We start from the raw sequence: 71,717 nt of genomic DNA, 5'->3' as shown, positions 1-71,717 counted from the left end.
CATCTCCCAGATTAAAAAACTTGCAGAGGGAAGATATCTCTGCTTCTGCATCTGCTTGTGTCAAAGGATAGATGACCCAGAGCAGTCCCACTGGGAGGCCAAACCCCTTGGCAGGCCAGCTGGGAGGGTTCTTGGAGCCTCCACATGGCCCCTTTTGCAAAATGGGTCATGGCGGCTTTTGATCTTTGTCCCCTTTGTTTTCTCCCCCCCAGAGAGAAAACACCAGACATTTGGTTACGAAAGCCCTCGGAGGTAAGAAATTATGGTAGATATCCTTCTCAGCTTAAGGCTTGCAAAAGCTTTCTCCCCCTCCCATCAGGAGTCAAGGCATTGCCCTAACCCTAACCCTAACCCTCTGTCCCACTGCCAAAACTTTCTTACCTCCGAGGGCTTTCACCATTAGCACAGATGGGCTCAGGGAGCAGCAGTGGCGCAGACCTGGCTTCATTTGAGTCACCGATTGAGAAGGGATCTTCTTCCAGCCCTTGGGTAAGTAAGACAAAGTCTTCTCAGTTGGGGAGGGATGGAGTCCCCCTAGTTAGTTCTCCTAACCTGAGGGAGCTGTGCTGGAGCGCTCTGGGCAGCGGAGCAAAGGGGACACCCGGCCCTTTGGAGAAGGTACTTAGGCAAGCCACATGCCCCAAAGCTCTGGTGCCACTGGTTCCTTTGCCACAAAGCAGCAGGGACTGGTGTCCTAAATGAGAAATGTGATCACTGTCGTTCACAGGATTCTCCAGAGGACACTCTGGAAGACGTTAGCAACTTGGAGTAGGACACCGTAGACAGCCTGGAGCGCCTCCTCCAGGAATTAAAGGTATGTACAGTGATCCCCCGGGTATCGCGATCCCGATCATTGCGAACGGGCTAAATTGCGATTTTTCAGCAATTGATACCATCTTGATGGTTGCGAAACGCTATACAGGCTGTATCGCGATTTTTCAAAAAAAAAAAATTAAAAATACGTGCGTGGTTTTTCCCGCCCGATGATGTCACGCGTCATCACCAAACTGACGTGTAGCATTGCTGGTTGGCCGAAATCTTGGCCAATCAGCTTTGCCATTGCAATAAGTTTGCCCGGCAATGGTGATACAGCAAAATTTCAGCCAATCACCGTTGTCATTGCTGATGGACAGAAATCTCGGCCAATCAGTGTTGTTTGCTCAGCTTTGCTTTGCTTTGAAACTTTTGCAACTTTTGCAGCCGTTTCTTGGAGCTTGCGTGTCTTGCATCTGTGTCTTGGATCTGTTCCTTGGATCTGTTTCTTGGAGCTCTTTGTGAAGACTTCGTGGAAGATGGCACCTAAACGTTGCACCCGGAGTGGAGCCGGCGATGCTAAAAAGACCCGGAAGATGCTGACAATCAAGGAGAAGATTGTACTTTTGGACATGCTGAAAGCGGGACGTTCTAATGTAGAGGTTGGTCGGCATTATGGGATCAACGAATCGACTGTGCTATACATTAGGAAAGATGAGAAGAAGATAAGGCAAACTTCTCTGATATCATTCAACAAGGCTGCAAAAAGAATAGTGACGCCTAGAACCAAACGCCTTATGAAGATGGAAGCTGCTTTGTCTGTGTGGGTACAAGACTGCCGAAAAAAGAGCATTGCTTTGGATACGAACACTATACGAACCAAGGCGCAGCAATTGTACAACCGTCTTGAACACACAGAAGGAGGGGATGCAGATGAGGGAAACGCAGGTAAGGGCTGGGGTTTTTTATTCTGTCATTACATACTGTATTTAAGTGTTTTTTAAGGAAGGAAGGAGGGGAGGGAGGGAGGGAGGGAAGGAGGGAGGGATGGAAGGAAGGAAGGAAGGAGGGAGGGAGAGAAGGGAAGGATGGAAGGAGGGAGGGATGGATGGAAGGAGGGAGGGATGGAATTAGGGAGGGATGTTAGGAGGGAGGGAGGGAAGGGAAGGAAGGAGGGAGGGAGAGAAGGATGGAAGGAGGGAGGGATGGGTGGAAGGAGGGAGTTATGGAAGGACTGTATGCTTTCATTCAAGTCACTTCTCTCTCCCTTTCCTGTCATTCTCTGTAGATGAAGGTGTTGTTGACTCTGATGACCTCCAGCCATCAACATCTTCTGCTTCTTCAGCCCCAGCCACATTCACAGCAAGCAAAGGGTGGTTTGACAGATTTCAACGGCGCTATGGCCTGAAGAGTGTGTCATTGCATGGAGAAGCTGCCTCAGCAGATACAGGTGCAGCTGAAAACTTTGTCCGGCGCACGTTTAAAGATCTAATTGCAGAAGGGGGCTACCTTCCAGAACAGGTGTTCAACATGGACGAAACAGGCCTGTTCTGGAAGAGGATGCCTTCACGGACTTTCTTGATGCAAGATGAAGCCAAAGCCCCTGGCTTTAAGGCCATGAAAGATCGGGTGACTTTGATCATGTGTGGGAATGCAGCAGGCTTTTTGATGAAGCCAGGGCTAATTTATAAGTCACGAAATCCAAGAGCCCTCAAGAACAGAAATAAGAATGCATTGCCAGTGTACTGGATGCATAATCCTAAAGCATGGATTACAAAACCCCTCACGCGGGACTGGTTTCATCAGTGCTTCATCCCACAGGTGAAGGATTATTTGGCTGCCAAAGGACTCAATTTCAAAGTGCTTCTCCTAATGGACAATGCTGGAGGCCATGATGACCTGGCACATGAACATGATGGGGTGCAAGTCGAATTCTTGCCACCAAACACCACATCGCTTATCCAGCCGATGGATCAAGGTATTATCCGCGCATTTAAGGCACTGTACACGCGCAATTCTTTTGGAAGCATCGTGGAAGCAATGGATGCTGATCAAAACTTCATAAACATTGAAGGCCTACTGGCGTCAGTACACAATTGCATCTTGTCTGAAGAACATTCAGAGTGCCTTAATGGATATGAAGTCACAGACAATGAATGCCTGCTGGAGGAAATTGTGGCCAGAAGTGGTGAATTATCACAGGGGATTTGCTCTCGAAGAAATTCAAAATGCTGCAGTCCAGAACTCTGTGAAGCTGGCACAGGCACTGGGTGGAGAAGGCTTCGTTGACATGACACCAGAGGAAGTCAATGGTTTGCTTGATGAGCATGGCCTACCGCTGACAGACAAAGATCTGGAGGAGCTGACCAGGTCAGCAAGTGAAGAAGAGGAGGGAGCTGAAGAATCTGAGGAAGAAGAAGATGTTGGCCTAACGCTTGAGCGGATTGCAGAAATGAACAGAACTGCTGCACATCTGCAACGCATGGCGGAACTTTGGGATCCCAACATGACTCGCTCTATACACTTTAAGGCCTCCCTTGACAACACCATTGCACCATACAGAGCCATGTTAGCCAAGCAAAAGAAAACGCGCCAACAACTGCCCATAACTATGTTTGTCACGAAAACCAAGAGGTCTGCCACACCATCACCTGCAGCATCCATTGTAGACATGGTGATAGAAGAAGATCCCGATTTATCCTAGTTATGCTAACCCCCCCCCAAAAAAATGTAAAAATGTAAATAAATATTGTTATTGTTTCTATCAGGATGACTAAGTGTGTTATTCAATGTGTACAGTACAGGTACAGGTAGAGGTACAGTACAGTACAGTACATTAAGGGGATGGGAAATGGTAATTTGTGGGTTGAAAGTGTTGGGACTGAGTGGCATAGAGAAGAATGAATGAATGACTGAGTGAATGAATGAAATTCAAACACAGGTGAGGGCTGGGGTTTTTTATTCTGTCATTGTTTAGGTGCTTTTTACGAAAGGAAGGAGTGATGGAAGGAGGGAGGGATGGAAGGAGGACATGAGGGCCAAAAAACCTGGTTCAAATTGGACTGGGAAATCAGAAGTGTGGAAAGTGTTCTCACTGAGAGCTAGCAACTTGGGAGGGCCAAAAAACCTGGTTCAAATTGGACTTGAAAATCAGAAGTGACAGAAGTGTTCTCACTGAGAGCTAGCAGCTTGAGAGGGCAAAAAACCCCAGGTTCAAATCTGAATGGGAAATCATAAGTGACAAGAGTTCTCACTGAGAGCTAGCAGCTTAAGAGGACAAAAAAAACCAGGTTCAAATCTGAATGGGAAATCATAAGTGACAAGAGTTCTCACTGAGAGCTAGCAGCTTGAGAGGGCAAAAAAAACCAGGTTCAAATCTGAATGGGAAATCATAAGTGACAAGTGTTCTCACTGAGAGCTAGCAGCTTGAGAGGGCAAAAAAAACCAGCTTCAAATCGGAATGGGAAATCATAAGTGACAAGTGTTCTCACTGAGAGCTAGCAGCTTGAGAGGGCAAAAAAAACCAGGTTCAAATTGGAATGGGAAATCATAAGTGACAAGTGTTCTCACTGAGAGCTAGCAGCTTGAGAGGGCAAAAAAACCCAGGTTCAAATTGGAATGGGAAATCAGAAGTGGCAAGTGTCCTCACTGAGAGCTAGCAACTTGAAGCACAAAAAAACCAGGTTAAAATTGGACTGGAGGGGATGGCCGGCATGAAAAATAACCATTGCCAGCCTCCGAACTGCCGTCGCCCTACCATCAGCGCATGCGCGGCCTTAAAAAAAAAAAAAAAGATCGCGCATGCGCAGATGGTGTTTTTACTTCCGCAGCGCTACTTCGCGAAAAACCGATCATTGCGAGGGGTCCTGGAACGGAACCCTCGCAATAATCGGGGGATCACTGTATTTCACCCTCTTCAGGGATCAATGCTTTGCTTTGTGAAGTTCAATGAAGCAATGAGCTATGCTGTGCAGGGCCACCCAAGTCAGACAGGTCATAATGGAGGAAGCTGACACAATGGAGAAGGAAGTGGCAGCCCTCTCCAGTACCCTTAGGGAGAAAACCCCAGGAAAACGATGCCAGAAGATGAGCCCCTCAGATAGGAAGGAGTCCAATGTGCTACCTGGGAAGAGTGTAAAACCATTACATGTAGCTCCAGAAAGAGCAAAGCGGTACCAGTAATAGCCTTTCATTCCTCCCACGGGAGCTGCATCAGAATGCCAAGGTCAGCGTGGAGGAGGAACCAGCCCTAGGCACCTCCAGAGGTGAGTTGTCAGTGGCTGAGAGCAGCCTGCCAAGAAGGATCTGGCTGAAACAACAGCTGGAGCAGGGCAGCCCTGAGGGTTCATGTGGGGAGGCACACATATATAGATGCCAGCTGGTTAGTGATGATGATGAGGAACTGCCTTCTGCCCATGAACCAGGGGTGAAATGCTCGTGGTTTGGACCAGTTCGGATGTACCGGTAGGTCTGTATGCCCCTTCCTCCCATGTCCACTCAATCACCCGCTTGCAATTTTTCTCACTCACTACTTTTCCTTAAAAAAAAAAAAGCTTGCTTTTCCCGCTACTCAGGTCAGCATTTCTGGCCCACCTACCCCACCTCCAGCCTATACAGATTGTTTCTCTTTGCACAGGTGATGTTCGTCCATCGCGTTCGAGGAGGACCTTGACTTCTAATGGGTTGTGGGTTGTATACAATGTGTCCAGCTAATAAGGCCTATATGGGCACGAGATGTTCTGCCACATGTTGGGCAGATATGTGTGGGCACCACTGTCACAGCTTTTTCCTTTGCAGCCCTGGCTTTGCAGAGTGCTCGCTTCTCTACTGCTCTCAATGTTCTTCTGGCCTCAGATGTCTGGCCGCCTGGGTGGATCAGCATGCGCCCCGTTGGTTGACCTTGTGCCAGGGCTTCCCAGGAGGTTGGTGTCAATATCGAGGGACTTGAAGGGGGCTTTCAACATGTCTTTGTAACGCTTCCTTTGTCCCCCAGGTGACCGCTTTCCTTTAGACAGCTCACCATAAAGGAGCACACTGTGGTTGATATCCACCTGGGGCATTCTGCCGATCGTCTCATTGTTGATGGAAGATGGGCGGTTCAATACAGGTTGGAAGTGCTGGGCCCAACACTACAGAATCAGGGTCGATTCAGTGATGAGAGCTGAACCGGCTGTGTCCAGTACAGGGGAGCTCCCTGAGCGCTGAGGTCCATACATGGATCTGAGGGCTTCATAGAATCGTTTAACATCATTTCTCTGGAACCTCTGGATTTCTTCTGCTTTGGTACTCAACCAGGAGTCCTACATCTTGCAAAGCTTGCTATGTACGATCCTGCAAGTGTTGTTGAAAGCATTTTGATGCACCACCGACCTTCATGAGTGACAGTGTCAGATGCCTTAGTGAAGTGGTGTACAGTTCACGATTCTGCTCTTGACACTTCTCTTGGAACAGGAACAGGTACTTGCTTTGCCTCGCCCGGACACCTTGTTCCTTCAACTGGGTAAGTAACTTTTTTTTTCCTTTAGAAAAAGAGTAAATTGGGTTTTTTTCCCTTGGCGTTGTTTTTGGAAATTTTTTTGGGTTAGACATAGTTATCTAAAAGATTTTGCAGCCTAGCTAACCACCTACCTCCCCCCCCCACCCCCCAGCCTCCACCTTGCTTAGTTTTGCTCTTCAGACCGAATTGTGAGCTACCACTTGCAACGCCTTCCTTGCTTTATTTGGATTACAGCCTGCAATCTATCTCCTAGGAAAGAGGAATGGATTCTGCCTGCCTTGTTCCTTCAATTTGGCAAGTAACATTTTTTCTTTTTCCTTTAGAAAATTAGTAAATTGGGTGGGGGATTTTCTTGGTGATTTTTAAAGGATTTTTTGGGGGTGGGGGGTTGTTAGACATAGCCATTTAAAAGCTTTTGCAGCCTAACAAACCACCTACCTTCCCTCTAACTTCCAGCTTGCTTACCTTCACTCTTCAGGCTGAATCCTGAGCCGCTGGTCAAAACACCTGCCTTTTGTCTGGATTGCAGCCTGCAATTCATCTCCTCGTAGAGCAACTGTACAATCCATCTTCTTGGAGAGCAATGGAATCTGCCTGCCTTGTTCCTTCAGTTGGGCAAGTAACTTTTTTTTTTTTGCTCTAAAAAATAGAAAATAGGGCAGGGTCTTTTTTCTTGGGAGTTTTGTTTAGGATTTCTTTTGTTAGGCATAGCCATTTAAAGCTTTTGCAATACTGCTAGGCAGGGGGCTGGACTAGATGACCTTGCAAGGTCCCTTCTTCCAACTATTAAATCTGTTCAATGTGTTAATTTGGTTGCAGGAATGAGTAAGTTGAGTTCTTGTGTGTGTTTAAACTTATATTTTGAGCTTTTTGTGTGCTTTAATATTGTGTCCTCAGTTAACAAAGCTCCTTTTTTCTCCTTTTGCAGTAATAGCTTTTACTGCACAATAGCTTTTACTGCAAACTGGCACAACAACACCATCAGAAGTGCCACTCTTGGATGATCCATTCCAAGCAGAATATTAGTAAGTTGGGAGGGGTTTCTACTTGGATTTTTAAGGATTTTTTTTTGTGTTAACATAGCCATCTAAAATCTATTGCAGCCTAGCTAACCATCCTCCTTTCCCCCCAGCCTCCACCTTCGCTTACCTTGCTCTTTGGATCGAATCCTGAACCCCTTGCAATAGGTATCTTCCTCTGTATCAATTGCAGCCTGCAATCCATCTTCTCAGCGATCAACTGTGCAATCCATCTCATCAGAGAGTAACAGAATCTGCCTGCCTTGTTCCTTCAGTTGGGCAAGTAACTTTTTTTTTTTTGCTTTAAAAAAAGAGTAAATTGGGGAAGGGGGGGTGTTAGGAATTTTTTTTTTTGGTTACACATAGTCCTCTAAAAGCTTTTACAGCCTAGCTAATCACCTACTTTACCTCCAGCCTCCAGCTTGCTTAGCTTCACTCTTCGGACTGAATCCTGAGCCGCTGGTCAAAACAACTGCCTTTTGTCTGGATTGCAGCCTGCAGTTCATCTCCTCGTAGAGCAACTGCATAATCCATCTTCTTGGAGAGCAATGGAATCTGCCTGCCTTGTTCCTTCGGTTGGGCAAGTAACTTTTTTTTTGCTTTAAAAAAAGAGTAAATTGGGGAAGGGGGGGGGTGTTAGGATTTTATATATTTTTTTTGTTACACATAGTCCTCTAAAAGCTTTTACAACCTAGCTAATCACCTACTTTACCTCCAGCCTCCAGCTTGCTTAGCTTCACTCTTCGGACTGAATCCTGAGCTGCTGATCGAAACACCTGCCCTTTCTTTGTCTGGAGTGTAGCCTGCAATCCATCTCCGTGTCCAGCAATTGTATAATCCATCTCCTTGGAGAGGAATTGAATCTGCCTGTCTTGTTCCTTCAACTGGGCAAGTAACTTTTTATTTTGTTTAGGATTTCTTTTGTTAGGCATAGCCATTTAAAGCTTTTGCAATACTGCTAGGCAGGGGGCTGGACTAGATGACCTTGCAAGGTCCCTTCTTCCAACTGTTAAATCTGTTCAATGTGTTAATTTAGTTGCAGGAATGAGTAAGTTGTGTTCTTGGGTGTGTTTAAAGTTGTATTTTGAAACAGTTAACTGCCTTATTAGATCCTCCTCTTATGTCGTAATATCCCGCCAACCTCACTTCCTTCTTCTTTCTTCTTCTCTCTTCTGAATCTCCATGATATAAGACGTATATGTTGTATTGTCCCTTGAGACAATCTTTTATTTGTTTAATTCTGTTTTTAAAATAAATATATCTTACTTGAAATGATATTGGCTTCTATCCATCGACCTCCGTGGGGTTAAGGTCCTAACAGACCTTTAATAATATTTTCCTCCTCCCCGTGACACCCCCCCCTTCTCCTTAAACTCTGGGCATGGTGGGGCACCACTGATGGACTGCAGAGTCTGTAAGAGCCTCTCCCCAAAATGGCTTTCTGTCCAGAGGGGCCATCAGGGACAAAAAGATGGGTAGGCAGACTGATCGGGCTGAGAAAGGAGAAGCTCAGCTAGAGATGGATGTTTTTGACATGCCATCTTCTTCTTTTGGTCAGGACGGAAGACCAGCAGGGAGAAAGGGAGAAACGTGTCTGAGGGTGGCAAATCTCCCAACCAGAAACAATCTGGTTTAATGTGGCACAGATGTCTCATTGACAAGCTAAATTCAATGGGCTTTATTAAGTCCGACTCTGATCAATGCGTGTTTACAAAAGGGCAAGGTAATGTTTATGAAATTGTTCTTGTTTATATTGATGATATTGTTTACATTGGCCCAAATCAATGTATGAGTGAGATTTTTGCAAAAGGTTTAGAAAAACACTTTACACTGAAAAGCTTAGGACACATTCATGATTACTTAGGAGTTCAGATTTAGAAAACTCAGAAGGGGTTTAGCCTCTCACAAGCAAACAAGATTGATCAACTTTTGCAACAATGCAACATGGCTGATGCACGCCCATGTCGGTCTCCAATGCAGACAGACCTTTACAAGTTGACATACCAAAACAATCCTTTGTTTAAGGACCAAACACTTTATCGCTCAGTCATTGGGTCTATGTTATACATTAGCAGTTGGACAAGACCCGACATTTCACTTAGTGTGAATTTGTTGTCACGACACGTAGGCAACGCAACTACATTTCATTGGACATGCATAAAGAGATTGCTCAGATACACGAAGCACACGATGAACACAAAATTGTTCCTGGAACCAGAACACAACAAGTATCCTGAATTGATTTGCTATGCAGATTCCGATTGGGCGAGCGACACTGAAACTCGTCAAAGTACTTCTGGTTTTATAATGTTTTTGAATGGTTGTCCAATTTATTGGAAAGTTAGAAAGCAGAAATTTATTTCTTGTTCTTCCACTGAGTCCGAATATGCTTGTGTTTCTGACTGTTGTAATGATTTAATCAATGTTTCTGCTCTCATTAATAGTATCTGGGCTGATCCAATGAAGCCAATTGTTATTATGGAGGACAATACTTCAGTAAAATTCATTGCTGAAGTTGAATATGTGGGAGCCTCAACATCCTGCTCCTTCAACTTAAACTCTGGGCATGGTGGGGCACCACTGATGGACTGAAGAGTCTGCAAGAGCCTCTCCCCCAAATTTCTTTCTGTCCAGAGGGGCCATCAGGGACAAAAAGGTGGGTAGGCTGACTGATGGGGCTGAGAAAGGAGAGGCTCAGCTAGAGATGGATGTTTTTGACATGCCATCTTCTTCTTTTGGTCAGGACAGAAGACCAGCAGGGAGAAAGGGAGAAACATGTGTCTAAGGGTGGCAAATCTCCCCTTCCTGGGGAGAGGATGCTTCTGCAACATGGCCAGTGGGTGGTCATTCTCCAATATTGGGTGGGGGAAGGGTGGAATTCCTACTGGGGGTGGGATGTGCAGTCGAGAAATCCAAAGAAGAGCTCTTTGGATTGTTTTACTTGCAGATATCGATGGCTAGGGCAGCCAGGACCCGAAATCTCTTCAAGGCTGGCAGGGATCTGACTTTCATGAGATGAGTGTTCTCAGCCAAGGGACTTTGAAGTCCCCAAGGAGGCGGCTAGGAGTAAAGTTTGCCAGAGGAGAGGCATCTCTACCCTCTGCCTCTATTTGGCTAAGAGAAGAATGACAGTTCTCTCCCCAGGATGGAGATTCCTCCAAGATGGACTCCATGGCTCACGCCTATAGTAGAGTCCACTATAGAACTGGTAAGGCCAGACCACCCCTTCCCCACTGTAATGGCAGAAATCCTGCCTCTGTGGGTGTGTTAATATACCAGTATATATAATAATATACCTGCCAAGAAATTATGCCAATAGATATAATATTTGCATTCTCATTTCAGGAGCCATCAGAGGGACTAACTGGCCATTGTTCAGGGTAGGTAACATCTCCCAGAGTAAAAAAACTTGCAGAGGGGAGATATCTCTGCTTCTGCTTGTGTCAAAAGACAGATGACACAGGGCAGTCCCACTGGGAGGCCAACCCCCTTGGCAGGCCAGCTGGGAGGGTTCTTGGCCACTTTTGCAAAACGGGCCATGGCTGATTTTGATCTTTGTCCCCTTTGTTCCCCCCCTTCCCCCACCAGAGAGAAGACATCTTATATTTGGCTTCCAAAGCCCTTGGAGGTAAGAAAGTTTTGGCAGTGGGGCAGAGTGTTAGCGTTACTTCTGATGGGAGGGGGAGAAATTATGGTAGATATCTTTCTAACCTTAAGGCTTGCAAAAGCTTTCTCAACCTCCCATTAGGAGTCAAGGCATCGCCCTAACCTTAAGGCTTGCTGTTGACCCACAGGGCCTGATGCACCCTATCCTTTCGCAATCTTATTGGGAGGCAGAAAGCTTAGGATTTAGCCTCCGTATCTTCATTTGCAGGATTCAATGTCAGCACAAATGGGGTCAGGGAGCAGTAGCAGCCTAGACCTGGCCTCATTGGAGGGATCTTCCAGCCCTTTGGTAAGTAAGACAAAGTCTGACTTACCAGACACAGGTAAGCTGCCCTAATTGTGTAGGTATCAACAATGGCCAATGTCAGTTGCCCTGAAAAGTCACTAGCCAGAGCATAGCTGCCCATTCTCACTGTGTACAGTCCTCAGACTACCACCTTTCCCTTATGATGGCAGTGAGAAAGATATTTAGGGTAAGCGTGGCTATCTCAGATGCGAAGAATCTGGCAGTTGGGGAGAAGGTTCATGCTTCCCAACTCTTCTGTCTGACTTATATCTATTTTTCTTCACAGACCTTTTGGAAAAGATTCCAGCAAGTATTTTGTTGCTGCATGACCAATGGGGATGATATACCTGGGATTCCTGACAGTTACCCCTGTCCTGCTCCTTCAACTTATACTCTGGGCATGGTGGGGCACCACTGATGGACTGAAGAGTCTGCAAGAGCCTCTCCCCCAAATTGCTTTCTGTCCAGAGGGGCCATCAGGGACAAAAAGATGGGTAGGCTGACTGATGGGGCTGAGAAAGGAGAGGCTCAGCTAGAGTTGATTGTTTTTGACATGCCATCTTCTTCTTTTGGTCAGGAAGGAAGACCAGCAAGGAGAAAGGAACAAACATGTGTCTGAGAGTAGCAAATCTCCCCTTCCTGGGGAAAGGATGCTTCTGCAACATGGCCAGTGAGTGGTCATTCTCCAATATTGGGTGGGGGAAGGGTGGAATTCCTACTGGGGGTGGGGTGTGCAGTCGAGAAATCCAAAGAAGAGCTCCTTGGATTTTTTTACTTGCAGGTATCGATGGCTGGGGCCGCCAGGACCCGAAATCTCTTCAAGGCTGGCAGGGATCTGACCTTCATGAGATGAATGTTCTCAGTCCCCAAGAAGTCCCCAAGAAGGCGGCTAGGAGTAAAGTTTGCAAGAGGGGTGGCATCTCTATTTGGCTAAGAGAAGAATGACAGTTCTCTCCCCAGGGTGGAGATTCCTCCAAGATGGACTCCAGGGCTCACGCCTATAGTAGAGTCCACTATAGAACTGGTAAGGCCAGACCACCCCTTCCCTACTGTAATGGCGGAAATCCTGACTTTGTGGGTGGGTTAATATACCAATAGATAGAATATTTGCATTCTCATTTCAGGAGCCATCGGAGGGACAAACTGGCCATTGTTCAGGGTAGGTAACATCTCCCAGAGTAAAAAACTTGCAGAGGGGAGATATCTCTGCTTCTGCTTGTGTCAAAAGACAGATGACACAGGGCAGTCCCACTGGGAGACCAAACCCCTTGGCAGGCCAGCTGGGAGGTTCTTGGAGCCTCCACATGGCCACTTTTGCAGAACCGGCCATGGCTGCTTTTGATCTTTCTCCCCTTTGTCCCCCCCCCCCCAACAGAGAGAAGACATCTTATATTTGGCTTCGAAAGCCCTCGGAGGTAAGAAAGTTTTGGCAGTGGGGCAGAGGGTTAGCGTTAGGGTTATGGCGATGCCTTGACTCCTGATGGGAGGGGGAGAAATTATGGTAGATATCTTTCTAAGCTTAAGGCTTGCAAAAGCTTTCTCCCCCTCCCATCAGGACTGAAGGCATCTCCCTAACCTTAAGGCTTGCTGTTGGCCCACGGGGCCTGATGCACCCTATCCTTTAGCAATCTTATTGGGAGGCAGAAAGCTTAGGATTTAGACTCCATATCTTCATTTGCAGGATTCAATGTGAGCACAAATGGGGTCAGGGAGCAGTAGCAGCATAGACCTGGCCTCATTGGAGGGATCCTCCAGCAACACAATGTCTTCTCAATTGGGGAGGGATGGAGTTCCCTTAGTTAGTTCTCCTAACCTGAGCGAGCTGTGCTGGAGCGCTCTGGGCAGCGGAGCAAGGGGACACCCGGCCCTTGGGAGAAGGTACATAGTCAAGCCACATGCCCCCAAGCTCTGGTGCCACTGGTTCCTTTGCCACAAAGCAGCAGGGACTGGTGTCCTAAATGGGGAATGTGATCATTGTTGTTCACAGGATTCTCCAGAGGACACTCTGGAAGACGTTAGCAACTTGGAGTAGGACACCCCAGACAGCTTAGAGCGCCTCCTCCAGGAATTAGAGGTATGTGTTTCACCCTCTTCAGGGATCAATGCTTTGCCTTGCGAAGTTCAATGAAGCAATGAGCTATGCTGTGCAGGGCCACCCAAGTCAGACAGGTCATAGTGGAGGAAGCTGACACAATGTGGTCTTCTGGAGAAGGAAATGGCAGCCTTCTCCTTTCTGCCAGGATCTGATATCCGTTTAAGGCTGGCAGGGATCTGGCATTCATGGGGTGAGTGTTCTCTCAGCTGAGGGACTCTGAAGTCCCCAAGAAGTTGGCTAGGAGTAAGGTTTGCAAATGGGGAGGCATCTCTACCCTCTGCCTCTACTTTGGCTAACAGAAGAATGACTCAGGCCCTTTGTTCTCTCCCCAGGATGGAGATCCCCACAAGATGGACTCCAGGGCTCTCCCCTATTTTGGAGTCCACTACAGAACTGGTAAGGCCCCCTCCCCACTGTAATGGCAGACACCCTGCCAAGAAATTATGCCAATAGATATAATATTTGCATTCTCATCTCAGGAGCCATCAGAGGAAGAAAGTGCCAGTGTTCAGGGTAGGTAACATCTCCCAGATTAAAAAACTTGCAGAGGGAAGATATCTCTGCTTCTGCATCTGCTTGTGTCAAAGGATAGATGACCACTGTCACAGCTTTTTCCTTTGCAGCCCTGGCTTTGCAGAGTGCTCACTTCTCTACTGCTCTCAATGTTCTTCTGGCCTCAGATGTCTCGCCGCCTGGGTGGATCAGCATGCGCCCCGTTGGTTGACCTTGTGCCAGGGCTTCCCAGGAGGTTGGTGTCAATATCGAGGGACTTGAAGGGGGCTTTCAACATGTCTTTGTAACGCTTCCTTTGTCCCCCAGGTGACCGCTTTCCTTTAGACAGCTCACCATAAAGGAGCACACTGTGGTTGATATCCACCTGGGGCATTCTGCCGATCGTCTCATTGTTGATGGAAGATGGGTGGTTCAATACAGGTTGGAAGTGCTGGGCCCAACACTATAGAATCAGGGTCGATTCAGTGATGAGAGCTGAACCGGCTGTGTCCAGTACAGGGGAGCTCCCTGAGTGCTGAGGTCCATACATGGATCTGAGGGCTTCATAGAATCGTTTAACATCATTTCTCTGGAACCTCTGGATTTCTTCTGCTTTGGTACTCAACCAGGAGTCCTACATCTTGCAAAGCTTGCTATGTACGATCCTGCAAGTGTTGTTGAAAGCATTTTGATGCACCACCGACCTTCATGAGTGACAGTGTCAGATGCCTTAGTGAAGTGGTGTACAGTTCACGATTCTGCTCTTGACACTTCTCTTGGAACAGGAACAGGTACTTGCTTTGCCTCGCCCGGACACCTTGTTCCTTCAACTGGGTAAGTAACTTTTTTTTTCCTTTAGAAAAATAGTAAATTGGGTTTTTTTCCCTTGGCGGTTTTTTTGGAATTTTTTTTGGGTTAGACATAGTTATCTAAAAGATTTTGCAGCCTAGCTAACCACCTACCTCCCCCCCCCCCAGCCTCCACCTTGCTTAGTTTTGCTCTTCAGACCGAATTGTGAGCTACCACTTGCAACGCCTTCCTTGCTTTATTTGGATTACAGCCTGCAATCTATCTCCCAGGAAAGAGGAATGGATTCTGCCTGCCTTGTTCCTTCAATTTGGCAAGTAACATTTTTTTCTTTTTCCTTTAGAAAATTAGTAAATTGGGTGGAGGATTTTCTTGGTGATTTTTAAAGGATTTTTTGGGGGTGGGGGGTTGTTAGACATAGCCATTTAAAAGCTTTTGCAGCCTAACAAACCACCTACCTTCCCTCTAACTTCCAGCTTGCTTACCTTCACTCTTCGGACTGAATCCTGAGCCGCTGGTCAAAACACCTGCCTTTTGTCTGGATTGCAGCCTACAATTCATCTCCTCGTAGAGCAACTGCATAATCCATCTTCTTGGAGAGCAATGGAATCTGCCTGCCTTGTTCCTTCAGTTGGGCAAGTAACTTTTTTTTTGCTTTAAAAAAAGAGTAAATTGGGGAAGGGGGGGGTGTTAGGAATTTTTTTTTGTGGTTACACATAGTCCTCTAAAAGCTTTTACAGCCTAGGTAATCACCTACTTTACCTCCAGCCTCCAGCTTGCTTAGCTTCACTCTTCGGACTGAATCCTGAGCTGCTGGTCGAAACACCTGCCCTTTCTTTGTCTGGAGTGTAGCCTGCAATCCATCTCCGTGTCCAGCAATTGTATAATCCAGCTCCTTGGAGAGGAATTGAATTTGCCTGTCTTGTTCCTTCAACTGGGCAAGTAACTTTTTATTTTTTGCTCTAAAAAATAGAAAATAGGGCAGGGTCTTTTTTCTTGGAGTTTTGTTTATGATTTCTTTTGTTAGGCATAGCCATTTAAAGCTTTTGCAATACTGCTAGGCAGGGGGCTGGACTAGATGGCCTTGCAAGGTCCCTTGTTCCAACTGTTAAATCTGTTCAATGTGTTAATTTGGTTGCAGGAATGAGTAAGTTGTGTTCTTGGGTGTGTTTAAAGTTATATTTTGAGCTTTTTGAGCTTTTTGTGTGCTTTAATATTGTGTCCTCAGTTAACAAAGCTCCTTTTTTTCCCTTTTGCAGTAATAGCTTTTACTGGGAAGGATGAAAAGGCAACAGACAGTGATAGGTTTCTTGGCCAAGAAACCCAAACTGGCACAACAACACCATCAGAAGTGCCACTCTTGGATGATCCATTCCAAGCAGAATATTAGTAAGTTGGGAGGGGTTTCTACTTGGATTTTTAAGGATTTTTTTTTGTCTTAACATAGCCATCTAAAATCTATTGCAGCCTAGCTAACCATCCTCCTTTCCCCCCAGCCTCCACCTTCGCTTACCTTGCTCTTTGGATCGAATCCTGAACCCCTTGCAATAGGTATCTTCCTCTGTATCAATTGCAGCCTGCAATCCATCTTCTCAGCGATCAACTGTGCAATCCATCTCATCAGAGAGAAACAGAATCTGCCTGCCTTGTTCCTTCAGTTGGGCAAGTAACTGTTTTTTTGCTTTAAAAAAAGAGTAAATTGGGGAAGGGGGGGTGTTAGGAATTTTTTTTTTTGGTTACACATAGTCCTCTAAAAGCTTTTACAGCCTAGCTAATCACCTACTTTACCTCTCAGCTGAGGGACTCTGAAGTCCCCAAGAAGTTGGCTAGGAGTAAGGTTTGCAAATGGGGAGGCATCTCTACCCTCTGCCTCTACTTTGGCTAACAGAAGAATGACTCAGGCCCTTCGTTCTCTCCCCAGGATGGAGATCCCCACAAGATGGACTCCAGGGCTCTCCCCTATTTTGGAGTCCACTACAGAACTGGTAAGGCCCCCTCCCCACTGTAATGGCAGACACCCTGCCAAGAAATTATGCCAATAGATATAATATTTGCATTCTCATCTCAGGAGCCATCAGAGGAAGAAAGTGCCAGTGTTCAGGGTAGGTAACATCTCCCAGATTAAAAAACTTGCAGAGGGAAGATATATCTGCTTCTGCATCTGCTTGTGTCAAAGGATAGATGACCCAGAGCAGTCCCACTGGGAGGCCAAACCCCTTGGCAGGCCAGCTGGGAGGGTTCTTGGAGCCTCCACATGCCCCCTTTTGCAAAATGGGTCATGGCGGCTTTTGATCTTTGTCCCCTTTGTTTTCTCCCCCCCAGAGAGAAAACACCAGACATTTGGTTACGAAAGCCCTCGGAGGTAAGAAATTATGGTAGATATCCTTCTCAGCTTAAGGCTTGCAAAAGCTTTCTCCCCCTCCCATCAGGAGTCAAGGCATTGCCCTAACCCTAACCCTAACCCTCTGTCCCACTGCCAAAACTTTCTTACCTCCGAGGGCTTTCACCATTAGCACAGATGGGCTCAGGGAGCAGCAGTGGCGCAGACCTGGCTTCATTTGAGTCACCGATTGAGAAGGGATCTTCTTCCAGCCCTTGGGTAAGTAAGACAAAGTCTTCTCAGTTGAGGAGGGATGGAATCCCCCTAGTTAGTTCTCCTAACCTGAGCGAGCTGTGCTGGAGCGCTCTGGGCAGCAGAGCAAAGGGGACACCCGGCCCTTGCTTGAAGGTACTTAGGCAAGCCACATCCCCCAAAGCTCTGGTGCCACTGGTTCCTTTGCCACAAAGCAGCAGGGACTGGTGTCCTAAATGAGAAGTGTGATCATTGTCGTTCACAGGATTCTCCAGAGGACACTCTGGAAGACGTTAGCAACTTGGAGGAGGACACCGTAGACAGCCTGGAGCGCCTCCTCCAGGAATTAAAGGTATGTATTTCACCGTCTTCAGGGATCAATGCTTTGCTTTGTGAAGTTCAATGAAGCAATGAGCCATGCTGTGCAGGGCCACCCAAGTCAGGTCATAATGGAGGAAGCTGACACAATGTGGTCTACTGGAGAAGGAACTGGCAGCCCTCTCCAGTACCCTTAGGGAGAAAACCCCAGGAAAACGATGCCAGAAGATGAGCCCCTCAGATAGGAAGGAGTCCAATGTGCTACCTGGGAAGAGTGTAAAACCATTACATGTAGCTCCAGAAAGAGCAAAGCGGTACCAGTAATAGCCTTTCATTCCTCCCACGGGAGTTGCATCAGAATGCCGAGGTCAGCTTGGAGGAGGAACCAGCCCTAGGCACCTCCAGAGGTGAGTTGTCAGTGGCTGAGAGCAGCCTGCCAAGAAGGATCTGGCTGAAACAACAGCTGGAGCAGGGCAGCCCTGAGGGTTCACGTGGGGAGGCACACATATATAGATGCCAGCTGGTTAGTGATGATGATGAGGAACTGCCTTCTGCCCATGAACCAGGGGTGAAATGCTCGTGGTTTGGACCAGTTCGGATGTACCGGTAGGTCTGTATGCCCCTTCCTCCCATGTCCACTCAATCACCTGCTTGCCATTTTTCTCACTCACTACTTTTCCTTTAAAAAAAAAAATGCCTGCTTTTCCCGCTACTCAGGTCAGCATTTCTGGCCCACCTACCCCACCTCCAGCCTATACAGATTGTTTCTCTTTGCACAGGTGATGTTCGTCCATCGCGTTCGAGGAGGACCTTGACTTCTAATGGGTTTTGGGTTGTATACAATGTGTCCAGCTAATAAAGCCTATATGGGCACGAGATGTTCTGCCACATGTTGGGCAGATATGTGTGGGCACCACTGTCACAGCTTTTTCCTTTGCAGCCCTGGCTTTGCAGAGTGCTCGCTTCTCTACTGCTCTCAATGTTCTTCTGGCCTCAGATGTCTGGCCGCCTGGGTGGATCAGCATGCGCCCCGTTGGTTGACCTTGTGCCAGGGCTTCCCAGGAGGTTGGTGTCAATATCGAGGGACTTGAAGGGGGCTTTCAACATGTCTTTGTAACGCTTCCTTTGTCCCCCAGGTGACCGCTTTCCTTTAGACAGCTCACCATAAAGGAGCACACTGTGGTTGATATCCACCTGGGGCATTCTGCCGATCGTCTCATTGTTGATGGAAGATGGGCGGTTCAATACAGGTTGGAAGTGCTGGGCCCAACACTACAGAATCAGGGTCGATTCAGTGATGAGAGCTGAACCGGCTGTGTCCAGTACAGGGGAGCTCCCTGAGCGCTGAGGTCCATACATGGATCTGAGGGCTTCATAGAATCGTTTAACATCATTTCTCTGGAACCTCTGGATTTCTTCTGCTTTGGTACTCAACCAGGAGTCCTACATCTTGCAAAGCTTGCTATGTACGATCCTGCAAGTGTTGTTGAAAGCATTTTGATGCACCACCGACCTTCATGAGTGACAGTGTCAGATGCCTTAGTGAAGTGGTGTACAGTTCACGATTCTGCTCTTGACACTTCTCTTGGAACAGGAACAGGTACTTGCTTTGCCTCGCCTCGCCCGGACACCTTGTTCCTTCAACTGGGTAAGTAACTTTTTTTTTCCTTTAGAAAAATAGTAAATTGGGGTTTTTTCCCTTGGCGTTTTTTTGGGAAATTTTTTTGGGTTAGACATAGTTATCTAAAAGATTTTGCAGCCTAGCTAACCACCTACCTCCTCCCCCCCCCCCAGCCTCCACCTTGCTTAGTTTTGCTCTTCAGACCGAATTGTGAGCTACCACTTGCAACGCCTTCCTTGCTTTATTTGGATTACAGCCTGCAATCTATCTCCTAGGAAAGAGGAATGGATTCTGCCTGCCTTGTTCCTTCAATTTGGCAAGTAACATTTTTTCTTTTTCCTTTAGAAAATTAGTAAATTGGGTGGGGGATTTTCTTGGTGATTTTTAAAGGATTTTTTTTTGGGGGGGGGTGTTAGACATAGCCATTTAAAAGCTTTTGCAGCCTAACAAACCACCTACCTTCCCTCTAACTTCCAGCTTGCTTACCTTCACTCTTCAGGCTGAATCCTGAGCCGCTGGTCAAAACACCTGCCTTTTGTCTGGATTGCAGCCTGCAATCCATCTCCTCGTAGAGCAACCGTACAATCCATCTTCTTGGAGAGCAATGGAATCTGCCTGCCTTGTTCCTTCAGTTGGGCAAGTAACTTTTTATTTTTGCTTTAAAAAAAGAGTAAATTGGGGAAGGGGGGGTGTTAGGATTTTATATTTTTTTTGGTTACACATAGTCCTCTAAAAGCTTTTACAGCCTAGCTAATCACCTACTTTACCTCCAGCCTCCAGCTTGCTTAGCGTCACTCTTCGGACTGAATCCTGAGCTGCTGGTCGAAACACCTGCCCTTTCTTTGTCTGGAGTGTAGCCTGCAATCCATCTCCGTGTCCAGCAATTGTATAATCCATCTCCTTGGAGAGGAATTGAATCTGCCTGTCTTGTTCCTTCAACTGGGCAAGTAACTTTTTATTTTTTGCTCTAAAAAATAGAAAATAGGGCAGGGTCTTTTTTCTTGGAGTTTTGTTTAGGATTTCTTTTGTAAAGCTTTTGCAATACTGCTAGGCAGGGGGCTGGACTAGATGGCCTTGCAAGGTCCCTTCTTCCCACTGTTAAATCTGTTCAATGTGTTAATTTGGTTGCAGGAATGAGTAAGTTGTGTTCTTGGGTGTGTTTAAAGTTATATTTTGAGCTTTTTGTGTGCTTTAATATTGTGTCCTCAGTTAACAAAGCTCCTTTTTTTCCCTTTTGCAGTAATAGCTTTTACTGGGAAGGATGAAAAGGCAACAGACAGTGATAGGTTTCTTGGCCAAGAAACCCAAACTGGCACAACAACACCATCAGAAGTGCCACTCTTGGATGATCCATTCCAAGCAGAATATTAGTAAGTTGGGAGGGGTTTCTACTTGGATTTTTAAGGATTTTTTTTGTGTTAACATAGCCATCTAAAATCTATTGCAGCCTAGCTAACCATCCTCCTTTCCCCCCAGCCTCCACCTTCGCTTACCTTGCTCTTTGGATCGAATCCTGAACCCCTTGCAATAGGTATCTTCCTCTGTATCAATTGCAGCCTGCAATCCATCTTCTCAGCGATCAACTGTGCAATCCATCTCATCAGAGAGTAACAGAATCTGCCTGCCTTGTTCCTTCAGTTGGGCAAGTAACTGTTTTTTTGCTTTAAAAAAAGAGTAAATTGGGGAAGGGGCGGTGTTAGGAATTTTTTTTTTTTGGTTACACATAGTCCTCTAAAAGCTTTTACAGCCTAGCTAATCACATACTTTACCTCTCAGCTGAGGGACTCTGAAGTCCCCAAGAAGTTGGCTAGGAGTAAGGTTTGCAAATGGGGAGGCATCTCTACCCTCTGCCTCTACTTTGGCTAACAGAAGAATGACTCAGGCCCTTCGTTCTCTCCCCAGGATGGAGATCCCCACAAGATGGACTCCAGGGCTCTCCCCTATTTTGGAGTCCACTACAGAACTGGTAAGGCCCCCTCGCCACTGTAATGGCAGACACCCTGCCAAGAAATTATGCCAATAGATATAATATTTGCATTCTCATCTCAGGAGCCATCAGAGGAAGAAAGTGCCAGTGTTCAGGGTAGGTAACATCTCCCAGATTAAAAAACTTGCAGAGGGAAGATATCTCTGCTTCTGCATCTGCTTGTGTCAAAGGATAGATGACCTAGAGCAGTCCCACTGGGAGGCCAAACCCCTTGGCAGGCCAGCTGGAAGTGTTCTTGGAGCCTCCACATGCCCCCTTTTGTAAAATGGGTCATGGCGGTTTTGATCTTTGTCCCCTTTGTTTTCTCCCCCCCAGAGAGAAAACACCAGACATTTGGTTACGAAAGCCCTCGGAAGTAAGAAATTATGGTAGATATCCTTCTCAGCTTAAGGCTTGCAAAAGCTTTCTCCCCCTCCCATCAGGAGTCAAGGCATTGCCCTAACCCTAACCCTCTGTCCCACTGCCAAAACTTTCTTACCTCCGAGGGCTTTCACAGGTGATGTTCGTCCATCGCGTTCGAGGAGGACCTTGACTTCTAATGGGTTGTGGGTTGTATACAATGTGTCCAGCTAATAAGGCCTATATGGGCACGAGATGTTCTGCCACATGTTGGGCAGATATGTGTGGGCACCACTGTCACAGCTATTTCCTTTGCAGCCCTGGCTTTGCAGAGTGCTCGCTTCTCTACTGCTCTCAATGTTCTTCTGGCCTCAGATGTCTGGCCGCCTGGGTGGATCAGCATGCGCCCCGTTGGTTGACCTTGTGCCAGGGCTTCCCAGGAGGTTGGTGTCAATATCGAGGGACTTGAAGGGGGCTTTCAATATGTCTTTGTAACGCTTCCTTTGTCCCCCAGGTGACCGCTTTCCTTTAGACAGCTCACCATAAAGGAGCACACTGTGGTTGATATCCACCTGGGGCATTCTGCCGATCGTCTCATTGTTGATGGAAGATGGGCGGTTCAATACAGGTTGGAAGTGCTGGGCCCAACACTATAGAATCAGGGTCGATTCAGTGATGAGAGCTGAACCGGCTGTGTCCAGTACAGGGGAGCTCCCTGAGCGCTGAGGTCCATGCATGGATCTGAGGGCTTCATAGAATCGTTTAACATCATTTCTCTGGAACCTCTGGATTTCTTCTGCTTTGGTACTCAACCAGGAGTCCTACATCTTGCAAAGCTTGCTATGTACGATCCTGCAAGTGTTGTTGAAAGCATTTTGATGCACCACCGACCTTCATGAGTGACAGTGTCAGATGCCTTAGTGAAGTGGTGTACAGTTCACGATTCTGCTCTTGACACTTCTCTTGGAACAGGAACAGGTACTTGCTTTGCCTCGCCTCGCCCGGACACCTTGTTCCTTCAACTGGGTAAGTAACTTTTTTTTTCCTTTAGAAAAAGAGTAAATTGGGTTTTTTTCCCTTGGCGGTTTTTTTGGAAATTTTTTTGGGTTAGACATAGTTATCTAAAAGATTTTGCAGCCTAGCTAACCACCTACCTTCCCCCCCCCCACCCCCCACCTTGCTTAGTTTGGCTCTTCAGACCGAATTGTGAGCTACCACTTGCAACGCCTTCCTTGCTTTATTTGGATTACAGCCTGCAATCTATCTCCTAGGAAAGAGGAATGGATTCTGCCTGCCTTGTTCCTTCAATTTGGCAAGTAACATTTTTTCTTTTTCCTTTAGAAAATTAGTAAATTGGGTGGGGGATTTTCTTGGTGATTTTTAAAGGATTTTTTGGGGGTGGGGGGTTGTTAGACATAGTCATTTAAAAGCTTTTGCAGCCTAACAAACCACCTACCTTCCCTCTAACTTCCAGCTTGCTTACCTTCACTCTTCAGGCTGAATCCTGAGCCGCTGGTCAAAACACCTGCCCTTTCTTTGTCTGGAGTGTAGCCTGCAATCCATCTCCGTGTCCAGCAATTGTATAATCCATCTCCTTGGAGAGGAATTGAATCTGCCTGTCTTGTTCCTTCAACTGGGCAATTAACTTTTCATTTTTTGCTCTAAAAAATAGAAAATAGGGCAGGGTCTTTTTTCTTGGAGTTTTGTTTAGGATTTCCTTTGTTAGGCATAGCCATTTAAAGCTTTTGCAATACTGCTAGGCAGGGGCTGGACTAGATGACCTTGCAAGGTCCCTTCTTCCAACTGTTAAATCTCTTCAATGTGTTAATTTGGTTGCAGGAATGAGTAAGTTGTGTTCTTGGGTGTGTTTAAAGTTGTATTTTGAGCTTTTTGAGCTTTTTGTGTGCTTTAATATTGTGTCCTCAGTTAACAAAGCTCCTTTTTTTCCCTTTTCCAGTAATAGCTTTTACTGGGAAGGATAAAAAGGCAACAGACAGTGATAGGTTTCTTGGCCAAGAAACCCAAACTGGCACAACAACACCATCAGAAGTGCCACTCTTGGATGATCCATTCCAAGCAGAATATTAGTAAGTTGGGAGGGGTTTCTACTTGGATTTTTAAGGAATTTTTTTTGTGTTAACATAGCCATCTAAAATCTATTGCAGCCTAGCTAACCATCCTCCTTTCCCCCCAGCCTCCACCTTCGCTTACCTTGCTCTTTGGATCGAATCCTGAACCCCTTGCAATAGGTATCTTCCTCTGTATCAATTGCAGCCTGCAATCCATCTTCTCAGCGATCAACTGTGCAATCCATCTCATCAGAGAGTAACAGAATCTGCCTGCCTTGTTCCTTCAGTTGGGCAAGTAACTTTTTTTCTGCTTTAGAAAAATAGTAAAATGGGGTGGGGGGGTATGTTTAGGGTTTTCTTGTTCTTTTTGTTAGACAAAGCCATCTAAAACATTTTGCAGCCCAGCTGACCACCCACATTCCCACAGGCTCCAGTTTGCTTATCTTCGCTCTTCAGACCGAATCCTGAGCCGCTGGTCGCAACACCTGCCTTGCTTTATCTGGATTCCCACCTGCAATCCATCTCCTCGTTGAGCAACTGAATCTGCCTGCCTTGTTCCTTCAATTGGGCAAGTAACTTTAAAAAAATCCCAAAATAATTAATTTATTGATTTATTGATGTATTGAATTATTTAATTATTTATTTATTTATTTATTTATTTAATTATTAGATTTGTATGCCGCCCCCTCTCCGGTTTTTACTTGGAGTTTTTGTTTAGGGATTATTTGTTTTGTTAGACATCACTATTTATAGCTTTTGCAATACTGCTTAGGCAGGAGGCTGGACTAAATGACCTTGCAAGGTCTCTTTTTCCAACTCTGTTAAATCTCTTCAATGTGTTACGTTGGTTGCAGGAATGAGCCATTTGTGTTTATTTATTTATTGGATTTGTATGCCGCCCCTCTAAAATTGTGTGTTTAGGTTTTTGAGCTTTTTGTGAGACTTTATATTTTGTGTCCTCAGCTAACAAAGTTCCTTTTTTTCCCCTTTTGCAGTAGTGGCTTTAACCTGGAAGGATCAAAGGAAACAGACAACAAAGGTTTTATTGGCCAAGAAACCCAAACTGGCACAACACCACCATCAGAAGTGCCACTCTTGGATGATCCATCCCAAGAACCACAACATCCCAAGCACTACAGCCATCTCATTTGCACTTGGAGAAAGCAGCAAGTCCCTCGAGCCTGAAAAAGAAATCTTTCTTCCAGATTGGGTTTATGCAGGATTACCTGCAAAAAAAATGTAATCGCATTCTGCTCTAATGATCCCAGTGTTATGCTTTGGGATAAAATCTGGAGTGAGCACTAGAATAGCAAAAGAGCTTCCAAATATCATCAGCTCCATTTTTTTCATCAATCCAACAAGAACAAAATTAAACTTGACAAAATATCCAAAGAACTTGATATTGACATCGTAAGGATTAGTAGAATTTTTGGGCCAAGATGGGCTGCCTGTAGTTTAAGGGCAACCATAACTGTGTGGCGTGCTTATCCAGGGCTACATCAGTGTTTTCAGAAAATCATTGATTTGTTGGACTTCACCAGGAAAGACTTTTAGGAAGCATCATAACCAATTTACAGAAATCACTGATGGACTATGAACATTTAATGGACTACCTTGACTGTGGTTTCTTCCCCAAACCCCCAAAATTTACAATCCAAGGTTTAGAAAGCTTAGAACTACATTGCCTTAAACACGACATATGCGTAGCCCATAAAATCATCTGCTACAATGTCCTTCCTGTCAACACTACTTCAGCTTCAACCACAACAACACACAAGCACACAACAGATACAAACTGAAAGTAAACCGCAACAGGAGAAACTATATAGGAGAAGCGGCAAAACGACTAAAAACTAGGGTGAACGAACACAAACTAGCGGTCCAATGCCAGGAACAGCGCTCCCAGATTTGGGCACATATGGAGGAGCAGGATCATGAGTTTAACTTCTAAGTGGTGGCTTGTGATGAAACAAAAGGAGGCCATCTCCTGAAAGAAGCCTGGTTTTCGAACAACAACTCGCTTAATAGACACATTGAGATACCACCAGCATACCAGGCATTAAGACACCGTCAAAGACTTAAAGGGAATGGATCATTAGAGTTGAATAGAGTTCCAGGAAAGTTTCTTCTTTATTTATTTATTCCCCAAAGGATAGAGATTAGCCCAATGAAGGTATAATAAACCTCAACGAAAAGAGCACACCAGGAGGGCAACAGAAAGAGGAAGACAGAGGGGGTGAAGAACAACGTAGACCCACCACAAGACCATGGGCAAAATGTGTTCGAAATGAGGGAGAAAATAGCAATAAATTTATTTATTTATTAGATTTGTGGCAGTTGGAATGTTGGAGACAGCCAACAGAAATCCCAACTGCCAGCATGAATAAGACAGAAAAAAACCAAGCTAATTATAGGAGGGAAGAAAAAGTGTGGGCCCCTTACGCACACAATGACCAGTTGAAGTAGCATCTGATGAAGTCAATAGGGATTGACGAAAGCTCAGTAATTTTTTAATAGTTTTAAATAAATTTTAAATATTCCAGAGATCGTGATGGTGATTGCCTCTTCATTTATAACTATACCTGGACCTCACATTTTTAGGACAATTCTCTTTTACATATATTTACATATAATATTAACCATTAATCAAACAATTATCTTTGAACTTAGGTGGGTAAACCATATGATGGATGGTTTTGGGAACTGGGTATGTTTGGTTTCGAGAAGAGAGGAGAGGAAGAGAAGAGAATGTGAAAAGGATGTTGAGAATCTAGAAAGAGTGCAGAGAAGAGCAACAAAGATGATTAGGGGACTGGGGGCTAAAACATATGAAGAACAGTTGCAGGAACTGGGTATGTCTAGCATAATGAAAAGAAGGACCAGGGGAGACATGATAGCAGTGTTCCAATATCTCAGGGGTTGCCACAAAGAAGTGGGAGTCAGGCTATTCTCCAAAGCACCTGAAGGCAGGACAAGAAGCAATGGGTGGAAACTAATCAAGGAGAGAAGTAACTTAGAACAAAGGAAAAAATTCCTTACAGTTACAACCATTAACCAGTGTAATAGCTTGCCTCCAGAAGTTGTGAATACTCCAACACTTAAAAGTTTTTAAGATGTTGGATAACAATTTGTCTGAAATAGTGTAGGTTTTCCTGCTTAAGCAAAGGGTTGGACTAGAAGACCTCCAAGGTCCCTTCCAACTGTGTTGTTGTTGTGAAGAGAAGAGAGGAGAGGAGAGGAGAGGAGAGGAGAGAAAGAGAAGAATTATGGATGACAAAATAGCAATCTTCCAATATTTGAGGGCTGTCACAAAGAAGAGGCACTCAAGAGCAGGACAAGAAGTAATGGATGGAAGATTTTTAAAAATGATCCAACCTAGAACTAAGGAGAAATTTCTGACAGTGAGTTCAATTTATCAGTAGAATGGCTTCCTTCCAGAAGTTGTGGTTGCTCCATCATTGTAGGTTTTCAATAAAAGATAGAACAGCTATTTGTCCGGGATGCTAATAGGTGGTTGGGCTAGACGCCTCCAAAGTTCCTTCTAATTCTGTTACAGGTAGTGCTCAACTTACAACCACAACTGAGCCCAGAATTTATATTGTTAAGTGAGACATTTGTTAAGTGAATTTTTTCCCATTTTATGACTTTTCTTGCTTCATTTATTTATTTGATTTGATTTGATTTGATTTGTATACCGCCCCTCTCCGGAGACTCGGAGCGGCTCACAACAACAAAACAGTACAAATCTAATAGTTAAAAACAATTTAAAACCCTTAATATAAAAACAGTCATACATCTCATACAAGCCATACGTAAAGTGGAAATGGCCAAGGGGAATCAATTTCCCCATGTCTGACGGCAGAGGTGGGTTTTAAGGAGTTTGCGAAAGGCAAGGAGGGTGGGGGCAATCCTAATCTCCATGGGGAGTTGGTTCCAGAGGGTCGGGGGCCGTCACAGAAAAGGCCCTTCCCCTGGGTCCCGCCAGACGACATTGTTTCATCGACGGGATCTGGAGAAGGCCAACTCTGTGGGACCTAACTGGTCGCTGGGATTCGTGTGGCAGAAGGCGGTCTCGGAGATATTCTGGTCCGATGCCATGAAGGCCTTTATAGGTCATAATCAATACTTTGAATTGTGACCGGAAACTGATCGGCAACCAATGCAGACTGTGGAGTGTTGGTGTAACATGGGCATACCTGGGGAAGCCCATGATTGCTCTCGCAGCTGCATTTTGCACAATCTGAAGTTTCCGAACACTCTTCCCCATGTAGAGAGTGTTACAGTAGTCGAACCTCGAGGTGATGAGGGCATTTGTTAACCAAATTGCTGCCTTTCTTAAATTAGCATAGTTGGTAAGAGAATCTGGCTTCCCCATGGATTTTGCTTGTCAGAAGGTTGCAAAAGAGGATCACATGTCCTAGGGACACTGCAATGATCATAAATATGAACCAGTGGTCAAGTGGTCGGAATATAAATCACGTGACTATGGGCTACTGCAATGGTTATAAGTTTGAAAAATGATCATAAGTCACTTTTTCCAGTGCTGTTGTAACTCTGCGTGGTCACTAAATGAAACTCTTTAAGCATCGATTTCTATCTGCTCACTATCCAATCAAGGGGAAAAATTAAATCCAGGTCTCATTTCAGTCCTGGTCAACACTACTGTATATAATGTTAACAAATAAGATATACTGGCAATTATTTTCCAGGTAGGCTTTCCAGCCTGGTTCTGCTGATGTGCTAGGATAACTTCCAGAAAGTGGTCAGATTGCCTGGGAATCAGGGAACTAGAAGGTGTCAAAAGGACAAAGGAAGTCACCTGTTCCTTGTAGTATAATCATATTGCAATTAAAATCCCTTGGAACTCCACAAGTTATACAAAATATGGCAGTATTTACTATCTGTAGTCAGCTTCTGCACTGTTTCTTTCTGCAGTGAACTTTATACATAAGACCAACTCTCAAAGTTTTTCCACTTTTTAGTTCTGAAATAGGTGTACGGTTTTGTCTCCTCTCCTTTTAAAAAAAAATTAAGTATTGACTCTTTCGAAGTTGCTCATGAAGAATGTGCAGGTTTGGGGAAACTTTCAGCAAAAAATGAGCTTAAACTTCTCAGGCAACCTCTACTTTTTACTCTTTTTACCTTTCAGATTGCTACAGCCAAATTCAAGCCCACTGTAACTCAAAGTGTCACTGCTTCAATCTCATAAGGAGTAGAGAAACATGGGTTCCTTACCTTTAAATCTCTGTGGATAATAGGGGGTTTCTGTTTGTGCATATGTTGCACAGCACGGTAAGTCTGATAAAATATCTTCAAAACTGTATCGCACGAGAGGGGGCCTTTCGATTCCACTTTCTTTAAAAATTCCACCAGCTGCCCTATGAACATAAAATCCATGAATCACACACACATTAGGGAAAAGGCAACGGGAATGCTAATTTTGATGACAGACAACAGAGGCAGATAAATACCCTCTCCCACCCCCAGATCCCTTTACTTTCTTAGCATATTCTAAGGTAAGAGTTGAAGCTCAGGTGTTTTGGATCATTCTGAGATTGTGTGATGAGCCCAGCGTTAATGGCAAGTGAATACATTGTATGCTGCTCCATGTGCCATTAGAAAGGGAGGAGAAAAATGTGCAAATCGGTCCAACTCTGGGATTTTGCTGGGCAGAAATAAGTCTCCTGCAATGTATCCTCCACCTTGCAACAACACCTTAGCTATATGCCATCTTTTTAGAAGTATAAGACACACCTTTCCGCCCTAAAAGAAACTGAAAATTCGGGTGCGTCTTATACTCCAAATGTTGCATTTTTTTTTTCCTCCAGCCCTAACAAGATGCTAATGATCTTCCCAGCTTGCAGGATTGTTTCATTGCTACTCTGAAGAAGTTTTTTTTCCAGCCTTGTCTTTGCAGGCTTTATTTTCATTGCTACTCCCTCCAAAAAAGGGGTTTTTTTCATCCCTAACCAGGGGATAAAATAATGTGCTGACCAGACTTAGGATGCTAGCCAGATGAATACCTGGTAGATGGATTCCCCCCACCATCAATTTTCCTCCCCCAAAACTAAGGTGCATCTCATACTCCAAAAAACACAGTACTTCTTTTCTTCAATGCACTCTATCATTATTTTGTATGATAATAGACTGCAAACAAGTACTGCAGTACACTCCAATCATTACTCAGCCTTTGTAAAGGTTTGGTGCAGTGAGGTATGGTGTAGTAGTGAAGGTGCTGATCTAGTAACCAGGAGTTCTACCTTAGGCTGTAAAGCCTGGTGGGTGACTTTAGGCCAATCATTGTCTCTCTTAATCCGACCTACCTCACAGGGTAGTTGTGGGGGAAATAGGAGAAAGTAGGAGGACTAGATGTGTTTGCCAGTTTGATTTACTTGTAAAGTAAAGGATAAAAATCTCATAAACAAAGGGAAAACAGGGAAGACCAAATACTGAACAATTTTTGGTTCATTAGCCTATTGTTCTTTTGGCGAGAAAAATGGCAAGTTTTGAAATGTAAAATGTTTATAAAAGTTTTTCTTTTCTTATTTGTACTCAGTTGAGAACTTTTTTTAAAAAAAATGTCATTTTATTTCTTTTTAAAGGTATTTTTATTGGGGGTTTTTTAAGACAAAAAGAAAACACACTGACAACAAAAAACAAAAAAGTAATTTTAATTTTGCATTGGTTTCATGTCTGACACTAGGACAAAGAGGAGGAGGAGGAGATAAACATATTCATCAATCTTAGTCAAACCAAATAATTAGTCAGAAAATTTTAATAGGCAATGAAAACATTAATTAAAATCCAGAGTCCTGAAATGGGGAAGAGTTACTTGGTTATTCCTCTGTTACCCTTAAAATAATGTTTTTGTTCATTCTGTTTCTAAAATATTGCTTGAATCAAGAAATGTCAGAAATGAAAAGGAAGGAATTAAGTTTCAAATTCCAGATACTGAAGACTATATATTTTGTTCAAAATACGTAGCAGCCCTAGAACCCTTTGCTGATACTAAACATTTTTGTTCTAAAAAACATTGCCTGAGTCTCAATAGAGCCAGCCTGGCTGAGTCAGTGAATGAGGCTGTCAAGCCAAGGTGATTCCACAAAAAGACAACAACAACAACAACAACAACAACAACAACTTTACCTTTACAAAGTTCTGTGAGCAGAAGAAACTCCCCTTGCCCAGTATCCGATTCTTCTTTTCCAATGGAGGCAGCAGAACAGAACTGGACAATGTTTGGATGCCCAGATAGTTTTTTCTGGATCAAGTGTCTATTAAGGTTTCAAAGTTTCTTGTTTATTTGGAAAACCTCTTTGCAGGCATGCAGTAGAATTACAGTTTACTCAGGTGGATTATAATTCCAATTCTGAACAAGAGACCATGGTCAGGAACACCCAGCCCAGGATGTTGAAAACTCAATGGATTTTGCATTCCACTATTATTGGCAAAGTTTGGCAAGTGTGCTTCCTGCCTCCAATGCGATTAAGAATGGCTTACATTGAATTTATCCAATTAACATTAGTATGCAACTTTTAACCACATTCTATGCATAATTTAAAGCAGGAGAGAGAAAAGGACAGAAAAAAGCATTTCTGATGTAACAATAATATTTCAAAAGAATGTAAGAGTTTTAAACCAGGATTAATTTACACAAATTAGGAGGGAGGTAGAACTGAGGCAACTACAACTTCAAACAAATTTGCTATTCTATATATTTAATCAAAGATCCCATTTAGAGTAGCTGTTCTGTCCTCTGCCTCTTCTGCTTTTCTTGTCATATGAGCAGCAAAACAATCTGGAATACAATCGTTAACTGATATTTTAGCTGCAGACAAACCTGGGTTTCAAATTCTGAGCTGTTTGAAAGACCTTCAGATAGTAAATATAAAACAGACGTTTTGCTCTGGTGAAGAAGCATAGAAACATAGAAGACTGATGGCAGAAAAAGACCTCATGGTCCATCTAGTCTGCCCTTCTACTATTTTCTGTATTTTATCTTAGGATGGATATATGTTTATCCCAGGCATGTTTAAATTCAGTTACTGTGGATTTATCTACCACGTCTGCTGGAAGTTTGTTCCAAGGATCTACTTACTACTCTTTCAGTAAAATAATATTTTCTCATGTTGCTTTTGATCTTTCCCCCAACTAACTTCAGATTGTGCCCCCTTGTTCTTGTGTTCACTTTCCTATTAAAAACACTTCCTTCCTGGACCTTATTTAACCCTTTAACATATTTAAATGTTTCGATCATGTCCCCACTTTTCCTTCTGTCCTCCAGACTATACAGATTGAGTTCATTAAGTCTTTTCTGATACGTTTTATGCTTAAGACCCTCCACCCTTCTTGTAGCCCAGCATTTCCCAACCAGTGTGCCGCGGCACACTAGTGTGCCGCAAGACATGGTCAGGTGTGCCGCGAAACTCTTAGGGAAGCTCCAGCTGGGCGGGGCACTGCCGGTGCCTCCGACCTGGAGCTCCCATTCGCAGCTGTTCCCCGGCTACTGCCCGATGCTGCTGTTTTCAGCATGGTGTAACGAGAGAGAAAGAGAGAGAGAGAGAGAAAGCAAGATAGCAAGAGAGACCGAGAGAGAGAGAGAAAGAAAGAAACATAGCAAGAGAGACAGAGTAAGAGAGAAAGAGAGATAGCAAGAGAGAGAGAGAGAGAAAGCAAGAGAGAGAGAGAAAGAGAGGGGGAAGGAGGAAGAGAAAGACAGAGGGAGGGAGGGAGAGTAAGAGAGCAAAAGAGAGGAAGAAAGAAAGAAAGAGGGATGGAGAGAGAAAGAGGGATGGAGAAATAGAGCAAAAGGGAGGAAGAGAGAGATTTTTTTTGGTCCAAACTTTTTTTTTGCCCCCCCCTCAATGTTCCCCAGGATTTTGAAAATATGAATAATGTGCCACGGCTCAAAAAAGGTTGGGAAACACTGTTGTAGCCCGTCTTTGGACCCGTTCAATTTTATTTATTTATTTATTTATTTATTTTATTTACTTATTAAATTTGTATGCCGCCCCTCTCTGTAGACTAGTCAATATCTTTTTGTAGGAGAGGTCTCCAGAACTGAATACAGTATTCCAAATGTGGTCTCACCAGCACTCTATATAGCGGGATCATAATCTCCCTCTTCCTGCTTGTTATACCTATAGCTATGCAGCCAAGCATCCTACTTGCTTTCTCTACCGCCTGACTGCACTGTTCACCCATTTTGAGACTGTCAGAAATCACTACCCTTAAATCCTTCTGAAGTTTTTGCTAACACAGAACTGCCAATACAATAGAAAAGAAGCCACTTTTATATCCTAACGTATTAAACCAGGATTTGACAGTCGAAGCATAATATAATTTCACCTATCTCCAGAAGGATACCATGAAGCAGACTTCTTGAATGATGGCTTTGTTCTTTTCCTCTTCATTGGACAATAATCTCTGCCAGGGAAAAAAAAGAGATCACAAAGAGAAACATTTTGGTTTCTTTTCTGTTTTGTTGGTGTGTTTGTTTTGTTTCCAAACAATAGTAATTGTACCCTTCTCTTATAATTATATTAAAATAAATTATCAGCTCACACAAACTTTGCATGTAAATCGAAGACCAATACATTCTGCGAAACAAATAATTCCCTCACCACTGTCAAACTATTCACTAAGGTTGCATTACTATTACTATTAGTCTTCTCATCGCTCCTATCACCCATCCCCTCCCACTTATGACTTGTTGTTTGTATCCTTGCAATTTATATTAACATTAATTATTTCATGATTGCTTATTTGTACCGTATGACAAACATTAAGTGTTGTATCTCATGATTCTTGAGAAATGTATCTTTTCTTTTATGTTCACTGAAAGCATATGCACCAAAGACAAATTCCTTGTGTGCCCAATCACCCTTGGCCAATAAAGAATTCTATCTATCTATCTCATATCACTGATTTCAAGAATTGTGGTGGCGCAGTGCTCAGAATGCATTGTTGTAATTCTGCCCACAGCCTGGAGTTTGATCCTGACTGGCTCAAGGTTGACTCAACCTTCCATCCTTCTGAGATCAATAAAATGAAGATCCAAACTATTTTGGGCAACATGGTGACTCTGTTAATTACTTGGAGAAGGCTGTAAAGTGGTATATAATTGCTAAGTGCTATCATGCATGGCCTCCAGGTTTAGATGAAATCAAGTGTGGAAATTAATCCACAGGTTTTGGTTGGATCCTGGCTTCACTGTGCAAATTCACAGGAATCTTAATTTTCAGCTGAAAATCATCTGGGTTATTGCTAAAAATACCTCAATACATGAAACTGCATGCTATCAGAAATCAAAATGTGGTCACTAGGTTCCATTACTGGTTATTATTTCTTTATTAGTAGGAAAGGCTCAAGTATGCAGGTAACGGTATTTAACATTCATACACAATCCTTTAGGGACTGTAGGCTCAAGGGTGACACAGCTTCCAACCTTCCAAGGTCAGTAAAATGAGGACCCAGATTGTTGGGGGCAATATGCTTACTCTCTATAAACTGCTTAGAGACAGCTGTAAAGCACTGTGAAGCGCTATATAAGTCTAAATTCTATTGCTAATGCAATTGCTATATTTATTCTTGCTTTCCTCTCCTCAAATAAGAGTTTAATCTTATATTTACCTTGCAAGCTCTTTCAATGTTACTCTCTGCAAAGAATGTTTTCCAAGCCCTAAGACTTTCCAGGGCTTTTTTTCTTTGCTCTAACTTGCTCCAAATAAGTTTCTTTCCAGCCCTAAACCAGGGCTAACAATGTTCCCATCTCTTACTGGCTTGCAAGTTTTAGGGAGGAAAAAGGTGCATCTTTCATTGTTACTCTTTCCGAATAAAGTTTTTTTAAAGCCCTAACCTGGACATAAAATAATATGCTAAAGATGCTGAATAACTGGTAAGCAGATTCTTTCCCCTATTTTGCTCCCAAAAAACTAGAGTGCGTCTTATGCTCCAAAAAATACGGTAGTCAATTCTGGAACTGATTTGTTCTTAACTGCTGTACAGGCAGTCCTCAACTTACAACTACAATTCAGCCCAGAATTTCTGCTGCTAAATGAGAAATTTGTCAAATGAGACTTGCAACTTTTCTTGCCACATTTCTTAAGCGAATCACCACAGTTGTTAAATTAGCAACACAGTTGTTAAGTGAACCTGGTTTCCTCATTGACTTTGTCAGAATGTCGCTATGATGAACACAGGACTCTGCAACCATCATAAATATGAATCATTTGTAAAGCATCCTAATGTAAATCACCTGATCATGGGAAGGCTGCAATGGTTGTGTGAAACAAGATCATAAGTCATTGTTTTCCAATGCCGTTGTAAGTTTGAATGGCCACTAAATGAACTATTGTAAAATCGAGGACTAACCGTATTTGCTATTCACAGTGTTACCATCAATAAAGTCAACAATAAATAAAATAGCAGATAAATAAAAATCCTCCAAAATAAGATAATTACCTTTAAAGCATAATCCTTGCCACTTCCAAGATCCTGAGCTTCATATACAAAAGCAAAGCCACCTAAAAAGAAAATGAGATGATTAAAAAACCTTTCAGGCCCAAACCCCAGAGACGATGAGATCCACTCAAATCCAGATCCTTATTTGATTACACTTAATAGACAGAATCTTGCCGGACTAAAACTATAACCATGTAACCTAATACAGTAGTTATGGCTTGGGAGACTCTAGGGCAGTGATGGTGAACCTTTTTCCCTTCGGGTGCCAAAAGCACATATGTGCATAATTCAATGCCCCTCATGCACCCTATGCATGTGCATGAGACCCTCCACTTCTGGTCCGCCCCCCATGCTCACATTTCCCAATTTCCAGTGAGCCCAATGGGTCCGCTTTTAACCCTCCCCAGGCTCCAAGGCTTTCCTGGAGCCTGGGGAAGGTGAAAACGGCATCCCCCGCCCCCGGAAACTCTCTGTAAGCCAAAAACGCCCTTCCAGACCTTCCACGCAAGCCAAAAATCAGCTAGCCAGAGCACACATGCTGTTAAAAAAAGTGTAAAAATGTAGGGAGGGATTGAGCTGAAGTGCCCTGTGGAAGAGTGAGCTGGAGCAGTGGTGTTATCAGGGCTCTGCTCAATGCCCAGGATCAGTGTTGTGTGGCTCCAGCTGGTTGGCACTTCCAGGCACAACCCGCAGCCTTGGGGAAAGGAGACGGTTGGAGCTGCACCAAAGAGAAAAAAAGAGGAGGAGGGGGAGAAACGGAGAGAAAGAAAAATACAACAGGGAAAAACAAGGGGACGGAGAAAGAGAGACGGAAGAGAGGAGAGGCTTCTCTGAGACAAGCAGAGGGAGAGAAGAGCATAGAACAGTGCAAATATTAATGTCAGAGAAACAGGCACCTGTTTCCCATTAAAAGTGTGGTTAAATGGATGCACAGATATCCTGTTTCCCCCAAAATAAGTCACCCCTGAAAGTAAGACATAAGAGAGATTTCATAGAATTGCCTAATATAAGGCATCCCCCGAAAGTAAAACGTAGGAGACGTTTTGTTTCTCAGCATTCCCAAACAGAACATATAGAATAGGCGTTGATTGCTTACCTGAACGCCTCTTCTCGTACGGTGAGCGGGTACAGCAGTCACATGGGTTGCTCATGTCCAATCCGGTGGAACTGAGCCTAGTGTTAAAAAAGCTTGCTGGATCCGCCCCTTCCCCAGAATTCGCGAATCCGTAGACTAGGCTCAGATGTGAAGCTCTTTAGTGTTCAACCCTCATAGTTAGAGGAAAAAGGTTACAGAAGATAGAAAATAGAAAAGACACAAACAAGGGCGGGAAGTGACTGCTGTACCCGCTCACCGTACGAGAAGAGGCGTTCAGGTAAGCAATCAACGCCTATTCTCCGTACTGAAGGAGCGGGTCCAGCAGTCACATGGGACATACCCAATAGATTGGTCCCTAGGGTGGGGTCAGATTGCTATCGTGAGAGATAACGGATTGGAGTACCCTTCTGCCGAAGGCAGCGTCCGCTGAGGCGTAAGAATCAATCTTGTAGTGCCTGATGAAGGAATTTGGCGAGGCCCATGTGGCTGCTTTGCAGACCTCCTCCAACGGGGCTTGAGTCGCCCAAGCGGCCGAAGTGGCTGCGCTTCTGGTGGAATGCGCTGTGATGTTCCTTGGAACTGAGAGGGAGGCCGACTCGTAGGCCTTAGAGATAGTCCCTCTGATCCAACGGCCTATCACTGTTGAAGACACCTTGGTACCCATGACTCTGGGATGATAGGCTACGAAAAGTGCTTCCGACCTCCGAAAAGGTCCTGTGCGTTGGATATAGATCCTAAGCGCTCTAATGAGATCCAGAGTGTGCCATCTACTTGCCAAAGGATGGTCCCGTTGGAGGCAGAAGGATGGTAAGACAATATCTTGAGTTCTGTGGAACATGGAACTGACCTTGGGTAAGAAGGTGGGGTCCAGCCGTAATACTACCTTGTCCTGATGAAATTGGCAGAGGTCCTGCCTGATTGAAAGGGCTGCCAACTCCGAAATGCGTCGGGCAGAGGTAATAGCCACTAGGAATGCTACCTTAAAAGATAGGTACCTTAGGGACGCAGATTTTAGGGGTTCGTAGGGTGCCTGTGTGAGAGAATGGAGAACCCGTGGCAAATCCCAGGAAGGATATCTGTGAACCTTGGAAGGTCTGAGATTGGCTATACCTCTGAGGAATTCCTGAACTTCTGGAAAGGAACGGAGAGGCTGTCTGCGGGGCCCCGCTAAGACAGAGGAAATGGCCGCTAGATGACGCCGGAGGGTGCTGGTGGAGAGGCCTTGATGGAAACCTTGCATAAGGAAGGAAATGATCCTGTGTATGGGGATGCACAGGGGAGAAAACCCTTCCAATAGACACCACTGGTGGAACTAGGACCATGTATGGTCGTAGATTCGATTGGTCGAACCTCTTCTGGCCTTTAAAATGACCTCCACTGAGTCGGGGTCGTGTCCACGCAGTTCTAGGTCTCTCCTGATAACAGCCAGGCGGTGAGGTGGAACCACTCCGGGTCTGGATGAAATGAGGCCCCTTGTTGAAGCATATCCCCCGAAACGGGGAGTCGCCAGGGGTCCTGGACGGACAGCTGCTGCAGATCCGCGAACCAGGGCCGGCGGGGCCAATGAGGGGCGATTAGGATTACTCGGGCCCTCTCTCTGAGGACCTTGTGAATCACGTCCGGAAGAATTGGGATTGGAGGAAATGCGTACAGGAGTCCTGGAGGCCAGGGGCTCCTGAGGGCATTGATTGCTTCTGCTCCCGGGGATGGAAATCTGGAAAAAAAGCGAGGGAGTTGGGCGTTCGCATTGGTCGCGAAGAGATCCAGTACTGGTAGGCCGAATCTGAGGCTGATTTGATGGAACAGGTCTTGATGGAGATTCCACTCTCCTGGGTCTATCGTTGCTCGAGAGAGCCAATCCGCCTGGACGTTGAGGCTCCCCGAGATGTGGTCGGCTAGGAGCGACTGAAGGTGTTTTTCCGCCCAAAGGCCTAACTTGAGGGCCTCCCTCATGAGGGCCTTGGATCTCGTGCCCCCCTGTCTGCAGATGTGGCTTTTTGTGGCAATGTTGTCGATGAGAATGAGAACGTGCCGATTGGGGATGCGAGGAGAGAATTGCTTCAGAGCCAGGGAAACGGCTCTTAACTCTAGCCAATTGATTGGCTTGGAAGCTTCCTCCGGGGACCACGTGCCCTGGGCTATCATCCCCTGGGCGTGGGCGCCCCATCCCGATAGACTGGCGTCTGTGGTGATGACAAATTGATCCAGGCACCTGAAAGGGGATCCTTTGTCCATGGCCGGAGACTTCCACCACTTGAAAGATCTGCGAACAATCGGTGGGATGACAATGCGATGACTTGAGTTGCTGTGCCCCGATCTCTGAAAGGGTAATAGGAGCCACTGTAGTTCCCTAGCATGAAGGCGAGCCCAGGGAATGATGCCTATGCATGACACCATCTTCCCCAAAAGAGAAGACAGGGTTACTATGGAAACTGAAGGTTGAGATAAAATGCGTGAAATCAACTCCCCTATACTGATTTTTCTCTCAGGAGAGAGGAAGACCTGGGAGGATTCTGAATTAATAATGGATCCCAGGTGTAAAATGGATGTGGAAGGCTGGAGGTGACTTTTGTCAAAGTTGATGGAAAAACCATGGTTCTGTAGAACCGACATGGTGACAGAAAGGTCTACTTTCACTTTCTCTAGGGAGTTCCCATGAACCAAAATGTCATCAAGGTAACATAAAATGTGGATGGGCGACGCCCGGATATAGGCCGCCAGAGACCCCAAGAGCTTTGTAAAGACCCTAGGGGCCGAGGAAAGGCCAAATGGCATCGCCCTATACTGGAAATGCCTGCCCTGGAAGGAGAAGCGTAAAAATTTTCTGTGGCATTTGGCTATAGGAATATGGAGGTAGGCCTCAGTGAGGTCTAATGAAACCATGAAATCCCCTGGGTGGATGGCGGCCAAAATGGATGATAAGGAGTGCATCTTAAACTTCCTATATTTGATGAATAGGTTCAGCTTCTTTAAATCCAAAATAGCTCTCCAACCTCCGGAGGATTTTGGAACCATAAATAGGATGGAATAAAAACCTCGGCCCTTCTGACCGGGGGGAACCGGTTGAATGGCTCTGATGGACAATAAGTGGGAAATGGCCTCCTCCATACGGTTACGATCTGAGGAGGACCTGGGAGAAGGGCAGGAAATAAAACGTTTAGGGGGGGGAGAGGTAAATTCTAAAAGAAGACCTTTTTGAACAGTGTCAATGACCCAGGGGTCCTTGGAAGTGAGACGCCAACTAGAGGCGAAATAGGCTAGACGGCCACCTATGGGAATCGAGGAAGAACTACCATCTAGGTTTTTTTGAAGCCCTGTTAGAGGACGCTCCCCTTTGGAAGCGAAAACCTCTGCCCCTGGAGTTCCTACCTTGGGAACGAAAGCGGGGGGAATACTGACCTGGGATTCTCTGATAGGTAGCCGCTTGATCTTGTTGACGCCCTGGGCGATGAAAGGACTGCGTTTTGGTGGCCTTTTTGGTGGTTGGACCCAATACTTTCTTCTTGTCCGTGGTTTCCGTGAGGAGTGGATCCAGAAGATCCCCGAAAAGAAGATCGCGCTTCAATGGTCCCAGAGATAACTGCCACTTCTGACGTACTCCTGCTTGCCATGGGCGAAGCCATAGGAGTCTTCTTGCCGTTGTAGAAGCTGCAATAGACTTGGCTGCAAATCTGGTAGACTGTAAAGTGGCATCAGCCACGTACTGAGCAGCTGCAAATACCTTGTTGAAGTCCTGTTGACCTCTCAAGTCATCGGGAGGAATATGCTGTTGAAGTTGGCGAAGCCACAGAAGCATGGCTCTGGAGAAAAAGGAAGCCGCTGCGGAACTTTTAATGGCCCAGGAATCTGCGGTGAACCCTCTTTTGAGCATCTGTTCAATCCGCTTGTCCTCTGGGCGGAGGACCTCCTCTGCTTCGCCTGGCACGGCAGCCGCCGAGTGAAGGATCTTGACAGGTTCATCCGGTTTGGGAAAAGATAGGAGATCTTCATAGGAAGAAGAGAGTTTGTACAACTTTTTGTCCTTGGTAGTGGGATTAAGCCCAGAGGCTGGGAAATCCCACTGCTTAAGTAAGGCATCTTTAAACAATTTAGGCATAGGAATTACCTCGTTATCCTCCTGTTCCTCTGTGAAGTAAGGTAAATTCTCCTCCGGGGTTCAGTGGATGTGGAGGCCTGCTTCTCTTGGGCCGCTAATCCTGTAGAAATTCTAGCTTTGAGGAGGAGAGATTTGAACAATTGAGAGGGAAAAATAGTAATTGGAGAAGGAACCTTTATTTGGGATTCCTCATCGTCTGAGAGACCCTGAAAGGGATCCTCATCCTCTTCCATATCCTCATATTCATCCTGAGAGGAGTCTGATTCATCCTGAATAGGAGCTCTAACCGTTGGGGAAGAACCCAAGGGGCGGGAGGGACGAGGAGGTGGATGAGGTAAGGAGGGCGCATTGATGGTAGAAAGTTTAGCATCAATGGCCTTGGATAACACAGAAAAAATAGATTGGAATTCAGGAGGTAAACTAGAAATATCAGCAGGAATGGCAGAAGAATCCCTGAAAGCCTGAGAGGATCCTGGCTGGGGGGAATCTTCAATAATATCTGGTTCCTCTGGACCTAATCCCCATAGGTTAGGTTGGGGTCTGTCTAGGTTTGGCTCATCCAGAGATAACACAGTGACCCCAGAAGAAGGCAGATTAGGAGCCTCTGGGGGGTCATGACTACTGAGTACTTGGGCCTGTACTTTCAAACGCTTTGCTGATTTATCATGGATTTTTTGTAGGGCTTGGTCCCTTCTCTTCTCAGCCCTGGTGACTTTGGTCAAGGGGCGGGCCCCTGAAGAAGAGGAGGTCGAGGCCTGGGGGATACTGGTAATCTCATCGCCTGTAGGCCTGGCCTCTCTGGGACCTTGAGTGGTGCCTCTCTTGGGAAAAGCAGCCATAGTCTGACAATTAGCAGAAGACAAGGCTGAGCCAAATAAACTGGATTATTAGGGAGAAGAATTTCAAGGACTTCCCAAGACGAATGGATCCTGCTCCTAGGCCTCGGAGCTGCTGAGACTTGAGGGCAATCTGGGCAAACCCAGAGTTCGTGTCCCCAAATACAGCGTGGCCAGCCTCCCTAAACTTTAACTAAAGTAACCAAGGCACTCTGGTTGGAGGCTTAGCCGGTGGAGAATTAAGCCTGAGCGTCTCAAAGCCCACTCCAGGATCCGAGCGGTGGACTAAGGCCTACGCGGCTGGCAGAAGGCCAACACGAGAGGCCTAAATTAAAAAAGGGCGCGAAGGCCTTCGCGCCGAAAAAAATCGCTCCGTAATAGTAATCTTAAAGGGGAAGCGATCGACTAAGTCCAGGAGACTAGAAACAAGCGTCTCGCACCGCAGGAGGTATTTCTCAAGCCCTTTAACAATAGCACTATAAATAAATCAATGTATAATATGTATAAATACTTGCACAAGGACCTCCGGGCCAAAGGATTGAAAGAATCCACAAGCGGCAGCGGGGATCGTAAACGGCAAAAAAAGCCGCGGGAAAACGAAACCGCTACTTCTCCCAAAGGAAAAAAAGCCGAGCCGCAAACGGCTGGCGCTATTAAGGCAAGTAAACAAATAAGTATAATCAAATCTTACTAATTTTGAAGGAAAGATCGAAGGGAAGGTGTTAGAATGTTGAACGAGCTTATCACAATACAACCGCAGGATGCGAGAACTGAGCGAATTCTGGGGAAGGGGCGGATCCAGCAAGCTTTTTTAACACTAGGCTCAGTTCCACCGGATTGGACATGAGCAACCCATGTGACTGCTGGACCCGCTCCTTCAGTACGGAGAATAGAATAGAATTTTATTGGCCAAGTGTGATTGGACACACAAGGAATTTGTCTTGGTGCATATGCTCTCAGCGTACATAAAAGAAAAAGATACATTTGTCAAGAATAACATTGCTGTCCATAAATTGCATCCCAAAACGCTGCATCAATCAGATTTAAAACACATCCAACATGCATCCAAAATGAGGCTGCGTGTTTGGATGCATTTTTTCTGAAGCGGGACACAGGATACAATTCATTGGAAAAAAATAAGACATCCCCTGAAAATAAGATATAGCACATCTTTGGGAGCAAAAAATAATATAAGATGCTGTCTTATTTTCGGGGAAACACTGTAGTCCTCAACCTACGACCACAATTGAGCCCAAAATTTATGAAGCTAAGTGAATAATTTGTTAAATGAGTTTTGTCCCATTTCACGAGTTTTCTTGCCAAGTGAATCACCACAGTTGTTGAATTAGCAACGTGGTTGTTAAGTGAATCTGCTTTCTCCTTTGACTTTGCTTGTCAGAAGGTTGCAAAAGGGGATCACATGACCCCAGGATACTGCAACCATCATAAATGTGAATCAGTTACCAAGTATCCAAATGTAAAACAACTGACCCTGAGATGCTTCAATGGTCATATATGTGAAAAATGGTCATAATCACTTTTTTCAGTAACTTTAAAAAAAGGATTTCAAGCAGCTCGAAATCTTTTTTTAGGTACAGTTACAGCAAACCAGAATCTTTTTGTGGCCCTTTAAAGACTCCCAGAAAGATAGGAGTAACTTTGAAGGAACCTGGTCTCCCTATTCCTAGTCCATTACCTTAACCACTACAGCCATGGTGGCAGTTTATAAATCTCATAATTCAGACAGCATGGATGTAGGGGCTAAGGGAATAGACTAGGAATAGGGACACCTTGGGTTCAAACCCATCATTGGCTAAGGGAGCTCCTTATTTGGGTGACTTGGGGCCAGTCATTTTTGCTCACCTTGCCTGATGATTGTGGTGAGGAAGAAGCCCTGCATATGTCAATTAAGACACAATAAAAGGGAGAGTATAAATCTAACAACCAAATGCTGCCATAATCACCAAGGACATCCAATAAGTCAACATCATAAAACAAAATATACTGTGCAACACACAACTATGCCCCAACCTGTAAAATACATAACAAATACACACACACACACACCAAAGAGGCTGAAAATTTGGATACATCTTATACTCTGAATGTAGCTTTTTGAAGCTTTCTTTTCAGCCTTAATGAGGTACTAACAATCTTCCTGGCTCTTATCGGCTTGGCTTGCATTGCTACTCTCTCCGAAGGGTTTATTTTTTAATTTTTTTATTTATTGTTAGAGTTGAAAGGGACCATGCAGGTCATCAAGTCCAACCCCCTGTCTGAGCAGGAATCCTAGAGCACCCCAGCCAAGTGGCAGTCCAATCTCCTCTAGTTGGAGAGTTCACAACCTCCGTAGGCAGGTTGTTCCAATGGCTGATCGCTCTGAAACTAAGTCTTTATGTCTAAATCTAAGTCCAATGGTTGATCGCTCTAGCCCTAAGTCTTTGCAGGCTTTTTTTTTCATTGCTACTCGCTCCAAATAAGGTTTGTTTAAAGCCCTAACAACGGGATAAAATAATGTGCTGAAGCTGACCAGACTAAGGACGCTAGTCAGATGAATAGCTGGTAGGCAGATTTTTTTTCTCCTATTTTTCTCCCCCAAAACTAAGGTGCGTCTTATACTCCGGTGCTTCTTATTCTCATAAAAATACAGTAATCACTGACAAAGCAATGCAACATATACACCCAAACATTCTCCTGAAAAGGGTTAAGAGGCCAACTGAAGGTTTTAAGCAACCCACCACATGATTGCTGACCACACTTGCTGTGAGCATCCAATTCTCAAAACATGCTGAGCAGACCAAGCGCAGCCCTTATGCCAAGAGACATAGCGCTCTCGTTTCGATATATGGATCACTAACTGTTCTGTCAAGCTCTCTGGTAGAATCCTCCCCAAAATGCACAGATACAATTTCAGACACACACACGTTTGAAAATTCAAAACAATGTTCTTTATAATGAAAATTCACTTAAACTAAGCCCTCTTTTGGTATAGCAAATAGCACTTGTATCCAAACAAATTGGTAATTTGTACAAGTCCCTTATCAGTTCTGAGATACTTAGCTTGCAGCTGTGAGGCAATTCACAGTCCTTCTTCTTTCACAAAGTGAAACACACTTTGCTCTGGGTTAGTTTCAAAGCGGGGGAAAATAGGCGTTGATTGCTTACCTGAACGCCTCTTCTCGTACGGTGAGCGGGTACAGCAGTCACATGGGTTGCTCATGTCCAATCCGGTGGAACTGAGCCTAGTGTTAAAAAAGCTTGCTGGATCCGCCCCTTCCCCAGAATTCGCGAATCCATAGACTAGGCTCAGCTGTGAAGCTCTGTAGTGTTCAACTCTCATCGTTAGAGGAAGAAAGGTTATAGGAAGGTAAAGAAGAAGACACATACAAGGGCGGGAAGTGACTGCTGTACCCGCTCACCGTACGAGAAGAGGCGTTCAGGTAAGCAATCAACGCCTATTCTCCGTACTGAAGGAGCGGGTCCAGCAGTCACATGGGACATACCCAATAGATGGTCCCTAGGGTGGGATTAGATTGCTATCGTGTGAGATAACGGATTGGAGTACCCTTCTGCCGAAGGCAGCGTCCGCTGAAGCGTAAGAGTCAATCTTGTAGTGCCTGATGAAGGAATTTGGCGAGGCCCAAGTGGCTGCTTTGCAGACCTCCTCCAACGGGGCTTGAGTCGCCCAAGCGGCCGAGGTGGCTGCGCTCCTGGTGGAATGCGCTGTGATGTTCCTTGGAACTGAGAGGGAGGCCGACTCGTAGGCCTTAGATATAGTCCCTCTGATCCAACGGCCTATTACTGTTGAAGACACTTTGGCACCCATGACTCTGGGGTGATAGGCTATAAAAAGTGCTTCTGACCTCCGAAAGGGTCCTGTGCGTTGGATATAGATTCTCAGCGCTCTAATGAGATCCAGGGTGTGCCATCTAATTGCCAAGGGATGGTCTCGTTGGAGGCAGAAGGAAGGTAGGACAATATCCTGAGTTCTGTGGAACATGGAACTGACCTTGGGTAAGAAGGTGGGGTCCAGTCGCAAGACTACCTTGTCCTGATGAAATTGACAGAGGTCCTGCCTGATTGAGAGGGCAGCCAGCTCCGAAATGCGTCGGGCAGAGGTAATAGCCACCAGGAATGCTACTTTAAAGGATAGGTACCTGAGGGACGCCGATTTTAGGGGTTCGTATGGTGCCTGCGTGAGGGAATGGAGAACCCGTGGCAAATCCCAGGATGGATACCTGTGGACCTTGGAAGGTCTGAGATTGGCTATGCCCTTGAGGAATTCCTGAACTGCTGGAAAGGAGCGGAGAGGCTGTCTGCGGGGCCCCGCTAGGACAGAGGAAATGGCCGCCAGATGACGCCGGAGGGTGCTGGTGGAGAGTCCCTGATGGAAACCTTGCATGAGGAAGGAAATGATTCTGTGTATGGGGATGCACAGGGGAGAGAGGCCTTCCTGTAGACACCACTGGTGAAACTTGGACCACGTATGATCGTAGATTCGATTGGTTGAACCCCTTCTGGCCTTTAAAATGACCTCCACTGTATCGGGGTCGTGGCCACGCAGTTCTAAGTCTCTCCTGATAACAGCCAGGCGGTGAGGTGGAACCACTCCGGGTCTGGATGGAATGAGGCCCCCTGCCGCAGCATATCCCCCGAAACGGGGAGTCGCCAAGGGTCCTGGACGGACAGCTGTTGGAGATCCGCGAACCAGGGCCGGCGGGGCCAATGAGGGGCGATTAGGATTACTCGGGCCCTCTCGGAGAGGACCTTGTGAATCACGTCCGGGAGAATTGGAATTGGAGGGAATGCGTAAAGAAGGCCTGGAGGCCATGGGCTCCGGAGGGCATTGATTGCTTCCGCTCCCGGGGATGGAAATCTGGAAAAAAAGCGAGGGAGTTGGGCGTTCGCATTGGTTGCGAAGAGATCCAGAACTGGTAGGCCGAATCTGAGGCTGATTTGATGGAACAGGTCTTGATGGAGATTCCACTCTCCTGGGTCTATCGTTGCTCGAGATAGCCAATCCGCCTGGACGTTGAGGCTCCCCGAGATGTGGTCGGCTAGGAGCGACCGAAGATGTTTTTCCGCCCAAAGGCCTAACTTGAGGGCCTCCCTCATGAGGGCCTTGGATCTCGTGCCCCCCTGTCTGCAGATATGGCTTTTTGTGGCAATGTTGTCGGTGAGAATGAGAACGTGCCGGTTGGGAATGCGAGGAGAGAAATGCTTCAGAGCCAGGGAAACGGCTCTTAACTCTAGCCAATTGATTGGCTTGGAAGCTTCCTCCGGGGACCACGTGCCCTGGGCTATCATCCCCTGGGCGTGGGCGCCCCATCCCGATAGACTGGCATCTGTGGTGATGACAAATTGATCCGGGCACCTGAACGGGGATCCTTTGTCCATTGCCGGAGACTTCCACCACTTGAAGGATCTGCGAACAATTGGTGGGATGACAATGCGACGACTTGAGTTGCTGTGCCCCGATCTCTGAAAGGGTAATAGGAGCCACTGTAGTTCCCTAGCATGAAGGCGAGCCCAGGGAATGATGCCTATGCATGACACCATCTTCCCCAAAAGGGAAGACAGGGTTACTATGGATACTGAAGGATGAGATAAAATGCAAGAAATTAACTCCCCTATACTGATTTTTCTCTCAGGAGAGAGAAAGACCTGGGAGGATTCTGAATTAATAACGGATCCCAGGTGTAAGATGGATGTGGAAGGTTGGAGATGACTTTTGTCAAAGTTGATGGAAAATCCATGGTCCTGAAGAACTGACATGGTGACAGAAAGGTCTGTTTTCACTTTCTCTAGGGAGTTCCCATGAATCAAAATATCATCAAGATAACATAAAATGTGAATGGGAGACGCCCGGATATAGGCCGCCAGGGACCCCAAGAGCTTTGTAAAGACCCGAGGGGCCGAGGAAAGGCCAAATGGCATCGCCCTATACTGGAAATGCCTGCCCTGAAAGGAAAAACGTAAAAATTTTCTGTGGCATTTGGCTATAGGAATGTGGAGGTAGGCCTCAGTGAGGTCTAAAGAGACCATGAAATCTCCCGGGTGAATGGCGGCCAAAATGGATGATAAGGAGTGCATCTTAAACTTCCTATATTTGATGAATAGGTTCAGCTTCTTTAAATCCAAAATAGCTCTCCAACCTCCGGAGGATTTTGGAACCATAAATAGGATGGAATAAAAACCTAGACCCTTCTGACCGGGAGGAACCGGTTGAATGGCTCTGATGGACAATAAGTGGGAAATGGCCTCCTCCATACGGTTACAATCTGAGGAGGACCTGGGAGAAGGGCAGGAAATAAAACGTTTCGGGGGGGGAGAAATAAATTCTAAAAGAAGGCCTGTTTGAACAGTGTCAATGACCCAGGGGTCCTTGGAGGTGAGACGCCAATTAGAGGCGAAATGGGCTAGGCGACCCCCTATGGGAATCGAGGAAAAACTACCACCTAGGTTTTTTTGAAGCCCTGTTAGAGGACGCTCCCCTTTGGAAGCGAAAACCTCTGCCCCTGGAGTTCCTACCTTGGGAACGAAAGCGGGGGGAATACTGACCTGGAGATCTCTGATAGGAAGCCGCTTGATCTTGCTGACGCCCTGGGCGACGAAAGGACTGCGTTTTGGTAGCCTTTTTGGTGGTTGGACCCAATACTTTCTTCTTGTCCGTGGTTTCCGTGAGGAGTGGATCCAGAAGATCCCCGAAGAGAAGGTCGCGCTTTAAGGGTCCCAGAGATAACTGCCACTTCTGACGTACTCCTGCTTGCCAAGGGCGAAGCCATAGGAGTCTTCTTGCCGTTGTAGAAGCTGCAATAGACTTAGCAGAAAATCTAGTAGATTGTAAAGTGGCATCAGCCACGTACTGAGCAGCTGCAAAGACCTTGTTGAAGTCTTGTTGACCTCTCAAGTCATCGGGAGGAATATGCTGTTGAAGTTGGCGAAGCCACAGAAGCATGGCTCTGGAGAAAAAGGAAGCCGCTGCAGAACTTTTAATGGCCCAGGAATCTGCGGTGAATCCTCTTTTGAGCATTTGTTCAATCCGCTTGTCCTCTGGGCGGAGGACTTCCTCTGCTTCGCCTGGCACAGCAGCCGCCGAGTGAAGGATCTTGACAGGTTCATCCGGTTTAGGAAAGGATAGGAGCTCCTCATAGGAAGAGGAGAGTTTGTACAACTTTTTGTCCTTGGTTGAGGGATTAAGGCCAGAGGCTGGGAAATCCCACTGCTTAAGTAAGGCATCTTTAAACAATTTAGGCATAGGAATTACCTCGTTATCCTCCTGTTCCTCTGTGAAGTAAGGTAAATTCTCCTCCGGGGGATCAGTGGATGTGGAGGCCTGTTTCTCCTGGGCCGCCAATCCCGTAGAAATTCTAGCTTTGAGGAGGAGAGATTTGAACAATTGAGAAGGGAAAATAGTAATTGGAGAAGGAACCTTTATTTGGGATTCCTCATCATCTGAGAGGCCTTGAAAAGGGTCCTCATCCTCCTCCATGTCCTCATATTCGTCCTGAGAGGAATCTGATTCATCCTGAATAGGAGCTCTAACCGCTGGGGAAGAACCCAAGGGGCGGGAGGGACGAGGAGGTGGAGGAGGTAAGGGAAGCGCATTGATGGTAGAGAGTTTAGCATCAATGGCCTTGGATAACACTGAAAATATAGATTGGAATTCAGGAGGTAAACTAGAAATATCAGCAGGAATGGCAGAAGAATCCCTGAAGGCCTGGGAGGATCCTGGCTGGGGGGAATCTTCAATAATATCTGGTTCCTCTGGACCTATTCCCCATAGGTTAGGTTGGGGTCTGTCTAGGTTTGGCTCATCCAGAGATAACACAGTGACCCCAGAAGAAGGCAGATTAGAAGCCTCTGGGGGGTCATGACTACTGAGTACTTGGGCCTGTACTTTCAAACGCTTTGCTGATTTGTCATGTATTTTTTGTAGGGCTAGGTCCCTTCTCTTCTCAGCCCTGGTGACCTTGGTCGAGGGGCGGGCCCCTGAAGAAGAGGAGGTCGAGGCCTGGGGGATACTGGTAATCTCATCGCCTGTAGGCCTGGCCTCTCTGGGACCTTGAGTGGTGCCTCTCTTGGGAAAAGTAGCCATAGTCTGACAATTAACAGAAGACAAGGCTGAGCCAAATAACTGAATAATTAGGGAGAAGATTTCAAAGACTTCCCAAGAGGAATGGATCCTGCTCCGAGGCCTCGGAGCTGCTGAGACTTGAGGGCAATCTGGGCAAACCCAGAGTTCGTGTCCCCAAATACAGCGTGGCCAGCCTCCCTAAACTTAAATTAAAGTAACCAAGGCACTCTGGTTGGAGGCTTAGCCGGTGGAGAATTAAGCCTGAGCGTCCCAAAGCCCACTCCGGGATCCAAGCGGTGGACTGAGGGCTACGCGGCTGGCAGAAGGCCAACACGAGAGGCCTAAATTTAAAAAGGGCGCGAAGGCCTTCGCGCCGAAAAATCGCTCCGTAATAGAACTCTTAAAGGAGAAGCGATCGACTAAGTCCAGGAGACTAGAAAGAAGCGTCTCACTCCGCAGGAGGTATTTCTTAAGCCCTTTAACAATAATACTGTAATAAATCAATGAAGCAATACTTGCACCAAGACCTCCAGGCCAAAGGATTAAAGGAATCCACAAGCGGCAGCGGGGATCGTAAACGGCAAAACAGCCGGGGGGAAACGAAACCGCAACTTCTCCCAAGGAAAAAAGCCGAGCCACAAACGGCTGGCGCTATTAGTGCAAGTAAACAAATAAGGATAAACAATTCTTACTACTTTGAAGGAAAGATCGAAGGGAAGGTGTTAGAATGTTGAACGAGCTATCACAATACAACCGCAGGATATGCGAACTGAGCGAATTCTGGGGAAGGGGCGGATCCAGCAAGCTTTTTTAACACTAGGCTCAGTTCCACCGGATTGGACATGAGCAACCCATGTGACTGCTGGACCCGCTCCTTCAGTACGGAGAATCAGCACACAAAGATCAAAGTCAGTAAAGCAGTCATGAAACATAACTATCAGATAATCCTCCACAATGGCCAAACCCACAGGCTGCTACTTATAGCAGCCTCACTAATGACCACAGCCCCACCCAGCCACAGGTGGCCTCATTTTCTTTGATAATAATCTCTCAGTTGTTGTTGCCTATGCATCGCTCTCTGCATGCGTGGCTGTATCATTAACTCTTGTTCCGAATCCAAGGAGGAGCTAGAAAATTGATCTCCTTCTGAGCTGTCTGCCACACTCTCCTCCTCCCTGTCACTCATGTCTTCTTGGTCAGAGGAGCCTTCATCAGCAGATTCCACCAGGGGTGGGGGGGCAAAACAGGCCTGCAGCATGTGGATGTCTCCCCCACATCCACAGTCCTTGGGGCAGGAGCTGGGCCAGAGCTAACCACAACACTAACCACAGAATATTGTGTTATTTTCACAATAAGGTTTCAATGCAGTAGGAACACTATTATGTGCCTACAGTTAAGTACATCACTTGCTACTGATTTGGCAAAACAACTAGCTCTCAACTTTAGGCAGAGAGTCTGCAATTCTTTAAAAGAGATACCCCGGGCATAACCAACAGAAGCTATGTTTTGAGAAATGTATATATGTTCATGAACAAGGTTGACAAGGCCTGTAGGCTGTTTGTTATTACAGGCGTGTAATTTGTGCCCTCAGAAACCAATCAGATTGTTTAATGGTTGGACGAGAAATAAATTGCTCTCTGTAAAAGATTGCTTCTTGTTTAACAGGAAACCCTAGGGCGTTGAGTCATGGGTGTGAGTAGTTCCTTTGCAAGATGCATGTAAGTCCTCGTTATACCATGCTTCATCTGAAAAACAGCTGCCTTGCTCCTCTACTTTCCATGTATCATTGCTTAGAGCATAAATTAAAAATAATTCAAAATTTGACCGATCCTCTGCTTTTCAGCTGCCTGTATGAAGTTTATGGATGGTTTGTTAGATTTTAAGGTAGAGCAAGTAAAGAAGAGTAAAGAAGCTTACTCAAGGCTGGAAAACTAGAAATTGGAAACACCCCATATTTGGGGAAGGGGACTGGTGGCAAGTTAGGGCAGCCCGGCTGAAAGAACTTTACCTACCTTTCTTCTTTCTTTCTCAAAGTCAACATGGGGTTAACATACTATTTCCCTGCATTTATGCCTTGCATTATTTATTATTTGCCTCATGCTGTCTTATCCAATCATTTTGGCATAAACAGATTCACATAAAAGTAAAGTACAAAGAGCAAACGGCAATAGCACTAATGCATATGTCAGATGTGTATGTACGTGTATGTATTTGTGTGTGCTATTCATTTATATTTCATATTTCTAAGCTGCCTATTTTCCACAAAGAGGGGCTCTACCAAGAGGCTCTTTGTGTTCCAATTTGCAAGTAGCAATTCACAAAGGATAACCAAAAGGTCAACAGGCAGCCATCTGTGGATAAAAGAACTTATAAAACATAATTTTAATGTATCTCAAGCAGAGGAAGAAAAAGTTAACATTATTTGATAAAGGTGTTGGTTATCACCTATAAAGCCCTACATGACTTAGGGCCAGACTATCTTCGGAAGCGCCTCCTGCCACATAGCTCCCAGCAATCGATAAGGGCCCACAGGGTTGGCCTTCTCCGTGTCCTGTTGGCAGGACCGCGGAGGAGGGTCTTCTCTGTGGTGGCTCTGGCTCTCTCAAACCAGCTGCCCCGAGGTCCGTGTTGCCCCCACCCTACTGGCCTTCCAGAAGGCTGTTAAAACCTGGCTTTGCTGGCAGGCCTGGGGCCGAGGATAGTTTGACACCATTGTGTCCTGGCCATTTAAGGATGAATGTATTTTTAATGTTTTTAGACTCTTTATATTGTTTTTTTTAAAATGTTGTATACCACCCAGAGTCTGAGAGGAGTTGGGTAGCCTATAAGTACAAAGAATGAATGAATGAATGAATGAATGAATGAATGAATGAATGAAGTGGCTTTAAAATGTTGGTTGTAATATACAGATGGATCAATTGGAAAATATGTGGTTAAAAGGGATGAGATTTACATTGTGTTGCAATCTCAAAAAGAATATTTATAAAATGATTTATTTTTGGTACATGATGCCAGAGAAATCATCTAGGACAGTGATAGCGAACCTATGGCAAAGGTGCCACAGGTGGCACGCAGAGCCATATCTGCTGGCAGGCAAGCCGTTGCCCTAGCTCAGCTCCAATGTGCATGTGTGAGCCTGCCAGCTGTAATATAGCTAAATAATTTCACAGCATCGCATCACATTCATGTTGGAAGCATCAAGGTGCTTCAAGGTTGGAAGGATTAGCTGGTGACAGCACTGTTGTTCGGCTCGGAGCTGATTTCATGTGCCCAGCAGGAGCTGGACCACAGGACTGGAGCTCACCCTGCCCCATGCTAGCACTTGGGTCTCAAACACGAGTTTGTTGCTTGTCAAGTCAGCATCCTAACCACATGAGTTTTGGATGAAATACATACTTTGATACAGAGGATTTTAAAGATCATTATTAAACTGAAGCCAGAACTTTCATTTAGGATTAATAGATAAATAGTTAACAAAAACCGTGGAAGGTTATTTTAACATGTGATTACTATGGTGAGATTACTACATAGACAGAGATTGAAAGATACGACACTACCCACTATGAAGGAATGATTGATGAAGTTGACAGATTTTGCTGAAATGGATACACTCACATCTTTGATTAGAGAAAAGAAATCTAAATTTAGAGGTGACTGGAAGCCTCTTACGGACTTTTTGTGTTAAAAAATGAAAAAGTGAACATGATTCATGGCTCTAATTAGAAAAGATAGACCACAGAATGAATAATATGATGTAACTTTAGAAAGATAGATTAAAATATATTTGTACTTATAATTGCTACGAAGAATACTGGTAGGCATTTCTTTAGATCATTCATCTTTTCTTCTGTTCCAGCCCCCAACCTTTTTCATGCACTTTTTGTTTTCTCTTTTATTTATTTCCCATTTTTCTTCCTTACTTCATATTACTTTCTATTAGTTTTCCTCTTGTTTAAAAGTTTCAATAAAGATCATACAAGTGGTCAAAATAGGAAGCACCATATCCACCCCCATCCCAGTTAAAAGCGGTGTTCCCCAAGGAACTGTACTGGGACCAACGCTCTTCATTCTCTACAGCAGTGTTTCCCAACCTTTTTTGAGCCGCGGCACATTATTAATATTTTCAAAATTCTGGGGAACACTGAAGGGGGGGCGGGGGGCGGGGCTAAAGAAAAGTTTGGACAAAAAAAAATCTCTTCCTCCATTTCACTCTGTTTCTCCCTCCCTCTTTCTCTCTCTTCCTTCCCTTCTTTCTCTCTCTCCATCCCTCTTTCTTTCTTCCTCTTTTTTGCTCTTTCTCTCTCCCTCCTTCCCTCCCTCCATGTCTTTCCCTCTCCCTCCTTCCCCCTCTCTTTCTCTCTCTTGCTTTCTTTCCCTCTCTTTCTCTTGCTTTCTTTCTCTCTCATTCTCTCTCCCCTCCTTTTTCTCTCTCTCTCTTTCTCTCTCGTTCACCATGCCGGCAACAGAGAGAAAAAGAAAGAGAGAGAGAGAGCTGGAGAGAGAATGGAGGGCGCCGTTGTCTTCGCCTCCGCCCGCCGGCTCTGCAGCTAAGAGGCAACAGCAGCCATCAGCCTCCTCACCCTCCCAGACGTTCCCAGCGCCCGGACACGCGCCGCCTCCCGTTAGCCCAGCTGACCTTTCCCTGCTGCCGTTTTCTCTTCATGGCGCAAAGCCACACAGTCCCGGACTCCCAGATCGCTTGCTTTTCCGGCCAGCAAGCGCGGCGCGGCGCTTTCCTGGGCAGATGGCTTTGCTGACCGGAGAAGCGAGCGATCCGGGAGTCCGGGACCGTGTGGCTTTGCGCCATGAAGAGAAAACGGCAGCAGGGAAAGGTCGGCTGGGCTAACGGGAGGCGACGCGTGGCCAGGCGCTGGGGACGTCTGGGAGGGCGAGGGGAGCCGGCGGGCGGAGACGAAGACAACGGCGCCTTCCATTCTCTCTCCGGCAGCGAAGGAGAGGGGGCGGATCACGCCCCAAGACAGGAGGCGGCGGCGGAGGAGGAGGAGAGTGGGCGGATCGGGCGGGCAATGGGGCAGGGAAGAGAAGCCAGGGGCGCGTTTGGCCAGAGGCACCGTGGGGAGGCAGGGGCGGCCGCGGCTTCCTTTACTCCTACTGCCGGACCTCCCCGCCCCTGCCTCCTTTTTCCCGCCTTCCTTCTTTGGGGCCCAGCCAGAAACAGCTGAATCGGGCAGAGTGGGAGCTCCAGGTCGGAGGCACTGGCGGTCCGGCACTGGCAGTGCCCCGCCCACCTGGAGCTTCCTGCGGCACACCTGACCGTGTCTCGCGGCACACTACTGTGCCGCGGCACACCGGTTGGGAAACGCTGCTCTACATCAATGACCTTTGCGATTACATCACAAGCAACTGTGTCCCCTTCGCCGATGATGTAAAACTCTTCAATGCCACCGATAACACAACTACTCTCCTAAAAGACCTTGACGCTGTTTCTGAGTGGTCAAACACATGGCAACTCCAAATCTCAACTAGCAAATGCTCTGCCCTACACATTGGGAAGAAGAATCTGAACTCCAAATACGAACTGAATAATCAAATTATCACAGATAATCCCCACTCGGTTAAAGAACTTGGTATACTAATAACAAAAGATTTAAGTGCCAAAGCCCACTGCAACAATATAGCCAAGAAGGCTTCAAGAGTTGTAAACCTAATCCTACGTAGCTTCTGCTCTGGCAATATCACACTACTTACCAGAGCTAACAATACTTTTGCCAGACACATCCTCGAATACAGCTCATCTGTTTGGAACCCATATCGCATCTCAGACATTAACACCCTTGAAAATGTCCAAAGATACTTCACCAGAAGAGCCCTTCACTCCTCCACTCGAAATAGAATACCCTATGAGACTAGACTTTCAATCCTGGGCCTAGAAAGTTTAGAACGCCTTAAACAAGATCTAAGTATTGCCCACAAGATCATATGCTGCAACGTCCTGCCTGTTGGCGACTACTTCAGCTTCAACCACAACAACACAAGAGCACACAACAGATTTAAACTTAATATTAACCACTCCAAACTTGACTGTAAAAAATATGACTTCAGTAACCAAGTTGTCGAAGCGTGGAACTCATTACCGGACTCCATAGTGTCATCCCCAAACCCCCAACACTTTACCCTTAGATTATCTACGGTTGACCTATCCAGATTCCTAAGAGGTCAGTAAGGGGCGAGTACAAGTGCACTAGAGTACCTTCTGTCCCCTGTACTATTGCTCTCCTATATCTCCTATAACTTTCTTCTATTCCTATATCTCTTCTTCTATTCTTTCATTGATATGTTCTATTATTATATCTTCTTTTCTATTCTTTCTTAGATATATTTTACTATGAGTATCTCCTCTATAACATTCATAATGTATTTTACTATGTGTATATAGATATATACCCACTAAAACCCTCATTGTGTATTGGACAAAACAAATAAATAAAATAAAAACAGAGCAAGCAGCCATTGCTTGCAAGTTACCTGATCAATTGTTTCACCTTTTCTAAAGAGAATGCATGTATTCAAGGCAATTTACCTCCCCCCTCAAAGACCTCTGCTTGCTAAAGCAACCTGCCAATTCAATTAGCATCTTTTTTTTTCAACAGCAAAGAAAATTTTGAATGCCTGCAACAGAACCTAGAGAAACACAACCTTACTCATTGTCCTTGCATTTATAATATTAGTTGTAGATTAGTTCATATCCTGTATGTATTTCTGGGTACCATACTATATAGTAATTGAAGAACATAATGAGACTAAGGCACTTTCTTGCTTTCTTTTAGCAGTAGTCTCTAGGGCCCAGCTAAAATTCAGACAATTCAAATGTTAGCTATAACATTATTTCTGAGGGAATAATACCCACCATCATGAGTATTTGTTTTGCATCTGAGAAATTACCACATTCCTTCAAACTATAACATCAAACACACTCCTTCTGAGAGTAAATACAGTGGATGCGACACCACAAAATTCTGAATGCTACTTGCCAGTGAAAGGAAATATTAACTACATGAAAGCATTTTTACAATTCTGTGCCAAGTGATGCAGAAAGTTATTTTATACAGTATTCAGAAACACCACATTCCACTGCTAGACAATAGCTTTAAGTCTTTCAACAGCCCATTCAAAAGCCTCTCGTAAGCTACATAATTCTTATGCCTAAGACTATATTGTAGCTTGATATGTAATATGCACTGTATTTTAAAAAGGAAACAAATTCCTTGTGTATATAAACACACTTAGTGTCAGGGCTCCAAGTAACAAGCCCAAAGCTATCAAAATTGTGAGGCCTAGAGTTTCCTCAAAGCATAATTTTAGTTGGGATGTCATATTGACATAGCTGGTGAAAGGCCAACTCTGAAGAACCCAAACATTTCCCCACCCAATCAAAATCCAAAGCTCCCCCCCCTCCCCAGGTCACATGTCCAATCAGGTTGCAGTCCCAACTGTGGCTGGCTTTTGTCTACGCCCCTCCAACCCCTGGTAGAGCATCCTCGGCTCCCACAGGAAAGAATGCTAATTTGGCTATGCTGTACATCTCCCAGCTATCTCTATATCCCCCCCCCCCTTAAGTTCCTATAGCTCCACCCTGCCTTGCTGTGGAAACCCTGAAGATGCTCCCAAAATAGCTTCAGGGCTGACACTTGCCCAATTAAGTAGCCCACCCCATCCCAACAAAATTGAGTGACGTTTGTAAAAATATATATCTCATTACTTGCCATGCTAGTAGTGTAGAAAAGGCAGGTAAATAAAAATGAATGATTTTTAAAATCAGATTTTTAAAAAAATTTAAGACAGGTTTTGTTTATTTAAATCAGATTTTTTTAATTTAAATCAGATTTTTTTAATTTAAATCAAATTTATTTTAATAAAATGCTTTTGGACTTCACATTAATAATTTAGTTTATTCAGCATGGAATGGAGCTTAGTTCTGTAACATGAGGCTGCATAGTCTTCACTATTGGGACTGTCGGTGAGTCAACAGCAGGTCAGAGGAGCTGCTTCTGTGGGACAGACATGACAGTTGCTTTTAAAAAAATTATCAAGTTGATTTAAATCAAGCCTTTTTGGAACAGGGGGTGTCAAACTGGTGGCCGCGGGCCAGATATGTCACATGCAGGCCATACCCACCACAGCTCAGTGAATGGGAAAAACATTGTGAAAAGTCATATGACAGCAACGTAATGATGCAAGTTTGACACCCATGGTGTACAAGCAAAAAATTGGAAATGACTATTTCAGGAGTGGGCAATGTTGGCTCTTCTATGACATTATGGACACTAAATGAACCTGTGTTGAATTGGCACTGTCTAATGTCTAAAGAGTGAATGAGATACCTCGCAAAGGGCGTTTAAGGCTAGGAAGGCATCAGCTCATGGCTGGTGGAGGTAATTAAGTGGTGTGTCAAGGTCCAGGTAGCATCCAAACTAAATCAGAGTCCAAGTCAATGTATTCCTCAAAGTTCCAATTTATTGCCAGAGCCATCTTGGCACCTACGCTGGGAAACCTAAATCTGAGTTTTCCACCCAGTTGAAAGTTCACATCCCTTGTCTCCCACCCCCAAACTGTCACGTTGCCCACTCAGATTGTGCCAGCATGGCAAGCCCTCCTTCCGCTTCCGCCCAGGTGGGTGGGCATAGGATGGCCTTGACCCACTCGAAAGAATGCTTTGTGACTGCATCTCTTCCCTCATGGAAATCACCCCTCCCAAGTTCCCATAAACATCAGGCTTTCTATAGTATAGCCATCTATAGCCATTAATTTATCACTATCTTCTACACCGGCTTGACATGGTGAATATGTACCATTAGGGAGAAGGATGGGCTGGCTGGAGTAGCTGTTGATTCTTTTTTTTTAATTATTATTATTATTTGTTTTGTTTTGTTTTATTATTTTATTTATTTTATTTATTTTATTTATTTTATTTATTTTATTTATTTTATTTATTTTATTTATTTTATTTATTTTATTTATTTTATTTATTTTATTTTATTATTTTATTTATTTTATTTATTTATTTTGTCCAATACATAATACACATTGACGAGAAAGATATGTAATAATATAAGTAAAGAAAAGAATAGAAGAAAAGATATAAAAGTATAGGTGAACATATTTGAAAGGAAGAAAAGATGAGATAAGGAGAGACAATTGGATTTCTATGCCGCCCCTCTCTGAGAACTCGGGGCAGCTCACAACATATAAAATATACAATATAAAATATCTTAATCCAATTAACTAATTAAAAATCTCATTTAAAAACCCCAATTAGGTGGTTTTAAGATTAGATTAGATGGTTGCTTCACTGAAGGCTGGCATTACTGGGTCAAGGGAGAATAATAAGGCTGCTGCTCATTGCCAAGTTGGCTAGAGGTTAAGTTAGAGAAAGGTTCAGCAATTCCATGAAGGTAAGATACAAGCAACTAAATGGAAGAGGAAAACAAGATAAAAGAGAAAGATAAGAACAGTAACCGGCAAAATGGTGCCGGTACCAAATGCCTCTATTCTGGAGTTTGAAGTCAGACTGTTAGCACTCTTAGCTTCGTGTTGGCTGTTGGTGAATAACAAACCACTAAGTAATAAGACCGTATTATTTTTCGTGACCTCATTGGGAATGAACCGGTGAACCTTGCATGCGTGACTGGGAGAACTGGTTGAACAGGAGTGAGATGTTGCTCTGTCCAATTTGGGTTTCAGCGGCTGTGATTTCAAAGCTGGAGGCGGGGCGTAATGTCCCTGAGGGGCTTTGGCTATAAGCCTGGGCTGTGTTCCAAAGACAAACGCTATGAATGTCAGCCTTTGACAATAAAGCTGGTACATCACCCAACCTGCCAGCTAACAGTAGCCCTTCCTGAATTCCTAGACCTTGTCACAGGCCTAGTGGTAAATTTTCCCTGAGGGGACGTTACTGGGGAACTTCCAAAATTCACAGCCTCCATGGACCTGGCCTATGTAATTAATAGATTCACACTCTTATGGAGTGTGTACGGAGTTCACACTCACTGCCATGCCAATGACTGGCATCTGTGATCTCTACAAAAGGGGGGGCAGGCACCTTATGTATCTGTTTTCCAAAGGATCTAGGACAGGGGTCCCCAAATTTTGCAACTTTAAGACTTGTGGACTTCAACTCCCAGGATTCTCCAGCCAGCCATGCTGGCTGGAGAATTCTGGGAGTTGAAGTCCACAAGTCTTAAAGTTGCCATGTTTGAAGACCTCTCATCTAGGGATTTTCCAGTTACATTGCAAGAGTTCTACTAAGCATTTCAGAGACTTCTGGAATTCACAAACAACAGTGTTGAATGTAATTGCTTGGGATTTGTCTCTCCTTGCTCTTTAATCCCATAAAATGAAATACCTGAAGGGATGCCTGCAGCACCAATAGAGGAAGACAAGGAGCTTCACTAAGCAGGAGCATGAACTCATCTTCAGGCCTTTCTTGTGGCAACAAAAGTAGTAAAGTTGTTCTTTGTTCTTACTATCTTGGTAGAACATTATCTAACCTCTCCTACTGGACAGCACTGGACTGGACAACTTTCGTGCAACCCACTGGGAGTACTGGCTGGACTTTTGCAGTTAAAATTACTTAAGATTTCAAAGCCATATGAATAGACGCAAATTAGGTGGGAATAAAAATTTGCAAAGTATGCTAGGAATTGTCCCAGTGTTAGAATTAACCTCCTTGAAGGATGCAGTCATACACCCGTTCCTGAACAAACTATTTGTATTGCCGCCCCAAGTTTTCGGAGAAGGGCAGCATACAAATCTAATAAATAATAATAAAAATAATAATCTCTCAAGCTGGCAATTTTTCTAGAAGGTGAGATACAGTATATTTATTACAGATTTCAATCAGAGATAGGCAGAATCTGAAGGATTTTCCAACTCTTTTGGGGGGGGGAAGTATACTTCTCATAAAGTTGTGAATTCTTTAGGTGACCAGCCAGTTACTTGACAATAGAAATCCTTAAACTTCTTGACAACAACCCAGAATAGTCTCTGCTTATGGCCAGAATCCAAATGCCAGATTCAGTAATAGAAGACATGCTCTGCTATTATTTTATCTCTTCTTCCATTGAAGTTCTTGAAGCACTGCAAGTCATCATCATAAAACTAAATACCCTATCATTTGGTATTAATTAGTACTCTAGACACATTTTAATAATTAGTGTCACATCCTCTTTAGGATGAGCCTCTATACATTAGCATAGAAATCATCCTTAAAACTTCAGGGTTGTTGTTGTTTTTCTTTTAAATCTACCAATGAATTTGCTACCCATCTCTCCTAAAATTGTGAAAATTTCTACTCATCAATTACTGGAAGCAATAATACTATAGGTTTCCTGGGATAAACACACTTTCTCCATCCCTTGCAATTTAGCACTTGGGAAGAACTTTATAAACAGTAATGGTGACATTTCTATCCATCTTAATGCATACTAGACTCTCAATTATTGTTTTCCAGTGTATACATTTTGGTTTCTTTTAAAAATAATTTTCAAAAAAGTAATGTCCAAGCATATAATTATGCCTACTACAGTTGTAATGCAAACCCCAATATTTCCCTATCACTCATCTAAGTTATATATCTATTGGCCTTAACGGGGGTTATGGTTATCCATTACTTGCAAGGAGTAGGGTTAGAGGTTGATTTGCAAACAATTATCTACAACTAATTCACTTTTTTGTCGTGACTGACATTAACCTTAGGGTAAACAGTGGAAATCTCATATGATGAGAAGTTGCTGGAAAGAAAATGTACAAACCCAATAGCTGCTATTAATAAAAGTGTAAGTGCTAGTGTATCTGCATTCATTGTGTTCATAAAACGGTTAAGCTATAACTACAGTTAACAAAATGTAACATATGATTTCATACCACATGCTGAGCCAAAATAAACTCATTATAGTTTTACATGATTGGCTGCTTCATATTTCACAGTGCTATGAAAAGTAACTTTTGACATACTAGCAGGTTTCTTAAGTGTATTTTGTGTCTCAAATTTCCAAGTCAAGCAAAACCCAACGATCATCAGCATAGGAAAGATGTAGGGGGGAAATGATACACTTCTGATGTACCTCCATGCATTTTAAAAACATATAAAATTAAACGTACAGTCCTCTAAACCAGTGTTTTCCAACCTTGGCCACTTGAAGGTATCTGGACTTCAACTCCCAGAATTCCCCAGCCAGCATTCGCTGGCTGGGGAATTCTGGGAGTTGAAGTCCAAATATCTTCAAGTGGCCAAGGTTGGGAAACACTGTTCTAAACTATAGTCCAACTCATAATACTAAAACTCAAATTGAGGAGTAAAATTTTCAAGTTATAAAAGTCAAAGGTAGAATTCTTTTAAAAATTAAAAACATTTTTGCATAATATGTGGCTTATGGTTCCGTACATACAAAAAAGCATTTTTCAAGTGGTTTGATTGACTAAGGTAATAGTGTCTACAACAAGACTATAGCACAGTGATGGCAAACCTTTTTTCCCTTGGGTGCCGAAAGCGTGCGCCAATGCGCTATAGCACTTGTCTGTGTGCGCACACCCATAATTCAATGCCCCCACACCGCACACCCCACGCATGCATGCATGACCCACACACACTGCCTTGCCCCTGTGAAGAGTGCCCCCTGCTCCCGTTTCCCGACTTCCAGTGGGCTCAGTAGACCTGTTTTTCACCCTCTCCAGGTACGAGAGGCTTTCTTGAAGCCTGGGAAGGGCAAAAACAGCCTCCCTCCGCCCCCTTGCAGTTTCCCCAGAGGCCAAAATCCCCCTCCCAGAGCCTCAGCACAAGCCAAAAATCAGCTGGAGCTGAACTAAGGCAACAGTTCATGTGCTGGCAGATATGGCTCTATGTGCCACCTGTGGCACACATGACATAGGTTAGCCATCAACGGCTACAGCAGGTTACATTGTTCGACCACAACTTATTTTTATTTTCTGCTTCAAAATTTGTCATTTACATTTAAAATTTTCACATACGATAACTCATGCCGCACGAATCTCAGCGACCGATTAGGTCCCACAGAGTTGGCCTTCTTCGGGTCCTGTTGACGAAACAATGTCAACTGGCAGGGCTCAGGGGAAGAGCCTTCTCCGTGGTGGCCCCAACCCTCTGGAACCAACTCCCCCTGGAGATCAGGACTGCCCCCACCCTCCTTGCCTTTCGCAAACTTCTTAAAACCCACCTCTGCCGTCAGGCATGGGGAAATTGATTCCCCTGGGCCGGTCCGTTTTATGCATGGTATGTTTGGGATGCTTGATTGTTTTTACATTAAGGGTTTTAAACTGTTTGAATAAATTGGATTTGTACTATGCTTTATTGTTGTGAGCCGCTCCGAGTCTTCAGAGAGGGGTGGCATACAAATCTAATAAATAAATAAATAAACCACTCAATCAATCCACATGCAAGCAACACAGGTAAATGAATGTTACAGTGCCATATTGTAGCACCTGTGGGAACAATCTGTGTCTTATGTTCATTCACCCATCATGTTAATGTGGTTTAATTTTGTTTTAGTACGTTATGCATCATATGCATTGTGATTTGTAAATAATGGCAAAGGCCTTAGTGTACACCCCAGCCAATTGTTTTTTTATTCATTAAACTTGTTGGAAGGCCTGAAAGACAGGATTTAGGGACAGATCATCATGGAGAAAATCTATCTAGATGGTTGCCAAGAATTGGCACTAATTCGATAGCATATAATCAATCAATCAATCAATCAATCAATCATGAAACATGATTAAGCATCACTATTCAATATAATATATAAACTACTTCAAATAAAAAGCTTTTAAATCAATCAGAGGATTAACCTCCATTAATCTTTCCCCTGTCCTGGAATATTTGAAGCATTAAATTCCTGCATACGATTTTTGACTAAGCAATGGTGACTGAAGATGGATCTGCCAAGAGCAGAACTAATCACAGTGGCAGGACAAGGAGTTGGCAAGTATCAGCTCCTTGGAATTCCTCCCCAGATAAAGGAGAAGATCACCTGCACTCCATACGGTGGGTTCCAGCAGACTGTAAGACAGCAGTCTCCTGTGGTGAGTTTTAGAGCTCTGGAAGCTGATCGAAAGGCATTTTTGCTGAAGCCGCGGTTTGGGTTTGCATACACTTTTTCTTAATCACTTCTGGAAATTGCTTAACAGCCTTTTGGGTAACAAGAATTGTCAAAAAGACAAAGTTTCATTACACCAGGAAAATAAATCCTTAACAAAATGATTTTAATGAAAGCTTAAAGACTTTAAAAAAATTCTGATTATAGAGTAAAAAGCAAAAGGGTGATTAAAACACGGATCATGCAAAGTTATAAATGGACTAAGAGGTGGGATGGATTAGAAATTAGATTTTGAAATTAAATTCACTACCTCCACATGCCCTATTTTCAGCTTCCATGTGTCCCGTTTTTGGCCTCCTCCAGGCGATGGTGATCGCTATCCCCACTGCCTGGAATGGGCCAAAAATGGGGTACATGGAGGCAACGATAGGTGATTGTGCCAATGGGCAGCGATGGTACCAATAGACAGCAGTGATCCCCACAGCTTGGAACAAGTGATTGGTGGTATTCCGGGAGCCCTATCCAATTGCCAACCAGCTGCTCATGTTAAATCAGGCTGTGCTGAAGCTGACCAGGCTGTTTGCTATTTGTTCCAAGGAGGCAAATTGTTGGGTGGTAGAGGCAGATTTTGTTTCCTTGTTTTCCTCCCCAAAAGCTAGGTGATTTTATAATCCGGAGGGTCTTATAGTCTGAAAAATACAATAAGAAATATTCCCATGGGAAGATATGCTGGATTAGAGGAAAGCATAGGAGTAGAAGGAATAAAAAAGAATTAAAGATTATAGTTAGAAGAGAACTGTTAGTATAGAATAGAGCAAAATATTTACATTTGGAGGAAAAATTAAGGATATTTGGGGATAATGCAATTAGAGATTACTTTAAAGATTGCATGTCACTATAAAAAGATTTGATGGAAGTCGATAAATGAGTGGGGGATGTGGATTTAAAAATGACAAGCTACAAGAATGATATGGAAAGTTACACTGGATATACAAATGAAACCAGTTGGTCTTCATAACTAAAACGGACACACAAATAATAAAACAGAAGAATTACTTGGACAACATTGTTATCTTGGACTTTCAAAGCATGTATGTTAAATTTATGAAGGAGTTCCTGAGAAAAAGGCAAAGAAAAATGAAAAGAAATACACTTTGGGGATACTATTTAAAGGGATTAAAGAGCATTTTTTAAAATAAAGGGAAGGAATATAAAGTTGGCTTAGCTGATCAAGGTTAAAATACATAGGGCGTTTCTGGTAGTTTTTAATGGATTTTCTAGAATAGGATTGAATGATAAGATTTTAAAGATTGCTTTATATAAAATAGAAGATTCCATATCTTATCTTTTATATAGAGCAATCTTTAATCTTTATTAAAGATTTATAATCTTCCAATCTTTACTTTGGAAGAAGAAAAATTATGTTATATTTTGAAATAAGGAACACAAAGGGTTTTTTTTAAGGTTAAGATACAAATACACATGTATTATTTTTTGCAACTCGTAATGAAGTTTTGCTGATTAGGACTGATGAGGCTTTAACATTTGTTTTTGAGAAAATATGAGATGAAAATTTCTTTGGTTATAATATCAAAGGAGATGATACGTTATTGAAATTGTATTTGCCTTGATGAAGGGGGAAATAAGTTTCTTATATAGTTTTCTTTTTTCTTCCTTTTTTATGTGTACTTTTTTCTTTTATTTTTTTCCTTCTTAATTTATTGGAAACTAATTTATATATTTTCCTTAGGTTTTTTTTAATCTTTGTATCTGTAAAATTCAGTAACAATTATTAAAAAATGAAACTCCATGTAGGAGAGCATTTAAACAGTAAATTAATTACCAATAGTATCCTGATGAAAACAATCCACTTTACCAATCATGTTTAAGAAGAAAATAAATCAAAAGAGGTTTTTTATTAAGGCATAAAAATTGAGCCTATTTCTAGAGATTTCTTTGTACTGCCTTGAGCATTACACAAATATATGTAACCAGATCTGTTAAATGTTAAAATTCATCTCATTTTAAAATATTATCATTCAAGACATAAAAATGTCCTAGCTAAGATTTCATATCATATTTGTATGTTGTTTATTTAACCATAGTTGATAGAATTCAGAAAAATATCTCAAACTGCCTGATATACAAAGCCATAAATCATGTTTTACAAATCAGAGTACCCTGCTACACACTATTATACTAAGCAAAAAACAAATCACTTGTGGGATAGCTGATGCTGGATAAAGCACAACTGAACAGTTATCGGTCAACATTTTGACATATTTCAGATAAAATCTAGAAGGGTGCATTTCACCTGTAAAAGTCAGATCATAAAACAAGATGACCATTTGCTTTGCTTTATTTTTGGAATAGGGAAATCATGCAGGTGCAATAGCACCCCAGCTTACTAAGCCTCACCTCCACAACCTCTCAGGTGACTATGCATTTTCTAATGCCCTAAAAATGTATATACAATAATAACTAAAAATGAAATATTTTAGTTTTAACAGCAGGGTGGTTGAAAAAATAATTCTGGAGAAAAGAATGCTTGAAAGCTCAAGACCTCACCAAAATAAATATTTAGTGTAAGAACAGAAAATTTACACCATTCAATTTTATTCTCTTTCATTTTAGCCCAGGGCAGGGACTGTATCTTTTACCAACAGAGGACTTTCAAAGTCTAGCTTTATAAACCCTGCAGCACAGCATAAATATTGTCCATATATTCAAATGATTTCTGGGTGATATCTATATTAAAGTGTTCATCTGAGACTTGCTTAATAGTTTGAATGGGGCAATTTTTCTGGAGTGGAACAACATGTCCAATGAGGAATACAAGGAAGAAATCAGAACTCTTGGTTTGGACATATGAGTCACCAAGGTACATTCCCTTTCAATACCTTTAATAGTTAACTTGACCAAACTCCATTAACATTCTGCTTAAGGATTTTGGTCACATGAAACAATATGCTTTCACAGTTAGCACTTCACAAATCTAGTAACTCTATCCTCAAATGAACAGCAGCACAGGTAATGCCTTTGAATCTTATCCTGTAGACCAGGGGTCAGCAATCCCCGGTTCTGGAGCCGCATATGGCTCTTTCATCCCACTGCTGCAGCTCCTTGTCGCTGGTCAGCTCTATAATTGATAGAGCTTTTGGTTAGGACAGGTAGATGAAAAAGGATGCCACGCTAGAAGGAGACTATGATGGGGGAGACGGATTTTTAGTCGGCTCCAGAACTGAACCAGGGGCTTCCAGTTAGGGCCTTTGTGGCTCTGTGAGTGTTTAAAGTTGCTGACCTCTGCGGTAGACCAAGGAATATTTTAGATTCTGATGGCAATTTTTTGAGTAGTAAAAAAGTTAATAGTGTGTCATGAGTGTCATTTTCTCCAAAAGATGGAAGAGGGAGGGAGGGAGAAGGAAATAAAAAAATATTTTTTTGAATATTGGAAAGGGAGAGCACTTCCTAAGATGACAACCTTAGGCAAAAAGTAATACTGTATGCCTTAAACCCAAAGATTACATTTGTAAGATGTACAGCATTACAGACTAGTTAGACAAATATAAAGACAGAGATGAAGGTAGAAGAGTTAAAACTGTCATAAAATCTCTGCTAAGCAGATTCATAATTATTCAAAACAAATCTAGAAACAACAGAGCTGTACAGGACTCTGTGATGATATGATTTCAACTAGGGACAAAATACAAATGTGGCATTCGCTGCCATCAAAATTTGGGAAAATACATAACTAATCATTTGTCAATATTATTCATGTAACACATGAAGCCACAACATGCAGTTACACTTGCAGTTATGCAATACCATTCCCAGTTCACCAGGAATATACACTGCTCAAAAAAATAAAGGAAACACTCAAATAACACATCCTAGATCTGAATGAAATATTCTCATTGAATGCTTTGTTCTGTACAAAGTTGAATGTGCTGACAGCATATGAAATTGATTGTCAATCAATGTTGCCTCCTAAGAGGAAAGTTTGATTTCACAGAAGTTTGATTTACTTGGAATTATATTGCGTTGTTTAACTGTTCCCCTTATTTTTTTGAGCAGTATGTGTTTGAGATGGTTCTGATTGCTAGTCCTCTGGAATCTAATATCCTGTTAAATAACTATACAGATGTAAATACATTTATTTATTTATTTATTTATTTATTGGATTTGTATGCCGCCCCTCTCCAGAGACTCGGGGCAGCTAACAGCGACAATAAAACAGTGTACAATAGTAATTTGGTATTGATGATTAAAAATCAATTAATATAAAAACCAAACATACATACATACATACCATGCATAGAATTGTAAAGGCCTAGGGGGAAAGAGGATCTCAATTCCCCCATGCCTGGCGGCAGAGGTGGGTTGGAAACTCTTGCATGTTGAGACTTCTAGCATCTTGTAAATGCTCCATCTGCTATCACCCCCCACTTCCAGGTTGATTCTTCTTTTTTGTATTTATTTCATGGGAAGAAATGAAGAAATCTCTTCTCAGAAACATTCCTGTGAATATGCCCAGCCAGCACTGTGAGACATAGCAAAACTGCCTTTGCTGAACATTAGACCTTGAACTGATCTTAAAAAGATCCAATGCCCCAAAGTCAAATGCCTAAAATGTATAATTCTTCAGACAGCTATGGAAAAAGATTAACATTTTACTGACAACAGAATGGGAAAAATCCTAAATTGTGGGGGGGAGGTCACTCATATCTGCCAAATCCGATGAAAGCTATTATTTTATTTATTCCTACTTCTTCCTCTTTGATCACAGCTTGTTAAGGAACATTTTATTAACACTGCCATATCTTTTATGTACGCTGAGAGCATATGCACCAAGACAAATTCCTTCTGTGTCCAATCACACTTGGCCAATAAAATTCTATTCTATTCTATTCTACCAGGAAGACTCTCTCCCATAAATGTCACACTTGTCACACACAAAAATGCTCCTGCTGGCCTTGTTACACCCTTACAGACCCTTCTTCCGCCTTCCTTTTTCTTCCTAATCTCTCTTGACAAATTTAACAATTCACCTTTACACACACACACACATACACACACACACCTCTGAAGGCCAATTACACAGTATTTCCCATTCCGATGCAATGCCAGAGGGGGTTATTTGGTTCAATCGTTAAAAAATAATAAAAATGGGAAACAGGAATTTTAAAAAAATTCTTATATTGGGGATTATAAGCATCCTGACTCCCAGGGATGTCTTGTATGGAGTCTGTTTCCCGGGACTGAAATGGAAAAGGCAGAAGGCGGAAAAAGGGAAAGGGAAAAGGGGGAGACTGGAGAGGGAAGGAGGAAGAAGGGAAGAGCAGCCTGACCCCACCGGTTCGCGCCCTTCCCCACGATCGGAGGTGGGGGGACCCCATCCGGAGCTCCCTCCGCCCCGCTCACGCCCCTCCCGCGCACCTTCGGCGATGACCTTCTTGATCCGCAGCTTCATGTCGCCCATCTCCACCACCTGCCCCACGAAATCGTTCTGATCCCGGCTGGCGGCTCCTAAGGAGCCGGGCCCGGCCAAGAACTCCAACGCCGACTGCAACAGCGACATGGCGGCTCAAGCCGAGGCCGGCAGGGGATCAAGCGCCGGGCGGGGGTGGGAGAGCGCCGCCGAACCCGGCCGGTTCTGCCTGCCGCCGCCAATGACACCCTCGTTCAGCGCGCCGGTCTCGCCCGCTCCTCCAGCCCGCACCGAGCCCACTTCCGCCAACGTTGTTCGTCAGAGCAGGAAGGCGGGGCCCCGCCCACTTGCTCGGGTCGCCCCGCCCTCCAGCCAGCCGTTCGCCAAGGGGGAAGAGGAAGGCGAGAGGCTCTACACTTCGGGTGCCTCCTCGAAAGCCGCCCTGCGCTGACGTCGCTTTTGAACTTGTTTTTAAAATAATGGGGTTTTAGATATTTTCTTTTAAATATTAGATTTGTTCATTGTACACTGTTTTATTATTGTTGTGAGCAGCCCCGAGTGTGTGGAGAGGGGCGGCATACAAATTTGATAAATTATTATTATTTAAATTATTAAATTATTAATTATTACTACTGGGCCCACCAGAAGTTGGGAAACAGACCATTTCTGCCCTCCAGAGAGCCTCCAGGGGGCAGGGGAGCTGTTTTCGCCCTCCCCGGCATTGAATTATGGGTGTGGGCACACACGGATGCGCAATAGTGCACGCCCATGCTCTTTCGGCACCTGAGGAAAAAAATATGGTAAAAAATGGTATAGAGCCATCATGGCGAACCTATGGCCATACTGAAGAGCACGTGAGACTTTGCCCTGTGTCAGCGCACTCTGGCCAGCTGATTTTCGGCCTTGGGAAAGGCCGTTTCACCCTCCCGACACTTTAAGGCAAACCAGAGGTGTGCTTTCCGTTGTGCTTTTTTTTGCACTCCAGAGCTTCAGAAAGCTTTCCTCAGCCCTCTTGAGAGCAAAGAATAGCATAACGGCAAACTAAAAGTGCGTTTTCCAAACTTCCATCTTGCCTATTGTTCTGTCTGGGTCCCTCCAGAGGCAAACACCAACCCAAAAAGAGAAGCCAGACACACTGGTAAAAATCAAAGGCAGTTTATAGAATTCAAAGCAAACACAGGTAACAGAAAATGTCCTTACACACAGGAACACGCTGAAACTTCAAAGATGTTTCACGAAGGCCATGAAGTAAAACAGGATTCTTGCTGTCAAAAACAACGCTGGAGATAACAAACATACGCCTCCCCCAAGTCTTCCAGTCTTCTAGGCCACAAGCCAAGATCAGAGACGCCGAGAAGCAAAGCAGGGTCACAGAACTTCCAGTTGATAACGCTCCACATGGCTGAAAAGGGTTGCCTGCCTTTTAAACCCTGCTGAGGAGAACCACACCCAAACCCAGCTGTTGCCAATTCAGTGATGCCAATACCTTTCTAATTGGTCCCGTCTCTGAGCTGCACGTCGCTGTCTCATGTCAATTATAGCCTGTGCTTCCTCATCCAATGAGTCCAGGCTACTGGCTGGGGAGAGGGCCCCCCCAGGGCTCTCAGGCTGCTGCCCCTCATCCTCTTCCTGACTTTCCTCTCCCCCGTCTGCCTGGTCCTCCCCCTCCTGTTCACTGTCCTCCTCCTCCAGGCCTGGATCCAGCAGAGACGCAGCCGGTCCCTGAGCAGCCTCAGGCTGAATCACAACCCCCATTGTGCTGCTTTTTGCACTCCGGAGCTTCAGAAAGCTTTCCTCAACCCTCCGGAGTGCGAAAATCAGCACAACAGCAAACCGGATGTGTGTTTTCCCGAACTTCCGATTTGAATATTTGGGCATTTTTTTCACCTACCAGCCTTCAGTAAGGGCTGTGCACATGCACAGGAAGGGGCAGTGCGTGTGTGTGGGGGGAGTGTATGTGTATGGGGGGAAAGGTGTGGGCACGGGCATGCACGCTAGCATACACCCTTTTGGAACACAAATCAAAAAAGGTTCACTGGTGTAGGGTCTCCTGCTTGGGCAGGGGTGGTGTGGTGTTGGACTACATGACCTTACAACAGTGTTTCCCAACCTTGGAATCTTGAAGGTATTTGGACTTCAACTCCCAGAATTCCCCAGCCAGCAAATGCTGGCTGGGGAATTCTGGGAGTTGAAGTCCAAATACCTTCAAGATTCCAAGGTTGGGAAACACTGCCTTACAAGATGGCTTCTGTTAACTTCTAGATTAGATTAGATTTATTGGATTTATATGCCGCCCCTCTCCGCAAACTTCTAACTCTGAATCTGGTAATCATGTGACGACAGAACACTGCAACACCACCTTAATTGCAAGCCCTTTGCCAAGGGTCTAAATCATGGTCACGTGATCCCTGGGGTGCTGTGATAGCCACAACCAATCAGGACCCATTGGTTGCGGCTTGTAAAATCCCCCTGGTTCAGTAACATCATCACTTCAAATGGTTGCTGAATCAGTAGATTTAAAGCAAGGATCACCCTCACCCAAACTAAAGGCAACCTGCATTTTAGCAGTTCTATAGGGCGCTTAAGAGAGTCTCGCTATGCTGGTCTTGAGGAAACTAGCTGATCAGCTGACATTTCCCAGGCTCCCACGACATCTCTCACATTTTTCAAATCTGGCTCAATATACGCGGGCCCAAGCATGATTAGAATCAGGGCAAAGAAAGCCGAGGAAGGATTTCCCTCACTACAATGTCATTGGGTTCCTTGTTTAATAGAATAGAAACCTGAGAGAGAAATCCAGTTTAGTGTAATGATTAAGGCGTTTGGCTAGAAATCGGGAGACTGTGAGTTCTAATCCTACCTTAGATATAAAGTCAATACAGGTAGTCCTCAACCTATGACCAAACTGAGCCCAGCATTTCTGTTGCTAAGCGAGACATTGAATTGATTTTTGCCCCATTTTCTGACCTTTCTTGCCACGGTTGTTAGTTGAATCATGGGAATTGTTAGTAATCGGGTTGTTAAGTGAATCGGTCTTCCCAATTGACTTTTCTTATTAGAAAGTCGCAAACGTGATGATGGGACACTGCAGCCATCATAAATATCATCTAGGTGCCAAGCGTCTGAAT

General features: G+C 44.4%; 1 protein-coding gene across 2 annotated transcripts; it reads right to left on the bottom strand.

Annotated features, from left to right (window-relative positions):
* Nucleotides 1–20,619: 20,619 nt before the first annotated feature.
* Nucleotides 20,620–68,850, bottom strand: LOC139162205 (cyclin-G-associated kinase-like). Of its 2 annotated transcripts, XM_070742312.1 has the most exons (9): nucleotides 68,598–68,848; nucleotides 34,985–35,046; nucleotides 32,888–32,947; nucleotides 30,668–30,782; nucleotides 28,757–28,899; nucleotides 23,664–23,828; nucleotides 22,936–23,113; nucleotides 21,592–22,497; nucleotides 20,620–20,787 (listed from the first exon to the last, which is right to left on the bottom strand). In XM_070742312.1, exons 1-6 carry the CDS (start codon nucleotides 68,737–68,739, stop codon nucleotides 23,805–23,807), a joined length of 546 nt encoding a protein of 181 aa, XP_070598413.1. In that variant the 5' UTR covers nucleotides 68,740–68,848; the 3' UTR covers nucleotides 20,620–20,787; nucleotides 21,592–22,497; nucleotides 22,936–23,113; nucleotides 23,664–23,804. The 2 variants fall into 2 exon arrangements, with proteins under 2 accessions (XP_070598413.1, XP_070598412.1); XM_070742311.1 differs by lacking the exon at nucleotides 21,592–22,497 and having other exon boundaries at nucleotides 68,598–68,850.
* Between the last annotated feature and the right edge of the window lie 2,867 nt (nucleotides 68,851–71,717).

Source organism: Erythrolamprus reginae, chromosome 2, assembly GCF_031021105.1.
Source record: "Erythrolamprus reginae isolate rEryReg1 chromosome 2, rEryReg1.hap1, whole genome shotgun sequence".
NCBI lineage: Eukaryota > Metazoa > Chordata > Lepidosauria > Squamata > Dipsadidae > Erythrolamprus > Erythrolamprus reginae.
Note: the sequence above shows the minus strand (reverse complement) of the source record. Positions and strands in the feature narration are given on the sequence as shown.

Excerpts from the sequence above, each read along its gene's own strand:
- LOC139162205 (XM_070742311.1), bottom strand. The coding sequence starts at position 68,739 with ATGTCGCTGTTGCAGTCGGCGTTGGAGTTCTTGGCCGGGCCCGGCTCC. Across the intron at positions 30,783-32,887 it reads TTCAAGAAGTCTGCTTCATG|AAAAAACTATCTGGGCATCC; the intron begins GTATCCTTCTGG and ends CACTTGATCCAG. Across the intron at positions 28,900-30,667 it reads GCTCACAGAACTTTGTAAAG|GGCAGCTGGTGGAATTTTTA; the intron begins GTAAAGTTGTTG and ends TTATGTTCATAG.